Source organism: Rhinichthys klamathensis, unplaced genomic scaffold (assembly GCF_029890125.1).
Source record: "Rhinichthys klamathensis goyatoka isolate OS25496 unplaced genomic scaffold, OSU_Roscu_1.1 h1tg000018l_1, whole genome shotgun sequence".
Classification (NCBI taxonomy): Eukaryota; Metazoa; Chordata; class Actinopteri; order Cypriniformes; family Leuciscidae; genus Rhinichthys; species Rhinichthys klamathensis.
Window position 1 is genome coordinate 3,893,351 of NW_026606569.1, and position 60,948 is coordinate 3,954,298.

At 40.0% G+C, this 60,948-nt stretch overlaps 3 protein-coding genes and 1 long non-coding RNA gene across 7 annotated transcripts in view; 2 read left to right on the top strand and 2 right to left on the bottom strand.

Annotated features, from left to right (window-relative positions):
* The window catches only part of cct2 (chaperonin containing TCP1, subunit 2 (beta)), a 285,779-nt gene extending 279,551 nt beyond the window's left edge, over positions 1-6,228 (bottom strand). For all 4 annotated transcript variants that reach the window (XM_056234734.1, XM_056234731.1, XM_056234726.1 and 1 more), the window contains exons 1-6: positions 6,105-6,228; positions 5,294-5,368; positions 5,148-5,213; positions 4,964-5,075; positions 3,933-4,009; positions 3,723-3,835 (exon numbers count right to left, since the gene is read on the bottom strand). In XM_056234734.1, coding sequence (XP_056090709.1) covers positions 3,723-3,835; positions 3,933-4,009; positions 4,964-5,075; positions 5,148-5,213; positions 5,294-5,368; positions 6,105-6,107 — 446 coding nt within the window. In that variant the 5' untranslated portion in view covers positions 6,108-6,228. The remainder of the gene's footprint in view (positions 1-3,722; positions 3,836-3,932; positions 4,010-4,963; positions 5,076-5,147; positions 5,214-5,293; positions 5,369-6,104) is intronic.
* Positions 6,229-25,171: 18,943 nt separating this feature from the next.
* Positions 25,172-28,197, top strand: LOC130070073 (uncharacterized). Its single transcript, XM_056234357.1, has 7 exons — positions 25,172-26,058; positions 26,172-26,311; positions 26,431-26,635; positions 26,805-26,909; positions 27,003-27,193; positions 27,299-27,440; positions 27,545-28,197. The coding sequence occupies exons 1-7, from the start codon at positions 25,461-25,463 to the stop codon at positions 28,195-28,197; spliced, it is 2,034 nt and encodes a 677-aa protein (XP_056090332.1). The 5' UTR covers positions 25,172-25,460.
* Positions 28,198-34,565: 6,368 nt separating this feature from the next.
* LOC130070719 (uncharacterized) lies at positions 34,566-35,266 on the top strand. The gene is made up of 2 exons (XR_008803911.1): positions 34,566-34,790; positions 34,915-35,266. It is a non-coding gene; the product is annotated as an uncharacterized LOC130070719 (long non-coding RNA).
* Positions 35,267-42,428: 7,162 nt separating this feature from the next.
* LOC130070530 (stonustoxin subunit beta-like) lies at positions 42,429-60,658 on the bottom strand. Its single transcript, XM_056234952.1, has 5 exons — positions 60,609-60,658; positions 54,212-54,490; positions 54,014-54,104; positions 43,546-43,592; positions 42,429-43,331 (listed from the first exon to the last, which is right to left on the bottom strand). Exons 2-5 carry the CDS (start codon positions 54,468-54,470, stop codon positions 42,811-42,813), a joined length of 918 nt encoding a protein of 305 aa, XP_056090927.1. The 5' UTR covers positions 54,471-54,490; positions 60,609-60,658; the 3' UTR covers positions 42,429-42,810.
* Between the last annotated feature and the right edge of the window lie 290 nt (positions 60,659-60,948).

A 60,948-nucleotide genomic window follows, 5' to 3' on the forward strand; every position in this document is an offset into this window, starting at 1 on the left:
TCATAATCGATTTTATCGATTAGTTGTTGCAGCCCTAGTGTATTTGTTCTTATTTTATCCCTGACTGTTCACTTGTCTTTAATAATGTGTGAACTTTATCGGTTAGGCTGGTAGTTTTTGCTGTGGTATAGAAGAACTGCAAGTGAGCTTTAAGTAATAAACGAAACGCAAACTTACACCCCCCATATATATATATATATACCTTTTTTTTTTTTGCTGATCCGACCCGTGGCTATCACACACACACACACACACACACACACACACACACACTCACATCCAACGCCTCTCCTGTTCTCACACACAAGTGTTGTCACAGTACCAAAATTTCAGTATTCGGTACCAATACCAGTGAAAATCCACGGTTCTCGGTACCAAAGCTTAATTTAGATAAAATGTACATATATTAAAGTGTATATCACAGTTACAAAGATGGAAACTGTAGTATTAAAAACACTTTACAATAAGATTATATTTGTTAGATAACATTAGATAAAATGACCTAACAATAAACCATAGTTATATACATAGCAATTATTCTCCTTGGGGTTAATTAAAAAATATACTAATACATTTTTAAAATCAAAAGTTTTATCTGTTAACATTATTTAATGCACAATGAATGAAGTGAACAAACATGAACAATCAAGTGTTTGTATTAAATAACATTCACAAACATTAATTAATGTTGTAAAAATATATTGTTCACTCAATGTGTTGATGTTAACACATCAAGTAATATTCTGTCCCTCTATGTTCAATAGTATTGTATTAGTTCGCTGGTGCATTTCTTTATCTTCCCTCTAGGGGTCAGTATCTCCTTTACTGTTTTTCTTCTTCTACGATATATCGCGTGCGCTTTTCGGCGCTCGTTGGGGATGTGTGGAGGCAACAGGAAAAAAGTGTTTCACGCAGTGTTAGAAAAATGTCCCGAGGTGTTGACATTCTACTCTCCTCTCAGACCCCTTATATCGTTGGGATGCTTTGACATGCCATAATCTGTAAGTAATTAGTGGCTAATGTTGTTTTTTAAACGTTCCATTACTTAAGAGGTTATTGTAACTCTTACAAGCGAATGTTGTTTGTTATTCTAGCCACGCTAATGTCGCTAGCTTCTGTTTAGTATGTGGTTGCACAATATCTTATAAGTCAATGTTGGCGCCACCTTTCTCACTCTCCGTTCGCCAGGTTGTACTTACAAATTGTAAAAAGTAAAACAAGTAGCTTTTGTTTTTTCCTGTGTAGCTTTGACGAAGGCTTGCTGAGTTCGTGTTTTACTAAATCTAACTAAAGAGGAAAGATCTGTTATACTTTTACAGAATAGTGAAGAAAGAAAATAAATGTACAACGTTCTTCTACAGTAGCAGGAAATATATGTCGGGATTACAGATATGTTGAACAGTAATTTGAACTACTGGTGAATTTGTGTCCTAAAACCGCAATAACTACAGTATATTCTGCAACCACATGGTGGCAATCTGTCACTAACTGAATAATTTAAAGAATGTAATCTTGCGATTCTTATATCTTGAATTCTTATCACTTCCAGTATTTAAATTCACAGCAATGTGTATTGGTTTGTTAAATAATGTATTTTTAATAAACTTTGTTTGTATGTTCACAGTTTTACAAATCAATCAAAAAAGAGAGGTCTTCAGTAAAGGCACTGAGAAGAAAACTGTGTCCTGTTCAGTGTTGGGCAAGTTACTTTTAAAAAGTAATTAGTTACAGTTACTACTTCCAAAAAGTAACTAAATTAGTTACTCAGTTACAAATTTTAAAAGTAACTAGTTACTTAAGAAAGTAACTATTGCGTTACTTTCAAGTAAAATTAAATTTTAAATGCTCAAATGTGACCCCACCTCTACCCCTCTTTAACGGAACTTACAATACATGTGCATGTTCAATTATTTATGATAAATCTGAATATTATAATGAAATGGACACTTAATACAATACATTATTAACAGAAACATGAAACATTGTACACACATCAAAAAAAAAAAATGTTGCTGTGGGACAAAGTGAGACTAGCCTCCAATCAAATGCCATGTAGATATTATGTTTATATAGTGGATCAATGCAAATAACACAATAGATGTTTAGGAACTTTTGATATTTATTGCCCCTCAACAGGCCACAACTGGGCAAAATTAAATTAAGCTTGTTAAGCTCGTCGCCATACCTGTCTCTCGTTGACTGACTGGCTTGCTTGTGTTGTTCATTGTGTGTCCTGTCCTGTCCGACTATGCGTTATGATGGGTCGTTCGCAATTCATGAGCGTTAGCCGTTAGTGATGATGGATCGACTCGTTCGCGAATGAGCTTTTGATGGGTCGTTCGCGATTCGCGAATGAGCCGACTCTAAGAGCCGGCTCTTTTAGGTGAACGTCGGGAGCTGGCTCGCATATCTGAAGAGCCGACTCTATTTTTACAAATTTAGCCTATAGAAATTAAATAATTATGTAATAAAAATTTAAATATTATAGTCAAAGTCATGTAAAGAGCCGTTTGTGAGCCAAAAGAGCCGGCTCTTTTCAGTGAGCTGAGTCAAAAGAGCCGAATGCCCATCACTACTATGCGTGCTTTCGAACACCCGCCCAACTCTACCTCTGATTGGCTTACAATGACATTTTACTCTACCTCAGTCGTCAGCATGTATGCGCTTGTCTCGTGCTCTGCCCACTAACCAAGGAAGAACAGTAAAAAAAGTATTTGCCTCTCGCTCGGAGATCTAGTTGGTCTGATGAAAAAAAAAAAAAAACCCAGCTTCATCAGTTATAGTAACGCGCCGCATTTTTTGGCAGTAACGGGAACGGCGTTATTAAGATGAGAAGAGTAATCAATTAGATTACTCGTTACTGGAAAAGTAATGCCGTTAGTAACGGCGTTATTTATAACGCCGTTATTCCCATCACTGGTCCTGTTATTCCTGGAACCACCTTCTCTTATTGCATGTTTAGCTCGCTGCACAGGCTGAGTAGCCACACACTCAACCGAGGGCAGAAGAAGTAATGTTAATGAATGGTATCTTATTGTAGTGTTACCAAACTATACAGGAGATAAAAGATGTTTTATTTGACTTAACTGTAGCCTACTTTTATTTAATCCAAAACTGCCAAAAATGTCACTCTTGCCTGTCTTCAAAACTTGAGAACCCTGTAGCTGATTTCTAATGCAAGGGCTAGTAATCAATTAATTCTTTGCTGATACTTCCTCGTCATCACGGAGAGCGCAGTTTGCACCGCTTTCTCCTTCTCTCCACAAGCGCTCGCTCTCGCGTGTCTCCGCTATGCAACCATAAACAGTGACGCGCCTGGAAAAACAAGCTCGCACGCCGCTTCTATTATGAGCGCGCTTCCCGGGCGCCTACATTTGAAATTTGCACGCGCAAAAAACGTGCTATGTGAACGTATGAACGGCCCTTTATGGCAACGTGACATTAGCCTAATTCAACATATTTCCATATGTGGCTCTTTCCTCCTTTCTTGTCAACAAGTGGATTCAGAGCCAGCGCATTAGCAGCGCCGCCGGTCGCCGTGTCTCAGTGTTTTTATGAAGAGGACGCAACTCTACCAGCGCATCAAGAACCGGATTAACCCGTTACTCGGTACCTAGAAAAGCTGGTACCGTAACCGTTAATTTTTTTTAAGTACCGACTTGGTACCGAAGTACCGAGTTTTTTGACAACACTATCACACACACACACACACACATCATTACCCGTGGTCCACCGCTGCCTCCCTCAGAGCGTCACGGGCCGCTTGCGTGGCCTTCCTCCAGCCGGAGATGATGATCTGAGGATGGATCTTCTTGGCGATCAGCAGCTCTGCTTCCTGAGGCACAAACATCACACACACATGATCAAGCCTGCGCCGCGTCCGGCGGGAAACACAGTGTGTGTGTGTGTGTGTGTGAGAGAGAGAGTCGTACCCGCAGCAGCTCAGCGGCCAGCACCGTCACAGAGGTCGTGCCGTCGCCCACCTCGTCATCCTGAACCTTCGACATGTCTGCGGCACATCATGAGGACACATTCGGTTTGTGGAAATAACAATAACACAATGTTACAGGAATTCATCTCTGGTGTCATTTTAGACATATATTTAGAATTTCTTTTAATTGTAACTTCATCAGAATGGTATGACACTTGCAGCACTTGCTGTGTGATCGACGACAAAAAGAAAAAGTGGACTTTGAAAAAGCTAAATGGTTGTTCATAAAAAACAAAAAGTCACACTCGTGTTGTTCGTATCAGCACAGGAAATTAACGGAAAATACACAAATACAGAGCGAAAACAGGGGTGAAACTAACATCAAGAGTGTGAAACACACACACACACACCTTGATGTTCATATTAGATAGTAATAAAAAGCATTTCAAGGCAACATAAAAATTAAAAATAAATTAAAAAAAGAGACTTTGGCAAAAAACCAGTCTTTGATAATCTCTAAATAAAAACCTTATAAAAGCAAGTAATTAAGTCTGAAAACACAGTTCTCGGGGGAATATATGCAGTAGTCATACATAGGGCTAGTCTAGTGGTTCAGATGATTTTACCATGTATAATGTTGACTATAATGAATAATAATGCAATGGGGGAATATTTGTGGGTGCTGATAAAAATGTTACGAGTAAAAAGTGGCTTACGTTATTTTAGATATATATCTAGTCAGTGACAGTCTCAAATAATTCTGTATTTTCAGCTTCAGATGGAAATAATATCATATCGCGAGTTCAGTATCGAATCATGACATGAGGGTTTCGTTACACCCCTAGTCAGATGAAATGTAGTGCATTATTTCATAAAAATGTTCAATTATAATAAGGATTAGGGTCTCCAGTAAGTGTTGACCATGAACAACACGAGTGTGACTCCCAAATGAACGATACCAGAGGGTTAATACTATTATCACTATTGTTGTTACCATAGTGAACACACACACACACACACACAGAGACTCACCCACGAGCACTTTGGCGGCGGGGTTGTCGACGCCGATGGCCTTGAGGATGGTGGCGCCGTCGTTGGTCACGGTCACCTGACTGTCCCTGCCGCCACCCAGCAGGATCTTGTCCTGTGAGGTCAGAGGTCATTAATGAGCAATATTCAGCGGTTATGATCGTAACGCAGCGGCCGGCACACGTACCATGCCCTTGGGTCCCAGAGTGCTTTTCACCAGATCCCCGATGGCAATGGCGCCGATGAAGGAGGACTGAAAGCACAGAGAGAGATCTCGTTAGCCATAATCACGGTTATTAATAATCACGGTCACTGCACGAGTCGCACGCTCACCAGTCGAGCCGTCTCGGCCTTCTCCTCGTCCGCTCCTTGTCTGAAGATGTTCATGGGGGCCATTGATAGAGACGCCTGCACACACACACACACACACACTCTGGTCACAATCAAGGTTTGATGCACATGCATCTCCTTACAACATTATTAATCTCAGAAGTGTACATTTATGTATATTTAGCATGCAGCTAATCTGAATCAGGATTCAGTCAGTGTTCCTCAGTGTTGATTTAATATTATTCATATAATTATGGCGTTCTCAATATGTATATTAGAAAGCATTGTAGAGAGCGGGTATTTATTCATTCTTGTAATCGTGATTTTTATTATTATTATTCATTATACTAATATCAGATACTTCAAAATAATTAAATCATGCTACTATCATCATTTTAATAATTATCCGTATAAATATAACTGCACTCTCATGCTCAGCTCAGTGACGTCAGTGGCCACGCCCTCCACAGAAAGCACTAGAAACTCCCTGATGATGATCCGCTATTTTAAACCTTCCATCACAACACAAACTATCGAAACACACACGAGTAACTCATAACATAACAAACAAAACAATGAAATCAGATAATAAAGGCAAACACGTCCATTATAACACCATAACGCAGTGGTCTGAACCCATTGTTCGTGTTCACGCGCATGCCGCGCACAAACCCTCACTCTTTCAGCGTGAATAAAGTGCGATTGCTGCGGTACAATCACACTACCGAGTGACTACCGTTACACGCGCTGCACTACATCACATCTCACTCATTATATCTCCGCTGAATTATGATTTAACAACAAAATCGCTCACCATGATGATAATAGGATGTGCTGAAGAGACGCACACGAGACAGGAAGAACAGTGCAGGGAAGCGCGCGACAGATCTACCGCTTCCTGTCTGCGCGCGAACACTTTTCAACTTAAAAGTCCCTGTAGTGCGCTTACGCATTTGGGCAGTTTCAAAACATTTTAATTAGTGATACATTATATATTTTTTAGATTTAGCTACTTTAATAAACTAAAATGATGATTACATTTAACGTACTTAAACGAACCTATCGGCGAGATTAGTCGCTTGAAGTCGGGGAAAAAGCAGACTGTAAAAAAATATGGACATAGTGTCCGTGACGTCACCCGTAGGTTTCTGAAGAGTGTCATAGGTTGGTTTCACGTGACGTCACGCTGCTGCATCGCGAGAGCGCGAAATTCAGATGGAGGGCAGGAAGTGAAATAGCTGAGGATCTGCCGTCTGACAAAATGCCAATGTTTTGTGTAGTGTACGGCTGCTCCAATCGTTCCAATCGAGAAAAGGGAAAGGGTTTTCATAGAGTACCGAAGATTGTAACTCATAAAGGTGAGAAATGTAAAAAACTCACAGAACAACGCCGCAAAAAGTGGATTTTTAACGTATGTCTGCGGTCGGGAGGAGCAGAGTCTGTGAATGCCCGTGTCTGCAGCGACCACTTCGTCGGAGGTATGTTAGCGTGTTGTTTGTGTTTATATAGCATTAGGTTGTCGGTAAATGCTCATTTAGTAGTCTAATATGGACTTCATTGGGGCTTTTTAGGCTGCCCTAGCGCTTTGGGTGACGTTGAGTCGGTAGACTGGGCTCCGACGGTCAACCTAGGTTACGTAAAAACTAAGCCCAAATCAGAGGCGTCTCTTAAACGAGAGCAGAGGATGAAGCTCAAGGAAGACCAACAAAGACGGTGGGAATGTGCAGATGCTATGTTGGATCTCCAACAGACAGATGAGAGTCCGGATCTGATGCCACCGAAGCAGCCAGCTGACAACAACCCACAATCAGAGGGGATCAGCGGGAATGGGGCATTAAATGGTCAAGGTAAATTATTGTACTAAGATGTGTAACCAGCATTATTATTCATTGTTATTAGGAATTATTAATTGTTACAAATGTTGACCAGCAAACTTGTATGTTTGCAAAAAAAGATGACTTCACAACAATTTACATAATTTTTAACCAAAATCACTCAGTATAATTGGACCAGAGAACTTGCATGTTTGTAAAAAGGTTGTCAAAAAGATTCACATAATTTATATTCATGAATTAACTAATTATGCTCCCCACTGATATGTTGCAGGCTATGTAGATGCCGGATGCCAGACTGAGCTAACAATGGATGACATTGAGAAGATGGAGGATGTTCTTAGACAAAACACAAACAGAGCTGGGAGATCTTCGAGCCAAAGCACTGGACACACAGTTCAACAAGGAGTCCTTTGAAAAAAACGAAGACAAGACAAGGTTCTACACGGGGCTCCCCAACTTCTTAGTTTCAATTCAGATTTTTGAGCTGTGCAAACCCTACATCAGCTGTGGTCCTATGTGTGTGCTGTCTAAATTTGAACAGTTTATTTTAGTTTTGATGAAGCTGAGACTAAATCTCCCGCTGAAAGATTTAGCTTTCAGGTTCAAGATCTCGTCTCTGCCAACTGCTTCTAGAGTTTGGCATAAATTAATTGACATACTTTATGAAAGGTTGGAATTTCAAATTGAGTGGCCAGAGAGACATGTTCTTCAAGCTACAATGGGATTCAGACAGGCATTTGGATGTAAAGTTGCTGTGATAGTTGACTGTTTCGAAGTTTTTATTGAGAAGCCCTCTAATTTACTAGCCCAAGCACAAACGTGGTCAAACTACAAGCATCACCATACTGTAAAACGTCTGATTGGTGTTGCACCCCAAGGCTATGTCGCTTACATATCTTGTGCCTGGGGAGGGAGAGTCAGCGATAAACAGATAACAATAGAGAGTGGCCTCCTAAAAAAACCTGTTACCTGGAGATATTGTCCTAGCAGACCGTGGGTTCAATATTGGTGATAGTGTGGGATTTTACTGTGCTTCACTACAGATACCGGCATTTACCAAGGGGAGAAAACAGCTGTCAGCGTATGAGGTGGCAGACACAAGAAAAATAGCGAATTTGCGTATTCATGTTGAGAGAGTTATCGGTTTAGTCAGAAGAAAATATCAGATTCTGTAAAGCAGGGCTATGCCCATAGAGCACATGGTAACAAAACAAGGTGAGGCACTAGCATTGATTGACAAGATTGGGGTTATTTGCTGTGTCTTGTCTAATCTTTCGGAGTCCATTGTCCCATTAGAGTAAGGAGGAGGAAGGGATAGGGATAATAATCAGTCAGTCCAGTACCTGAGCCCTCACACATGTAATGTCCAATATCTGATCCCTGCTTCTTGGCTCTGATGATAAGAGGACAGGGAGTAGTAGTACCTGAGCCCCGACACGTATCAGTCTGTTAATGTTTTCAACAAGTGTAATACATTTATCAATTGTACTGGCTATATGTAATGAAATGGATTTTGATCTGTTATTGCACACTATGTTCTTGTTATTATAACAATTGTTGAAAACAGTTACATTACACATGTGAGTTTGTAACTTGCTGTCCCAGTATTTCTGGAAGTATACCATTTCTAAAAAAAACACTCAACTTTAGGGATAACCCCATCCCAAAGTTCAAGATCGGGCAAAATCCTTTCAACAAAAATGTCATTGTGGTTCCACACAACAAAATCACAGTACTCAGCGTCTACAATGTGAAGCTGTCCCTGAACTTGGTAGTAGTAGTCATGAGTCCGGTCCAGCGTGACATGATCCCCATCATTGATGAGGCAGAAGCCCTTTTCCCCAGCACACAAGTGCAGATTGGCTTCATCTTGGTGAGAGTGTGGACACTAAAATCACAGAGAGAAGGACACGTGAACAATAGATTAACAAATATATTTTCTGCCTTTTTGCCCAGTTTAGGACTTGAGACATGACTCGGACTTGAGATTTAGGTAGTTTACTACAACAGAGACTGTAATATTACCTTAATCTCGCAGATGCCAGTTCCGCGACAATCCCATCAGGGGAGGACCCCATGTATGGCCACTTGGGGTTCAGCCAGAGACCACTGTCCATACAGGAGAAGCCTGCATGCTCCCGACCCATCAGCTTCTCATACACTCCTCTGGCTTGTGCTTCATGTTTGCATCCATAACTACACAGTACACATGCAAAACATGAAAAGGAAATGATTACTTAGTATTAGTGATTTAAATGCCATTACCCTAACCCCTATACTTAGTTCTACTCCTGCATAACCCTAGTCTTATAACCCTATAACTAATAACTAGCGCGCACCAAAGCAATGTGTTACTATACATTTCATTTAATAAGATACATTTACTTAATAGTCAAGCTTCTTTTTTTTATCCAAATTATACCCTCTGTTGTCAGTGTTTCTTTTTCTGGACATAAACACTGTTTACACGTGTCCTTACCCTAATTCAAACCCTAAATACCTTGTAGCGGCTGTGGTGAACCTATATGCTTCTGGGTAGCATATGGCCTTGATCAAGCTCTTGGATGGTTGCTGGGGGTTGGTCTTAATAGCTTGTTTCAGCTTGGAAGCAGTTATGCGTCCAGCTCTTTGCCTAATCCTGCTTGCACTCTGACTGCGAGTTGCCCTCTCTACAGCCTGGACCTGGGACATGATGAGCTCTTCTAGCTGGAATACCTGGCGTAGCTCTCCAAGCTCTTTGGGGGGTCGCTGCAGAGTCTCTGGTGTTCTGTATTCATGACCAGTTTTAGGAAGCATACTAGATTTGGGGATGAATTCTTTGTAGTAAGGCTCCCTAGCCATCAGTGCTGCACTCCTTGGACAGTTTTTGCTTAAAGTCTCAAAAAAACTAGCATATGTTTCTGACCCTCTCTTCACTTTTGGGCATGAAAAAGTGATTTCCCAACCTGGTTTTCAGTTGTCCTGCCATCAATGGAATGATCAAGCTTATTTTTTTTGGCTTTAGCAGAAGAGAAGTCGATCAGAGCTACTGGAGCAGCAGGAATCTGAAAATAAGTTAACACAAAGAAGATCATTAAGTCCACATTTCTGTGGTCCATAACCATAACATATTCAGTATAATCTGGCGTTTATCCTATGGCTGTGAGCAAAAAAAGGGTAAGGCTATCATCACAGGATTGAGATGCCAAACTGTGCTTCTTAGCTTCTCTTTGTCCAACAGGGAAACCGTGACTGACCACATTGTCACAAGCTACACATATTAAGGCAGAATATAGAATAGAAATAATTTAATAATCCCCAACATTAGGTATGATGGAATATAATGAAAATCCCCTAAAAGAAGATGAAATGTAGACGAAGACAATATAAATATTAATTTAACATAATTTAGCCTACAGTTACACAGTGTCCCAAAAATAACATTCTCTGTCCCACATTTGGTTTGCTGTGAACGTGTCACTCTACCTTTTCTACATGTGATGGCATCAGCCGCTTGCACTGCTCTGTTGTGCAGGAAACTTTATCTCGCATCTTTACCACAACTTCAGTGGACAAAAGGACTGCCCCTACACGAGAACACGATTATGATAGTCTGTGATTAGAATACAATATGATTTATTTATTTTGTTTTACCTCAAATGCAATCTAGGGAAAAGTACAATCTATATCAGCCCATTTTGATGATGTGCAATATAGCCCAGAGCGTTCAAATCAGAGGCTAAAATCCGGCGAGGAGAAATGCATGTTATTTCCAAACTATGACAATATTTTATATAAAAAACATACTAACATTATAAGGACACCCCAGGCAACATTATAAAACAATCCAGTTCATGACCCCTTTAAGCTCTCTCCAGTATGCTAGCAGTGTGTGAGAGAGATAAAGATCTCGTGGTAACGTTAAACATCCTAGCCTACATAAATGACTTACCCTGCCATCAGCTGCAATGATTTCTCCATCCTCCTTCACAATAATCCAGGTCTTCAGAGGTGTTTCGCCTGATCTCTGAGAGTGCTTTACCTTCAAACATAAACGATTGTCAGTCTAACGTCGTCGTTAAGATGTGTTGCATGTTTGTTGACATTATAGTCGTTACTGCTAGCATCTTAACACATAAAACAATATAAGAACAAACACTCACCCTGGCGATGATCATCGTGGAGCCGTTTGGTACCGAGGTTGTGGACCCACCCGCTGACAAAAAAGTTGTACGCCTCCAGACTTTTATATGCCTTCATTTGCTGTCTGGTGTAGTACGATGTCTGAAGGACCAGATAGTTGGTGATGTCAACAGCCTCCACTGTCGGCAAATCTTCAAGTTCGACCGAAAACTCACTCATCTTCATGAGGAACGGGTCACGTCAAACATATGCGTTTACTAACTCCCTGTATCTATTTCTTGAAACTGGTTCTAAATTCGTACAATACGGACTCTCCGCAACGGTTTCCTCCATAGACGTGTTCTCCATGTTTACTTCCTGCCCTCCATCTGAAATCGCCCCGCCTTCGCGCGTCATCATAATCACGTGACTGAAATCCTTTTTTTAAATTTTTTTTTATTGAACCGTATCAATTTACAAACTCAAATAGGGAACAATAATAGAGAGCCTAAGTCCCGCCCCTCCGCTTCCGGCTCATGGGACCTTGTTTCGGAAAAAATATGTATGGTAGTCAATGGCGAGAGACAACTTATCTTTTTATTCCGTCTGAACTGTGCCCTGAATTACACATATGATGTTTGTCAATTTAAAAGATAATTATGAAAGTCAAGAAAGTCGCAGTTTGTCATAAAACAGAAGAGTAACATTTAGTTTAATGTGAAAATCGCTCAATGAACTACATCTCCCGGGAAGCGAAACAACGAGCGAGATCCGCTGCTCGTGTGTGTGTGCAGTCTGGTACAAAACACTCGATGACGGCGCAACGCTACGATTATAACGCAAGACTATAGAAACAATGACAGACGTTAGCTTCAGTAAAGTTAGCTTCAGTAAAGTTAGCTTCAGTAAAGTTAGCTTCAGTAAAGTTAGCTTCAGTAAAGTTAGCTTCATTCATTGAGAGAAAATGTGCGCCTTTGGGGTTTGTAGTCTTTGTAATTACGTATTTTCAAAGTCTTATACCTCAACAGTTTTACATCAAACTGCGACTTTCTTGACTTTAAAATGTATCTTTTAAATTGACAAACATCACATGTGTAATTCAGGGCACAATTCAAACGAGATCAAAATATTTGTTGTTTGTCGCCATTGACTACCATACAATATTTTTCCGAAATAAGGTCCCATGGCGGTCGCCCGGAAGGGGAGGGGCTTAGGCTCTCTATATGCAGACAAAAAATAACTCCATCGTATATCTGTGCATATACGCCTGCTTACATAGGTTCATAGAACAAAAAAACAACACAAAACAATTGCATAATTAGTACAATAAACAAAAGCATAAATCAAACATTTAAGGGGGTTACAAATTGCAAGGAAAAATAAATAAATAAATCTTAGACAAAAACAAACAAAAATTAGAAAGAAAGAGACTCATACATGTTTTTAAACAGTTTACAAAGGGACTGATTATCTTTGGATAAGTATTTAATGGATGCTAAATAAATCGTAAATTCATTTTAAAAACAAATAAAAGAGGGTTTACTGTTGTTCCACTTGCTTTTATGAATATGATATTTACCCAAGGAAATAATAACGTTTAACATCAATGACAAATTTTTAGAGAGACCGTCTACATATATCAAAACCTGAGATACATTCAGTGAAGGAAAATCATTACCAATACTTAGCCAGCTGTAAAGATCCTGCCAGAATTTCAGTGTGACCGGACAAGAAAAAAATAGATGTTCAATGGTTTCAGGCTCTTTTGAGCAAAATCCGCATAAATCTACTTCAAACCGGAATCTTTTCCGTAAGATTTCAGCAGCAGGATAGACATTATTGATAATTCTAAACTGCATCTCCTTTATTTTAGGTACAATTGGCCATTTAAGATAATAACAATACTTTTTACTGAATGTTTCATTTTCATTAATTCTAACTTTTGTTGGTGTATTGAAATCGTAAAAAACTTTACTTTTAAATAAATTTCCAATTGCTTTGTTGTTACACTTTTTATCCCAAATGTACACTTCTCCAATCTTCAGCTCAGGCAATTTAACAGATACATTTGAATATGTAAGTGTGTTTTGTATTGTTTGTTTTAGTGGAAGAGGAATTGCTCTACAAACACTATTAAATTCTCTAAAAGAACATTTTACCGCAAATTTCTCTATGAAGGAATTATATTGAATAAAATGACCAGCTTTATCAATCAAATCAGCAACAAATAAAACTTTTTTTCCAACCACTCTTGTTTGAATAACGACTTCCTATTAGACATAATGGTCCTATTATTCCACAGGGTGGATCCATGAGGCGTGAAGTTGTGAGTAAATATCATTTTCCAGTATCGCAAAATCTGCTTGTGAAAATTTGAAAGCTTAATTGGCACTTTAGTAATCTCAAAATCACATTTCAGCAAAAACTCCAGTCCTCCGACTCTCTTGAATACACACTTTGGTATATGAAACCACATTGAATTAGGCTGTGCTAAGTATGATTTTATCCAATTCAATTTAAGTACTCCAATCATTGATTCAAATTCAGTGGCTTTCAGCCCTCCATTTTTATAGTCTTTAATCATCTGGGATTTTTTTTATATATAATGAGTTTTATTTCTCCAAATAAAATTAAAAATGACAGAGTTAACCTTTTTTATCAGTTGAGGAGAAACATAAAGGGAATAAGATGGGTAGATATTCCTTCTGCTTTTGTCAAAAGGATTCTGCCCATAATAGATCTCTCATAAGCCAGTGATTGAGAGATTTTTTCATACTATTTATTCTCTCTTCTATATTTACTAGTTCTCTTGTATTTGAATCTTTGGATATTGTTAAACCAAGGTATTTTACTTCAGTTTTAACTGGAATAGAATCTAAACTTTCCTCATCACACGAATACAAAGGTAGCAATTCACAATGTTTTAGGTTTAAGCACAGACCCGATGCTCTTGCAAAAAAAAAGAAATAATATTCAGGGCTTTCTCAATTATAGATTTGTCTTTTAAAAATATTACTGTATCATCAGCAAATTGACTGATTCGATACTCATAGGCACAAATGGTTATTCCTTTTAATTGTGGATGGTTGACAATTAAGCTAGCATTTGAGTACATAGTATAAACAATTTTGGAGAGATTGGACAACCCTGTCTGATTCCACACAAAATTTCAATTCTAGGAGTTATTCCAGGATTGAGGGATATATAACTATAAATATCATTATATAACATTTTAATAACCTTGCAAAAAAACCCTTCTCCAAAACCAAACTTTTTAAGAGTTGTAAATATAAATTCATGCTCCACGGTATCAAATGCTTTAAAAAAAATCTATAAATAAAATAAGGCTATCTGATTGTATCATTGAATTATAATCGATCATATCAAGAATTAATCTAATGTGATTTTGAATATACCTTCCCTTGATGAATGCTGATTGAAACTCAAGTTTTTCTAGTACAAGTTTTAGACGATTAGCATAAACCAAGGCAAATAACTTATAATCGGTGCATAGTAGGGGATAAGCTCCCTTTCTGTATGCATTCCAAAAATGCATTATATAATAATTTCCTTATATCCTTCCAGAAATGCTTTAAAAATTCTGTTGTTAAACCGTCGATGATTTGCCATTTTTCATTTGTTTTAATGCCACATCTATTTCTGCTATAGTCAACTCATCATCGATTAAGTTTTTATCATCCTCATTTAATTTTTGAATATTATCTGTAATATTTTTAAATAAAGAATCACAATCTGCCTTTTTAAATTTAGATCTATAAAGGTTACGATAGAAAAGCCAAATTTCATTCTGGATTTCTTTATGATCTTCAATTATAATATCATTAATCTCAAGCTTATTCATTTTTTTCTTTGTTTTTCAAGGCCGAAAAAATATGCTGAACTTTTTTCTCCTATTCATGGGTTTCAGTCACGTGACTTTTTTGTTGTGGCCGCCATCTTTAGGACCATTGCGTTAAATCGCATAATCTCTCCCTGGTGATCGGAAAGATGTTGCACACTTAAATAGCACAGATGAAAAGCAACGGTATTTAAATAAAATAGATGCTTTAGGTATAGATCCGTATTTACTGTTAAACGAACTGCTGACTCCACTAAAGTCTAGTAAAAACTTGCCAAATTTTACGTTTGCTGACATTTACATCTAACGTTACCTCGTCCACAATCCCTCTCCATGTCCCCACCACTTTTGAAACATCTCGCGGCACGGATGTACCAATACACATAAATAAAAGTAAAATAAGAGGCGATCTAGCACGCTGAAATGTGTTGTTTTTTAAATCAAGTGATCAAAGTGCTTGTTGACTCTGGATCAGTGGTGCAGAAACAGTGTTCTCTCGTGACTCGCGCACACCGCACAGTCTTCACACGGACGCGCGCTTTAATGAAATCACAAAATAAAATGCACACAAATCTGTTCCTGACTGATATACAACCACTGATAAACACAATCGATTTTAATAAGGGTTTTTTAATAAAAAAGGGTACGAGGGCGGATTAGAACCCAGAACCTCTGACACGCTTGGCAAAAGTTCCGCCACTGGACCATCAAAGTACATATGTAAAATAGTCGGATGTTGAATGTCATTAAACAACAAATTAAATTCAATGGACTATTTACATTGATTGCTGGACATCGTAATGTTATTGTACAGGTATATCTGATTTATGATTTAGTGTTGTATTAAATGCCCCCATGAAGAACATTTTCTTGATAACAGGAAGGGTAAGTGGCACTCTGTTAATCAAGCAATATTAACGTTACACCAGTAATCGCTGAACATAAAAGCATCGCTGAACTGAATTGCTAATAATGTTGGTAAAGCACATATCTCTTGTATTATCAGTGACGTTTGGACACCTTTATATTCAATTCTCATTTATTTGTATAGCGCTTTTCACAATCAAAGCAGCTTTTTTAGAAAATGCATGTGTCTACATTACAATTTAGAGTGTCCGAGTTATGCATTTCAGCAATGTATATAAATCATGCAGTTAGCTATTAATCTATTAATTTAAACAATGCATTAAGGCAGAAACAGTGAGCTGTAGTTTAGCATACTGAAGCAGGTAACAACAACATAATTCAGCCAAACGTATAACTAAGGTTATAATGTAAATATAGATAGCGGTCTAGAATAAGGTTGTATATAGAGAATACGTGTTCCAATTGTAAACTACATGTTTTAATTTAGCTAGCTAACCTGTAATTTGCTAATTTTACTTGTATTTAAATTTCCAGGTCAACGTTAATTTCTCAACATATCTTTGTGATTTGCTGTTATCACAGTTTACTGCACAGCAGATAGACGGCATGTTGCAATTCGGTCCCACAAATGGCGGCCGCTCCACTGTGTGACGTCACATGAAATCTATGAATTTCAATCCATCGGGCTCTTGAGCGGATATAAGCTCCATTTGCTTTTTCCGAATACAACTCATCTAACTGAGATTGTAACTCTTGAAGTTTTGCTGAGTTTTCAGGTGATTCTTGTGAATTAACTGCCAATAAATTTATTTCCCCAATCAATTCCTTTTGTTTTTGTTTTCTCATCATTGATAAGAATTTTCCTGTATCAACGGCTAATATTTTGACCTTAAATTTAAACCATTCCCATTTATTCATACAAGACATATCAAGCTTTTTAATCTCCTCAATGAGAGTCATCACCTTTTGACAAAAGCTATCATTATTTAACAAATCATTATTGAATTTCCAAATATTAGGAGAGAACTGAGGTTTCTTAGAAATGGATAAAGTTATAGTGACCATACAATGATCCGTAAGTAGGGAAGCTGAAATGAAACAGTTTGAAACATCCTTATCATTAGTAATCAGCCAATAATCTAATCTTGAGCATCGTCCGTTGCCTGAGCGGTTAAACCATGTATATTGAGCGCTGTTCGGGTTAGTTATTCTCCAGTAATCAACCACATTTGTTGTTGTACACAGATTCAGTATTGTACTTCTTTGGGGTTTTCGGTCTAACCATGAATCAGGTGCTATATTAAAGTCTCCCCCCTTTATCACATTTACTGATTTATAAGTTATTTTCCATTCGTTATCCATATTGTCAAGTTTCTCAAACAATTCTCTATTAGCCACTTTGTTATTATAACCGTAAACACATAATAATATATAACATATTTCATTTATTTCCACCACGACCATTAACCAGTGACCTTCTGTATCCTCTTTGTGAACAATTACTGAGCCTTCAAATCTATTAAATAATAACATCACTCCAGCTGAATGAGAAGATCCATGTGCAAACAGGGCTAAATCACCCCATTGTGTCTTCCAAAAATTTTCATCATTCAAAACAGAATGAGTCTCTTGTAAGAATACGCAATTTGCTTTTTGTTCCTTGCAAAATAAAAAAAATGGCTTTACGCTTAACACTATTTTTTAACCCCCTGACATTCAAGGATATAAAAGAAATAGACATAGATTAATTGTACAATACAAACTTTAACATTCTAATATGAAATGTTGTCCTTAATAACATTTGAACAAAACCATACTACCTTAATAGCCTATTTGACTGGTAGTTAACTACCATTTCTTCAATAGCGTTATCAGATTATTTCCATCTGATATATAGGCCTAGTGATAACCTAGTGAGTCCAGACGTTACCTTTGATCAGCAGCTACGGGTCAACTCTCAGTCCATCAATGAGTGCATAGCCTTCTTTTAGGAACGCTCTTTTCCCCTTCTTCCTGGCTTCTTGCACTTTCGGCCACAACTTAGCGCGAGCTTCGCGATCTTCCTTTGAAAAGTTCTCTTTGAACTGGATGTTCAACTCTTTACACACTCTTGCCTCTCTCGATCTTTTCCACACTTCGTCACGAACAGTCCGCATTGCGAACTGGATGATCACCGGCCTGGGTAGCCTGTTAGTAGCGGCGTCGTTCTTCTTTCCTAAGCGATGCACAGTGTCCACCGACCCCCGAAGTTTCTCCACAGACAACGGAATCACCCGAGAAAGAATTCCAATCACTGTTTCTCTTGTGTCTTCTTTCTCTTTTTCTGGCAGGCCGATTAGTCTGAGATCCCATCTTCTCTTATATCTGGCTTGTTCCAAACACTGTTGTTTCAGTGAGCTGTTCTCCTTTCTCAAACCCTTAATTTCTTCTTTCATTCTATCAATATCTTTTTTATTTTCTTTAACTGCTTGTGCATTTTCCTCCATTCTTTTTTCCACGTTCTTCATTCTTTGATCTTGCTCGTCAAATCGCTTGATTAAGGTTTGAATTGCATCAAAAATCACTTTTGTTTGCTTTTGTCTTTCGCCTTCATTCTTGCTTTCTTGGGGTTCGGGCTGGGCAGCGGTGTGTGTTCATACCTTGCTTTGGCAGTGTCTATCAACATCTCTTCAATTTCTACTTCATCACATGCCTCCGTGAGAGCGGTCAAGTTATAATCATGGTCTGCAAGCCCGGTATCTGCTTGGTTAGTATTAGCCATCTTATTTACACGTGGATTGACAGAGAGTGTATTTATCGCATCAAAAATGAAAAGAGAGAAGAAGAAAAAAACTAAAATTCAGTTAATATTAAATGCAAGTTCCACACTTCTAGTAGGTTATTGCCAGAAGTATCGATACTAGGACATTATTAAACTATTTTATCAGAGCCTGTATAGATGCTACCGCTCACTCCGCCATCTTGGGTGTTCCCCCGTGACTGAAATCCAGCTATTCTTATTTGTGCATCCTCGTTTCCTTTCCTCGCTTCCTTTCCTCACGTCTCAGCTCCACCCCCTGTAGGACGCGAGGGAAGGCTGCAAGGAAAGAAAATGAGGAAAGAGGAATCGAATGAAAGTTTTTTTTATACATTGTAATACTTGATCACTCGAGCGTCACTTCACTGCGTCATCAGCAGCGCTCAAAGGATCTGCCCTTATGTTGTTGAAGTTAGGTTATTTAAGAAATTAGTAATAAATAATAATAAAGCAAGATACCCTGTTGAAATATGTGAGATGTGTGGTTTATATAAACTGCGAAGGTAAAGTATAAATTAAAATTATTGTGACCGATGTGAAGGGGGAGGAGAATGTATACGTGTGTCACATTTAGTCGATAAAACTCTTCCGCAAAGGGTACACCTGTGTATCCTCGCTCATAGCTCCTCTGGAAGCCTCCTCACTCCTCACTCCTCGCCTCCTCGCGGTGCAATTAGAGAATTGAGATGTCCTTCAAGATGGCTGAGCTCGATCGGTTTCCGGGTCATAGGATGGAGGACGGAGGATCGAGGAGACGAGGAGGGATATTGAGAAGCACCCAAAGAAGGGCTGCGTTCGAAACCGCATACTCAATGAGTAGGTACTTAATTTCAATAAGTACTTACTTAACGAGCGCTAAAAAGAGTAGGTACTTTATAGCCAAATCTCGTTGAGTATGAATGCGATCCGGACATCATCTGGCATGTTGACGTTATCATGTGACCTACGACGCGTTATCACAAGCGCAACAACTTAAAAGATATGAAGGACACGTTTAATTCATCTATCTGTAAATATCTTGATATTGATGAAACTTGCTCATTTTGTGGTAGTATTGTTGAAGAAACAGCTGCCCATTTATTTTGTGAATACATTTAGGGTTGATTTAAGTTGTTATAATTTAAACCCTACTAATGTAACCCACAGTTTTATCCTTAAGGGGGTCGCACACCGAACGAGAAGCGCAGCGCCATGTCTTTAAAATTCAAACACATTATTCTCTATGAGTGTACACACACCGGCGGCGCCATTCGGCGTCTGTCCGCAGCGCCCAGCTACGGCTCAGGACCGAGTTCAAAACCCTGACGCGCCACAGAGCGCCTTTTACATAGTTGTATATTAAATTTACATTTATTTGTCTCAAATCGTCGTTAATGTACATACTGACTTCACTATGTGCTGCAATATACATTTAGTTTAACATTCCTAATTTAACAGCTTGAATAAAGTCATATTGGAAAAAATATATAACAAACATAGCCCTTTTAAATCTTTCATTTTCCCCTGTTGTGCCATTTTTCAATACTCTACCATACTAACCATACTCTTAGCCTTTCTTTTACTGTCTATGCTCTAACCTCAGTGCGAAATATTAAAAGCATAGGCGATGTAACGTTTGCCTCTCGTGGTTACATTCACGGTCGTGTACTGCCACCTACTGGATTTACCAGGTCACAACACACTTCAGGGAATTTCTGTAGCGTAGTAGCGGAGCGAAATGGACGATGAAAAACTCATCAATGAAGTAGGAATATTTGCAATAAACCACAGATTTTTCAAAGACAACATAAGGAAGTCAGCAGCGTGGAGGAAGATCGCAGATGTCATTGGATTTTCAGGTAAGATTCTCTAATTATGTTAACTTACGATCTGAGGTAAAATTTTCTGTGACTGACGTTAGCAACGACTGTACTTAATTGTACAGTAAAACAACGTACAGGACAGACATTATCTTAGACTCCAATAACATGCCACCAGTGAACCACAGGAATATTAATTGATGTTAACAATGAAACCAATAGCTTAAGCGAAAAATATGTAACATATTTGTTTTATTGAACAAGCAAATCATATTAGTAGCTATAAGAAATGTTGAAATTGATTTGTAATAATACATAATAATGCTAATAATTAATTAGTGCAGTCTAATATTAATGCTAATCAAAGACTAAATTATTGTGTAAGCAGGCATACATTAAGATATTAAATATTTACATACATTATGACATCAAGAAAGTGATACATTCTAAAATCAATTAAATTTAATAAATAAATAATTAAACTAAGACTATGGTGACCATTAAACCATTTCATTCTGCCAAGATACATGTCCCTCAGAGTTGAAATAAGAGCAGAATTGGTCTCGAACCGCGTAGGCCTCCCTTGCACCACGAAGCCCACCAACAGTAGAAATGCTCTCCATCGATCCAGGAGTTGGGGCACTGGTATTCAGCCACCTCTCTACTTCCATTGGCTTGAGAAGAAAGTTATGCAGGATGCAAGCTGACAAAATAAGGCTGTTTATTTTGTCAGGGTGTATGTCCAGTGAGATGACAAAATGCCGAAGGCATTTTTAACTACATTGCGCGCTCGAGACAATCTGTAGTTGAGGATGCGTTGTTGTGTAAATAAGTCCCTACCGGGGTAAGGCCGCATCAGGTAGGTTTTTAATGGGAATGCTGCATCCCCAACCATGGTGAATGGCATGTTCCCCAGATGCTCTGCTCCTGCGCTGATCATCTGGGATCTCCAGCTTCTTTGCATCTAGAGCCTGCCCTATACGCCCGAAACGATATTCGGCATCAACGACAGCCAATAATACTACAGAGAATGTTTTTTTGTAATTAAAATAAAGGCTGCCTGAATGTGGTGGTGCAAAGAGGAGGATGTGCTTCCCATCTATCGCTCCTATGCAGTTAGGACAATTCCACCTACATGAAAATCTTGAGGCAATATTCCTCCACTTCTGCTCAGTTGGTCTTGCTAGGCGACCCGGTATCACGCTAAAGCGTGTAATACACACGCTGGTCCACTAGCGGATGCGTGTCAGGGTCACGCTTTGCCTCCTCAAGGCGTGAACATGACACGCATGAATGAAGGTTGAGTACCAGCAGGGGGCAATAATTTCCTCTATGCCAACAACTCTCCACCGACCAAATAGAAGCGATATAGTGCATTCTCCAAAATTCCCGCGCCGTTCAGGTCGGTCAAAGCCATATTTGTATTACAGTGCTATCATTTAAGAAATCTACATTGCTATAGCCTAACGTTATATTTGTGTGTATGAAGACTGTGGAGCTTTTTAATCTGTGGTGCTGTTAACGTTACTGTGGTCAATAACGTCAACGGAAATTGATATTAATTGGCTAATTAATTAATCACAGAAAGCTGCTTCGGCAGCCTCCCCAGTTTCTTTTGAAAAAGGTAAGCATAGAAGGAGCTACAGTATATGAAGAGTATTGAAAATAAGTTATAAGCCCCACAAAACCATACTCTTACTTTGTGTAATGTGAAACTGTAAACAAATTCAGAGTCCCGAAACATTTATTATTATAAAAAAAAAAAAAAAAAACAGTTTTCAACATTGATAATAATAATAATAAATTACACAGTGTGACTGTGAGCTAGGCACTTTACTCCAGGGGGATTGTCCCTGTAAGTGCACTGTAAGTCGCTTTGGATAAAAGCGTCTTCCAAATGCATATATATATATATATAAATGTTTCTTGAGCATCAAATCAGCATTTTAGAATGATTTCTAAAGGATGTGACACTGAAGACTGGAGTAATGATGCTGAAAATCCAGCTTTGATCACTGAAATAAATTACATTTTAAAATATAACCAAATAGAAAACAGATATTTTAAATTGTAAAAATATTTCACAATGTTACTGTTTTTGCTGTATTTTGTATCAAATAAATGAAGCCTTGGAGATAGGAAGTCTTCTTTTAAAACATCAAAAAATGTAACCGGTTTAATAATGTTGGCCACCACTGTATATATATTTTAAAATGATTATTGGATTAGAACCTCTCATCAAATTCCATAAACTGCTGCTGTTGTCATTACTTCATTACTTCAATCATGCCTGTGTTTGCCCATATTTAGGACATTGTTTCTGGGTGTCTTCCCATTCATAGTGCACAAAATATTGACTCACTATCGTTATGCAATATAGTGAAATATCATATGAAAATGTTGCAGAATGTATGCAATATTCCTTTTATTTTGTGGAGAGTTGCATCCGTCAATTTTGAAATGTGTAGGACACCTGGTTGTATTATTTGAAATTGGCCTGTGTCTAAAGAGCATTCTTTAAAGGTCTCTGTCTCACCTTAAAAATTTTTTTTTGACAAATAAAGCCCAGTCTTCATTATAAACTGTGCCTAATTGTATTCTTCATGTGGGTGACATGGATGCAACATTTAGCAAATGTTTTAAAATATATATATATTTTTTTACATATTTTAAATGTTTCTCTATATTTAACAGATGAAGTTGTGGAAGGAGGCTGTCCTGCTCCCACTATTGTGCGGCTGAATAAAAGGAAAGGTGTGTTGATGTAATGTGTGTTATCCATACATTGGGATTTATATTAATTGTTGAGTCTTCATGAAGGCTATATTTGCATTTGTAAGTGGCTGTGGTCCTATTAGGTTTGGGCGATGTCCAAATGAATATGTTCAATTGTTTATTTAACAGTAGGGCTGAACAACTAATCAAAATCTTATCGAACCCGCAATATGACCTACTGCAATTTTCAAATCACAGGAGGTGCAATATTTGTTAAAGGCAAAATTTGTGTTCAAATACCATTTTAAATTAAATATTGTGGCGCTGCAGAGATGTCCTGTGCCTACACATCATATCCTACAGCTCTTTGTTAGATACAAATACTTGCAGAAATCACACCATAATCATTTAAATATGTTGTTATTACCTTGTTTGACAGTGGAAGCTGTGGAAGGAGGCTGTCCTGCTCCCGCTACAGTGCGGCCGAAAAAAAAGGAAAGGTGTGTTGATGTACTGCTTGTCCAGCTTTCTGTATAGGAGTGTGGACTGAATGCCACAAAATTGATTAGCATGAGATGTTGTACCTAGCTATAGTCTTCTGGCAATTATTTGGCAACATAATAGCATAGTCAGAAAGTAGCATACATGTTTTATGCTTTTGGTTTTGGTTTTCACAGTCAAAAGCATGTTAGTCTTTGCTATGAGAAAGCAATTAACAACTGCCAGGCAGCACAATAGAGATTAATTTGAATTCATGGATTTAACTTATCTTTGTTTGCCAATATATTTATTACAACTGCCATGTATGTATGTGTATGTATTTGTATGTATGCAAATCTCTCTAAGTAAAGAGTTGAACTGCACACTCACTCAAATATTTTGTCATATAATACATACGTCATGCATGATAAAACCCACATTAAAAAACTTTGGTTTGAGTTGTTTCTTATAAATGAGATGATCTAATTTTCTAAGTTTTCTTAAAATAGTTTACTGATCTGGACTAAAATGTATGTGCACTTAATGTGTGTTTTATCATACTCTGTCTTTAGTTCTTTTTAACTTGTATCTCATAAAGGTGTGTGTTTGCTTTAGCTACTTAAGAAAATTAAAATCTCTCTCTCTAAACTTGTATAAATTATAAACACCCATCTCTTTTTTCTCTCTCCAAACGTAAAATGTATTCTCTCTTCAGGTGAAGAAATAGCATCTATACAGAGAGGTTGCAACTTACCTGCGCTTAACAGATGCACCTCTTGCTGTTCCCTATTTCACTGTCCTTTCTGTACTTCTGCTTTTCTTAAGCCCTCAAAGAAAAGTAAAGTACAAACTCATCTTCAGCTTCACTTTTCGAGGGCAGTCGTCCATGAAGGTAGTATCATGTGTGATTGATTTTTTTTCCTAAAAATGTTGTAAATAATGAATGTTGATTTTAAATATATGCATGATTGATGTTTTAGTATTACTCAAATAAAGCTATGTCAACATTGTAAGGACACGTTGCATATAAGTTTAACTAATAAGTTATTATTGTCTTTCTATGAAACATTAAGCTAATCACATGAACTAGGAATGCAAGAAAGGGAGTGATTTTTGTTTTCTTTTTTTCTTTCAGATTATACAATCCACCGGTGTGGTCTAGGTTGTGTGTCACAATTACACTACCATTGTGTATATTGTTCTTCAATAAAATTACGACGTGACCACTTTGTGGCCCACCTGAAAGGCTGTAAGAATGCCGGTGCATCAACCACCATTCCTGATGTGGCTCCCCTGACTGCCAGTAGGTCCTTCCTAAAATCACAACTACGAAACAGCGTAGTTATTAAAACAAAATGCCCTCTTTGTCACATTACTATTCAAAAAAAAAATTTAAGGAAACATCTGGAGAGGAATCCAGACATCTAGGGACGACATTACATCAAGTCATCACCTGTATTCTGACTGCATAGACCGAGCTAACGGTGTCTATGCAGTCCAGAAACATTTTCTCTCTTCGAGTATTCCGGTCCATGTTGTGTCCAAAATCTGGGGAGCAGAGCACAATGTCAGATGTGAGTTGCCATCCTGTCAAGTGGACATCGACTTAGCCAGGAGGAGTGGACTAAGCCACTACAAATGCCATCACCTTAGGTCACTGGACTATTGTGGGTCCTTTCCTGATGATCCTTCTCTTTCAGAAAGTACCCTGACAGAAATGGTCAAGCTAAAATGGTTTGGCAGTGAAAGAAAGAGAGATTACCTAGAAAGACAAAGCTTGGCCACCCATGACAACAGACCCTTGTCTGTGGCAACAAAGGCGACAATGCCCTCTTTAAAGAGGTGCATTTCAGTATATGAGCCACATGCATCATATTATGCCCAACTTGGAAGAATAATGGTCACATATGATGTAAAGCAGAACTCCTGGCATTGTCCTTGTGCCAGGTCAAGAAGATCCTGCCTCCATAAATATATTGCAAAATGGCACCTGTTCCAGACTGAGCATCAGCTTTTCAGGACCGTCCAAAGCACAGATCAGACCAGTCCAGTTCATGAAAGTGTAGATGACGCAGGCCTACTGTACCCCCCGACAAAAGAGCTGGAATCTATGATTCAGTATGTCATGAACAACAAGACCATCCCTGCAGCTCTTCCCGAGAACCTGCGTCTGCCTTCATTTTCAAGCACATACCCAACCAGCCTCATTCCTGATGAGATGTTCTGCCATAGATGTGCTGGAAATGTACCTTTATCAGACCCTCTGCTCATCACATCAAAGGCCAAAATTCTTACAAATACAAGAATTATCCATGGTAAGTAATTTAGGTGCCAATAAGGATCTATAAAATACATACTGACATCAGTTCTGAATGTGTCCTAAATGGTATTATAGTATGGCTTAATTTTCTAACATGGTATTTTTCAGACGTTGCCACCTACTCGAAATGTTGCCACCAATGTGGAATCCACTACAGGTATCAAGAGTGGAAAGATGGCCTGCACAATTTTAATGACAGTGTCATTCTTGACCTTCCTTTATGCCTACATCTTCGAAACATGCTACAGGTTAGGTTATATAATTTAAATAATTAAATAATTTACCATTACCTCTAGTAAAAGTAGTGCTTTGCAAGGTTTTTCAAGAAGTGGATAGAAATTATTGTTTGTGTTATCTTAAATCATAGGCCCACACCGCTGTCGGGAGAGTGGTTCAGTGTCTGGAGGTCACCATAGGGGAACAGTTTCCTCCAGCCAAAACAGTGCTCCATGCCTATCTCCATTTTGAGGCACTCACAAGTCACGAGTATGAATACTCTTGTGTGACATGTGGGGATCATCCACCCATTGTCATCATGGATCTCCACAGAAAAGGAGCATTCAACATGTCATGTAAGTGTGTTGGCATAGACCATATTGATATTCTGTGCTTTGAGCAAATAATACATTCTGGGTGAATTGACACTGCTTGTGCATATTTAGCCAATATACATATATATACCTAATGTTTTCCATTATACAGGTCGTCTTATTAATATGTTTGCTTTCTGTATGTTGTTAGTGAGTGACATCAAACCACCACCAAAGGATTTCAATGGACACATGGATATGGACGACTTTTGGGATAAACTGGCCCTGCAAATGATTGGTCGTGGCTTTGTAAAAAGTAATTATCTTGTTTTATGTGCCTCTTCTTGATATTTGGTGTGCTATTTACAATCTTTTTTTTAACATTTTGCTTTTTCTGTTGTTATTTAAGAACAGAGTGACAATCCCTTCACTGTCCACCCCAATTACCACCTTTGGGCACCATGGATTGGAAGACATACACGCAAGTCCAGTCAGTGCCTCAACACAGAGTTCCAAAAAATCCACCAACCCAAAGAAGCTGAGCTTTGCGAAATAACTGTCTCTGAAGATAGACTCAAAAATGAGCTTTATAAGAAAAAGGTCAAATTGATTTCATTTCTAAATTCTGCGACTAGCATGAAGTGTTTCTTTGGCTTAGTAGCATGTAAGTATTTTTGTTGCAACTGTATTTTTATTTGTTTTTAGGTATCAGTGATCAGGAAACTGTGCAAGGAATGTGGTGTTGATTCCATTGGCTCAAAAAGTGACCTCCTAGAGAGGCTTTCATCTGAGATGAAATCTAGACATACTTTTGACAAAGTATTCGAAAAGATTTGGGGTGCCTCTGGTAAGAAACAAATGCTTGTGTTTTGGTATGTTTGTGACTGCCACTTTACCTTTGTAGGCCTTATACTTTTATTACTGCTGCCTGACATAGATGTTTTTTTCCAGGTGGATGGGCTGTGGTCATGTGCCCTTGTGGAATTGTCTACAGCATCAAATGCTGTTTGCGCGCAGAGAGTCCGAGAGACTTTGCAGATCTCCTCCTCTCATGGAAACACATGCCTAATGTAGTCATCTATGATTTCGCACGGGGACTGGCCACACACACCAATCTTCGCTATCCTGAGATGTTAACCTTCACGCCACACGAAGGTCGTCTAGCTGACCCTACAGATGGCAACATAAAGATGGCAAAAGAGGGAAAGCTGAAGATCTCCTTACCGTGGCTTAGTATAAAAAAACAAGTCCCAGACAGCCATGGCCACCCAATTACAGGCTCAGCAGAGCACTATGTCCTTAATGACAAATTTCATGAAGACAATTCAAAAGACGAACGGGATGCTCTCCGCAAGATTGGTCTTGTAGCCCAACTTGCTGGTAAAGTGAATAGCCAGGTTGCGGAGCAGTTCTTTAGCAAGTTAAAGAAAAATAACTACTTTCTAAATATGACCCTTCCATCAACCCACGTCTTCCTCATGAGAAGTATCATCCACCACCACAACAGACAGAAGAATTTGAGAAGACTAGAGGCCTTCAAAAAAGTATTTGGGACAGAAGTGGTGCTGAACATCAACCACCAGGCTGTTCTTGGTAATGTTTGAATTACTGCAATACCACTTTAGAATTGGTTCTAAATATTACTTGTACAGATGTTGTCATGTACCAATATTTTGTGTTATCCAATTAAGCTGTTTCAGAGTCCTCTACTCAATCTGGTGCAACAGACGTTCGCCAAGTGACCAGTAAGTAACACAGGAGAGGATCAAGCCACTTTATACCATTTGTTTAGTCTGTTATTGCTAAGCATTGCAAAGAACAATGTAATGTTTCCTTATTTGCATGTTGTCAAATATTATATCATCTTTTAATATCAAACTCATCAATTAACCCTTTTATATTATAGTCTGATATACACTGTACTTGATTTTATTGACGTCTACATCTGTCATTTCATTATTGTATTTATTGTATTGCATTTGTATTCTGTGTAATTAACTAATAATCTAATTTTGCATGCCTTACAGACATTAGTGGCTCAGAGGCAACAGTGGATTTGCCAGACTTTGATGCCCCCGTAACAGGCATGGGTATGGATAAAGTAATTGCACTAACTAACAGTAATTTTCCATTGCAGCTCATTATTCGTGACCGAGATTGTTTCGTTTTATTCCCATAGAAACCTCTGCAGATGTGAACATGGAGGAAGTGGATGAGGATATGATTGTGGAGGATGCAGATGAGTATTCAGCTCAACCTTGGATGAAGCCTCATAATCTTCTACAAGACAAACTGGTAGTTGTTCATGTCTTTACTATCAATGCTAAAACATACTGTCCACAGTAGCCTGTATTATAACATCCACAATTTGTGTTAAAGGATTAGTTAACTTTTAAAAAAACTTTTGCTGATAATTTACTCACCCCCAAGTCATACAAGATTTCCATGTCTTTCTTTCTTCAGTCGAAAAGAAATGAAGGTTTTTGATGAAAACATTCCAGGATTTTTCTCCATATAATGGACTTCAATGGGACCCAAACGGTTCAAGGTCCAAATGACAGCTTCAGTGCAGCTTCAAAGGGCTTTAAACGATATGATCGGTCATTTCAAAAATAAATAAAAAAGTTTAAATTTTATAAGCGCAAATGCTCGCCTTGCTCTGTTCTGTGATGCGCGTTCGTGACGTCACGTAATACGCAATTACGTTGAAAAGGACGCGCATCACAGAACAGAGCAAGGCGAGCATTTGTGCTTATAAAACTTAAACTTTTTTATTTATTTTTGAAATGACCGATCGTTTCTCTACATAAGACCCTTATTCATCGTCTGGTATCGTCTAAAGCCCTTTGAAGCTGCACTGAAGCTGTCATTTGGACCTTGAACCGTTTGGGTCCCATTGAAGTCCATTATATGGAGAAAAATCCTGGAATGTTTTCATCAAAAATAAGGGTGCTCCGATTGATCGGTCGCCGATCATGATCGGCCGATAATTGCTTTGGGATGTGTGATCGGCGGTCTCTATAAAGGCCGATCCAGAAAAGCCGATCAGATGACGCAAAACTCGCGAGACAATTTTTTTACGCCTTGGTAAAAATGGCTTCACCGGTCTGGCAATTCTACAACAGGGCTCTCAAGTGTCAAGCATTGAGCGTGACAGTCACTCATTTCGGTCTTTTGTCACGCTCTCCCGCCACACATTGTATTTCTCACGCTGAAAAACTATTTGTAATATATTGAATATGCCGCAGCGGCCAAAACTCTGGCCGCGCCGCTCTCACTGTGGAACCAGCATGAATCAAGCGCGTCTGGTGTTGTTCGTCGAGCTACACAATAGCCAATCAGAAAATAGCACTATTGTATCTGGGTAAGATTTAACGCAACAACCAATGAAAAAAATGTATCCAACCGCGAGGCACAGAGTACTGTATCCATCGCCGCGGCAACGAGTGCGCAGCTTGAGTTCAAAAACACATTTTAGCGCTAGATTTCTTATTTAATAGCGAACTAAATGAATGATCTGCTAGTTAACTGAAGATGTTTTATTTATTTATATTAGGTACATGGTGGGACAGACTTCACTGGATCTAAAAAAAAAATCAATCTAACCATAGATGTGACCAGTAGTGGTGGCTTTCTTAATCTGTTTAAAATCATTTTGCAAGGGTTCTTCACACACACACACACACACACACACACACACACACACACACACACACACACACACACACACACACACACACACACACACACACACACAAAAGGTTTCTCTACCTCTCTCTTCCTCTCTAAATGCCCACAAAATCTGACTAAGCATCCCAGAAAAAAGCAAAGTTATAGATACAGATATGGAAGTTGTTAGTTTTTTTTTTTTTTTTTGCTGTGCACTTTACTACCTGTGGTCCTTTAAGTGTATTAGAAAAACTGATGGCTGACTGACTCAAAACATTATTTTGGCTATAGCCTTTTTTGTTGCTGTTTTTAGTTTAAAGTAGTCTAAAGCTAAATTTAAAGACTCAGATGTTCTGTCTTTTATTAATTTTATTTTATATTCTACAGGAAAGTTGTATGTCAAGCCCTAAGCTGCTCCCAATAACCAAGCTGCTATGTTAATACATGTTGCTTGCAAATAAATACACAGGTGTCAATTCATTATGCATTGTCTTCTCTTAAATGTAATACTTAATGTACATTGTTGTTAAATATAGTTTAATGTTAATGTTAACTGTTGTTAAGTAATGCTACATGATAAAAAGAAGTCTTCAAATAGACCCTGTAATCGGTGATCGGTATCGGGTGATACAGCTTCCAGTAATCGGCGATCGGTGATCGGCCCCAAAAATCCTGATCGGAGCACCCCTAATCAAAAACCTTAATTTCTTTTCGACTGAAGAAAGAAAGACATGGACATCTTGTATGACATGGGGGAGAGTAAATTTTCAGCAAAAGTTTTTTTTAAAGTAAACTAATCCTTTAACTAAAAATCAATTTTATCAAGACAAGTTGCCTATTTTAACAAAATATGAAGAATTTAGTCTTTCTTTTGTCCTTTGCAGCTCAGATACATCCTGGACACGGGGCGACTGGCCGATGAGGTCATTGTGAAGGAGGGAGCGATATGCCTCTTAAGAGAAGATTTTTGGACACTGGATTTGAGAAGGGAAATGGAGTCTGATGTAAGTGGTAACATTTGCATGTAGATATTTTTCATGCACCAAAAAAGTACAGCTGTGAGCGCAATGTATGCTCTTTGTTTTCTTTGTGGAAAGAACTTTTGTGTATGTGCTAACTATCTTTATTATTTCTTGCAGATTGGAAATGCCTGCATGAAACTCATTTATGAAGATGCTCGAGCACATGTATAAATCTTTTTCACATGATTTTAAATGAGCTATTTGTAGTTTATACTTTTTTTCTTTTTTTTATATATATATATATATATGAATGGCAAGTGGTAGTCGTCTTAATATTTCCATTTGCTCTCACAGGGCAAAGACATATATACTGCTGATATGTATGTCGTTACTACATGAAAAGACAGTGTAGATCCCTTAGCCTACTTTCCAGTGAGTATTGAATGCATAAATCATACTATTTGACATCTATTGTAAGTCGGAAGTAAAATAAGTTTTGTTAATTGTGTTTTTTAGGATGATGCTGACATGAAGGATGCCCTTGTTTTCCCCCTATGGACAGATGCTGCCGGCCCAGAACATTATCTGTTATGTGTAAGATTTTACAAGTTATGGTGTAGCTCAAAAAAAATTTGTGTATCAAGTTTTATACAGCTTTGATACTTATTATTGACTATGATTATTATTTTATGTTGATCTTACGGAGGTGTGTTTTTATCCCTATATCATAAAGGTAATGCAAATGTGAAATGGATTGTCATAACACTCTCTGTACTACCTAGCTACAACCATTGATTATGCATCCCTATAGGTACTGAAGCCACTCTTAAAGGGATACTCCACTTTTTTTGGAAATAGGCTCATTTTACAACTCCCCCAGAGTTAAACTGTTGAGTTTTACCGTTTTTGAATCCATTCAGCCGATCTCCGGTTCTGGCGGTACCACTTTTAGCATAGCTTAGCATACATCATTGAAGTGGACAAGACCATTAGCATTTCTCATTAAAAAATGACCAAAGAGTTTCGATATTTTTCCTATTTAAAACTTGACTCTTCTGTAGTTACATCGTGCACTAAGACCGACGGAAAATGTAAAGTTGCGATTTTCTAGGCTGATATGGCTAGGAACTATACTCTCATTCCTGCGTAATAATCAAGAAACTTCACTGCCGTACCATGAGAGCAGCAGGCGTAATGATATGACGCAGCGCCTGAAAATAGGCCACCTTCCTTCAACACAACGGAACTATTTTCAGGCGCTGCGTCATATCATTACGCCTGCTGCACTCATGGTACGGCAGTGAAGTTTCTTGATTATTACGCAGGAATGAGAGTATAGTTCCTAGCCATATCAGCCTAGAAAATCACAACTTTACATTTTCCGTCGGTCTTAGTGCACGATGTAACTACAGAAGAGTCAAGTTTTAAATAGGAAAAATATCGAAACTCTTTGGTCATTTTTTTTTTTAGAAATGCTAATGGTCTTGTACACTTCATTGATGTATGCTAAGCTATGCTAAAAGTGGTACCGTCAGAACCGGAGATCGGCTGAATGGATTCAAAAACGGTAAAACTCAACAGTTTAACTCTGGGGGAGTTGTAAAATGAGCCTATTTCCAAAAAAAGTGGAGTATCCCTTTAAGAGAGATCCTCCTACTAGACTCCCTGTACAGAGACATCTTTAGGTCCACAGCTAAGATATAATTGCCACGTTCCTATGGCATGTAATGTAGACATGCGGTTGCATTGTTCCAGTGGTCTTTTTTATTTATTTATTTTTTAGCTATGAGAGTATGTGTTATCATATTAATATACAGTTGCCACGTTCTTATGGCATGTAATGTAGACATGTGGTTACATTGTTCTAGATAGAAACATCTATCTTAATAGATTAAACCAGCAAAGCAAAATCAGGCCTCTTTGTGGATGAAGCATCCATGTTCTGTGGGAGAAAATAGACTCAAATGGGTGTGAGCAGAGGATTAAAAATGCTGGTTTAATTTAAGGCCATATGATATGCTGTTACATGGGCTTTGTAACATAGGACTCCTCATGGCTCTTTGTTAATTTGTCTTTTACCCAAATCTGAGGAGTATTGCACATCGTCTCGACCCTGGACAGTGGACAGAAGTCACAGGATTGGATATTGGGGTGACACACAACTACAATACAACTGTACATACTTTCAGCTCTGTGTATGTTTTTATTTCAAATTCTAATATATTTGTTTCCAAAAGGGCTTTCCTCAACAGAATAACAGCATTGATTGTGGAGTTTTCATGCTCATGGTAAGCTATTAAGGGGGGGCGGAGGGGGGTGGGGGTTTCTTCCTTAGAAGGTTGCTATAAAGTTGTACTTTATTGCTGGTCATTGAATTCTAACAATACAAATTAAATACTAATCCTGTTACATTTCAATTTCTGTTAGCTTGACATGCCTGCAATCAGGGAGTGGTGGTGTCTACGTCTAATTGAGCGGTTTGAGACAGAGGGGGATGTGTATTTGTTTCTTTACATCTCAGTTTAGTGTTTCATTAGTCATCAATCATGACATGTCATTGTTTTTCATAATCTCCTCAGTACAATTTCCACATGACAATCCCAAATTTCTATTCACGATAACCTACATTCAAACAATTTAAATGAATTTAAACATTTACATGATCAATGCAGCCTGTTTATTGTCCATAACAAGAGTTGTCCTATTGGGGGCCAACAAAGTAGATTTTTTCTTTCTTTTTAAAAGGCATGGGAAACGGTTCGCCCACTGGACCGAGGAGGCAAGATGCCTGACTGAAGGGACATTACGACCTCTTTACAGGTGTTTTCCAGGATTAACACATGACTTGCCACAACATGTTGTTGCTGAGAGGAACCGAATGTTGTCCAACCAGCCTCTGGTGGACTTCATTGTGGCAAGAGGAACCGATAACCACATTCAGGTACATGCATCAATAATGCATTTTAAATGCATTCTAAACCAATAGCTTGTCTAGTAAATAAACAACTTACACACACATGGAAATGTTCTTCATGTCATTTTCATTCTCTGCACAGTGCATCATCAATGGACAAAAAAAAAATCAAAGTGGCTTGACACTTTTTCCAAGTGCTCCATCAAGAAAGTGCCTGTGCCGTTGTTCATTGAAGATCAGGAGCAAATTGATGTTATCTTCACTCACCTGACTTCCATTCTGGACAGCACACCCACACACACCCACAGTGACCAGATCAGATTCATTATGGATGTCCTTTTTCCAGAGGTAGGTCTCGTGTGTTAGTTGTGCTCTGCATGGTGTCAGATTCACACAGTTTTTAATATCAAATAGTTTATCCATGTTAGACCATTGCTCTAAAAATAATAGTTTGTGCTTAATATAGAAAAGGCACTTTTGATTTTGTTGTTAAAAAAACTAAACATGCAAAATGATGCTTGGCTTATTTGGCCTGTGATAAATCTCAATTCTTTCTCTGCTAGTCCATCATCTGTGCTCTCGCTGTTGTGGGACATGTGTCCATCTTGGAGGCTGAGGAGAAATTCCTGCGAGGACCTGTCACTGACGCAAGGTACTATAAGGATCTTATAAAGGAATAAATGTTAAAACATGACATCCTGTCATTATTTATAAATAACCATTGTTTCTACCTCTATTCAACTTTAGCTTCTTTTTTCTTTTCTTTTTTTTATCAGTGAGCGGGAGCACTTTGACAGGAGGATAAAAAAACAACTAAAGAAGAGTGGCAAACCATAGGAGAGTCATCTACAGGAGCCATCCTATACATGGTGTTAATAAATAACCCTTTTTTGTGAACAACAATATTGTCTCTTTCTTTTAAATGGCCCTTGGAATTTTAGAAAAGGGTAAAATTGTGTTTGACTTCATTAAATGCTATGTAGGACACTGTTCTATAGCTGTATGATGACCAATTGTGAATAGTACAGCAGATATTTCATTGAGGATCAATATGATTACACGGTACTGTATGTCTAATGGGCTAAATATGGTTAATACCTAAATGTAACTTTATATAAATTCACAACAACATATATCAGTCAGTCTCCTGTATATTAAAATAGTCTAAAAACAATTAATTCTACAGTAGGTCATATATCATTACTTTGTCCATCTGATCCAACTGTGTAATAATATTTTTTAAATTTACAAAAACAAATAGTCTTCTGTAGGCTGAGTGAAGAGTGAAGCCCAACTGAACATCTGAATGTTTTAATCCGTAGTGCAGATAATTCCACTGTCTATAACGTTTATTTAAATGAAAAAATACATAAAAATTAGTAAAAGTCTATTATAGACTGGACGGTTATTAATGTGTTAGTTTCGAGCGTCGATTTAATTGTCATTTCGCCCTGTATCCTTCTCCCCCTACTGGAAGGATCAGGAACAACAGGGGCGTAAAACTGTCAGGGGCGTAAAACTGCCAGCTCTAGGTCTGCAGCCTCCCCATATAGCGGAGATTCTGTGCTAGCAAACAGGCGGGATCGTTGAACTAGCTCCCGACAGAAAAAAAATAAACTTACCGGTAAAGACACAGGGTGTCCAGTTGATGGTGTCTTGATGGAAAGCACTGCATCCGGCTTCAAAAACAATTTACTGACGAAGCCCATTTTTTTCTCCTGCCAGTTGGTGAAACAGTCTTCTGTGAAGTGCTGACCGCAAACCGATGTGTGGTTTTTAACATTGCCGTGACCAGGGAACGTAATCCATCTATCTCTCACAGCAACATGTTTTGGTAAAGCATGAAAGCTAATACCACTATCTCTCCTCTTAGCATTGCAACCCGCTACCGCACATAGGTGTTGATCCGCCATCGTCTTCTCTACTCCTCAGAACCTGAGCGCCGAGCGGGCGGGGCGGAGGGGAGTATGAGCTTGTGGCCACGCCCAGTGGAGTTACTACGTCACAACTCCAGTCTATTTCAAACGGCATTTTAGCGTCTGCTACTGATTCACAGCCATTTGAATGTAGAAATACTCAGAAATACAACTTTGAGCTTATTTTTCTCAAGATATGTCCTCTAACATCAGAAAAATGCCACAAGAACATGTTAACACCTAGAAAAACATTATTTTCATCGGAGTGGGTCTTTAAGGTTAAATACCACTAAAACACTACAAAGGTTACAAAATGTTATTTTATTGGTGTAATGGTCTTAAAAAGTATTGGTGATTAGTATAACTGCTAAACAAAGCAAATATTTGAAACTGAAAAAGTCTCACTATTTTTAGGGTCAAAAATGGAAGCAAGTGGAGTGGGAGCCATGCAAACTCTGGTAAGTACAACTTCTCATGGGTAACACATAGCCAATTATAACCCACACAAAGTGTCTCAATAAGGTGTTGGGCTACTACGTGCCCCCAGAAGAGTTTCATGCTCTTTGGCATAGTTTCTCTAAGTCTCTGAAATCTGGGGAGCTCCATTGGTCCAAAATATATGCTTTTATTTGGTGTTTATAAGAGCTTCAGTCCAAAAAGTTGTTATGGTGGCTCTTGGTGGTCCAACACCTTACTAAGACACTTCATTGCGCAACAGGTTAGACTAGGGAACAAAGGAAGTAAGTTAGAGTTTAGGGAACTTGGCCAGTTGTCGACGGAAGACGCAAGAGCTAGAGTATAAAGGTTATTGGGTGTCGATTGTAGAAGCCCCAGATATTAATGGTGCGTTCACGTGCTATGGAAAATATGATATTTTCCACTTGTGTTGCGTTCAAGTGCTTTTGTTGTCGTAATGTGGTGAAAAGATGGAGATCCAGAACTGTTAATTAGCTAAAACTATTTTAGATTGCTTAAGTCATCTGCTACAGCAAGAAGATGATTTATCAAAACCCAAACGGTAAATAATATGCTGTATATTTTCTAGATCATGAATAGTACATACTTTTACCATTCACGACTCTCACATTGCTCTCCGCCATTTTGAAAAGGTCAAAGGTTATCTCATCTCGGCAACTCGTGCATCAAAATATTCTACGAGTTGCCCAGTGGAAAATACCACATGAGTGGGTTTTCATGTGCATTTTCCACGTCGGCTTTTGGTATTTACCATAAAAACCATAGCATGTGAACGCACCATAAGTGTCGATTTGGAGATGCTTGGGTGTCGATTGTAGACGCCCCGGATATTTATTAAGTGTCAACGTGTAAACGCTTGTGTGAAGACTGGGCACCCCAAATAAAAGAAGAATAAAAAAAGAATAAGAATAAAAAAAAGAATTATTACCAATCAAAAGTGATAGTTTTCAATTAAAATAATTAGGTTCCAGGTACGCAGTTAGGTTTAGGGAAAAATCTACTACAATATACAGCATAGAGATGTCAACTCTCATAGTTGAGTAAAGTTGGCAATAAATTCACAGATTCGAACTTCCCGGGTCAATTTTCCTCAAAACGAGCTTTCCTTCGTAGTGGACAAAACAACATTGATCTCTATGTGCCGGCTGAGAGACAGATCTGAAGGGACCGTCTGCAAAGTGCAAAACCCAAAAAGCGCTACTACGAAAACAGTCAACACTTACTAGAACAGTTGTTTTGGGATAAAAGTCTTTTTGCATCATTATTTATCATTTTTATTTATGGAAAATATTCAATAACTTAGCTGTAATTCAGTATATTGTTGCCAAATTCAGTTCACACATCACTGCTGTCCTGTTGGTTACACTACAACACTTATTTTGGGAAAAATATTTTGTGTATAATTTTAATGATTTTTTTTTATGAAAAAAGATTCTCTGTATTGTTGCCAAAATTCAGCGTGACGACGAATGGGGTTTCACTTAGAAAGCCTATTAACTTCGAGTATTACAAAACGAGCCAATGGCAAAGCAATGCCATGGGTCTGCGGAATTTGCATGCCGTAACTCAGCCCCAATTCGTGGGTATAAAAGGAGAACGCCGGCAACATGCAGATATGTTTTTGCTTCGGAGCCAAGAGCATCTCTTCACTCCACAAGTCAACTCTGAGTTTTCAACTTCAAACTCTACGAGACGAGCGACTCTCCGGTGTTGCTGTGATGGCGATCTCCAGCGAGTTCACACTGCCTGCTGATCTGTGCAGTGATCTGCCAGTGTTTCTCCCTGGTCGCTTCAACATCCGCAGGTTTTCCTCTCACAAAAGAGCTTTGCACGCGGCATGTCTTTAAAGATGCCTAGCCCGTGCACTTCTGGTTGCGGTCGACTAATTTCCGACTCTGATGGGCACAATCGCTGCTCTGCGTGTTTGGGCTTGATCACGCTAGAGCGGTGTTTGTGGATGACTCATGTTCTCGCTGCTGGAACATGACCATCGCGACACTACGGTCGAGACTCGATCTCGCAAGAGAGAGAGTCCCCTCATCCACACCCCGATCTACACCCTCCACAGGAGGTTGTACTTCGGCTGGTGGCCAGGGGGACGGTGTGGAACAAAGCGCCGACGATTAGTCCTTGGCCCACACCCCCCTTTCCAGTGACGCAATCTATGAACGATCAGAGTACGCCGGCGGGCCCATGTTCGGATGTCCCGTGGGTATTATTTGGCGCTCCAGAGGTGGATGCGATCTCCATTGCAGCATCACAGGGCGGGCAAGAATCTTCAGGAAGTGAAGATTCGGCAATGCTGCCACCTTCGCTCATTTGCCGAGTCGGATCCTGAGATGACAGCCATGCTTTCCCGGGCCGCCACGAGCATTGGGTTACAGTGGAACCCTCCACCCTGTCCTGAGCGCTGCATGAGTTTGTTGATCTCCTACGCCTTTCCTCCCCTCTTCGGGGCCGCTGCCCATGGGTACACTGGGGTTCCCCCGGTTGAATGCTCTGTTACAATGCAACTGTGTCCTCAGAGTGATTCATCTCGGGGCGACCCTAAGTACCCGTCCAAAGCCTGTAGGTTTTCGTCTATGCTTGTGGCGAAATCCTATAGAGCCGCAGGACAGGCAGCCGCCTCTCTAAATGCCATGGCCATTCTGCAGGTCTACCAGGCCCAGATGCTCAGAGACATGCACCCAGGGCTCTTTAATGAGCTGCGTGCAGCCACTGACCTTGCTCTCCGAGCAACGAAAGTGTCCGCACGCTGCCTGGGTCAGGTGATGTCCACTAATGTGGTCCAGGAGCGACACCTATGGCTGAACCTGGCCGATATGCGGGATGCCGAGAGGTCTCGGCTGCTCGACACCCCATATCCCATGCCGGCCTCTTCGGCGGTGCGGTTGAGGACTTTGCGCAACAGTTCTCAACCGCCCAGAAGCAGACTGAGACGATTAAGAATATTCTGCCCCGACGGCCCGCTGCTGCCTCCACCCAGCCGTCAGCTCAGAATCCTCAGTCTGCTCGTCGCCGAGAAAATGTAATTCCTTTGTGGATCCTCTTGATCTGCTTTCTCCATGTTTCTTTGACTAATCTCAGTGTCTCAGTCTCACGCACGCTGCACGCGAGTTAACCATGTTCGACACATTTAACTGGGAGTGGGGCCGTCCACACTGTTTTATCCATTGTAGGCACCGCTCACGATGTGTTTTCGGCTTTGGAAACGGAAAGAACACAACTCCTCCAGACAATCTCTCGGGGTATCTAGTGTCCGATTTACAAACGCCGTGGGCGCACCGCTTCACCATCTTGCTTGGAGTCAATGTTTGACGGACCTGCTCACATAGTAACGGTTGCTATGATGTGTGATTGGACAATGCCCGTTTTGGGGGAGGGACCGGCGAACGGTCAATTGTATATACAATTAAAAATATATTTTTTTCTAAAATAAGTGTTATATTATTACATATATTATATTATTATTATTATTATATTATAAGTATTATAACCAACAGGACAGCAGTGATGTGTGAACTGAATTTGGCAACGATGCAGTGTATTACAAAAATATTGTATTACTTTGTATGATAAAAATCATACAAAATTATGCAAAAAGACTTTTATACAAAAATAAGTGTTGAAGTATAACCATCAGGACAGCAATGGTGTGTAAACTGAATTTGGTGACACTATAGTGTGTGACAGTGAAGTTATTAACTGTTTTCGTAGTAACAAAATAACATTCTCATCATATCAGGGTTGCTATCTTTGGGACTTTGGCTGGAGTGAGCGCGCACACAGAGAACATTTTTGGTAACCCTAATCTTAAAAATGTCAGTCCTTGTTTACTTAGTATAAACCCTGATTTATGCACAAAAAAAACAAAAAACAACAAGGTTCATATTTTGAGTTGTGGTGAGGTATCAGGTGTAGGGCACACTGTCCATCTTCTAACGAATAAGTAGCCTAGTGTAACATTTTTCTTTTTGCTAACAAACATCTGAACATAATTAATTATGTGACTAGCTTACCTGCTGAAGCTCTTCTTGATTCTTCTCCTCTCCATGTCCATCCTCTGTCTTTCTTTTGAAAGCAAGCTCATCTAACAAAACGTAATTTGTACCATGAGCCTATTTTTATTGAGCGATTAGCTAGCCCACATAACGCACGTCAGACAACGTTTGCAACTATAGTTGAAGTCTGTACTCTCGGCACACAGACTGATTAGGCAAGGCTACGTCTGTAGTGACTAAGCACACCATTTTATTATCTGCTTACCTTGACTGTCATCCAAACGCGCATCAGAGGGATCCGACTCCGAACCTATGCTCTGAACTCTCTCTGAACTTTTCACACGCAACTGACATATCAGGTGCAAGGTTTTCAGCGAATCAACGATCAGAGAATCGTGCAGTGAAAACGTTGTAGGCAGATGTTACAGCTGTGGGCATTAAAGAGATAGTTCACCCAAAAATGAAAATTCTGTCAGTAATTACTCTCCCTCATGTTGTTCCAACCCTGAAAGACTTTCGTTCATCTTCGGAACACGAATTAAGATATTTTTGATTAAATCTGAGAGCTGGATCACTCTCTAAGGGCTTCTAAGGGATTAAAACTTGACAGTTTATCAAGCGACGAGAATACTTTCTGTGCGCAAAAACAAACAAAAAAATAACGACTTTATTTCATCTATTCATTTCCTTCTCTGTGGGCCTCTAGTCAGTTAACGTAGTGTGATCGTGTAGTGCTAAAGTCACACGTAGGCTCACTATTGGCCGATGCTGGTCATGTGCGTGATGCATGTGACGTACAACAACAGAAGCTTACGCTGTTAAACTAGTGAACTGACTCGAGGCCCACAGAGAAGAAAATGAATAGTTGAAATAAAGTCGTTATTTTTGTTTGTTTTTGCGCACAAAAAGTATTCTCGTCGCTTGATAAACTTAAGATTGAGCCACTGTAGTCACTTGGACTATTTTAACGATGTCTTTAATAACTTTTCGGGGCTGGCAAGTGTCAATCCCTTAGAAGCCCTTAGAGAGTGATCCAGCTCTCAGATTTCATCAAAAATATCTTAATTTGTGTCCCGAAGATGAACGTAAATCTTACAAGGTTTGAACAACATGAGGGAGAGTAATTACTGACCGAATTTTAATTTTTGGGTGAACTATCCCTTTAAGCTCCTCTCCTGTCATTAATACGCTGTGGTCTAGTCTAGTCATCAATAGAAAATTTACGGATTGAGAGGGGAGAAAAATGGATTTTGAAGTGACATTTCTTGCGTGTGCGTGAGACCGTGAGATTGATACTGAAAGCGTGAGTGTCACGCCAGATGCGTGAGAGTTGGCGTTAAATAAAGCATTGCAATGTTTCAAGAATGGTTCATTTATTGTACATAGCTTGTATAAAAAAACTGAATTGACTGAACGGTTTGCATTGATTTAAACACTTTAAATGTGTAATCACAACAGACGCAGGAGCGCGGCGCAGCCTGATGACGTCACACACAGACCAAAATAAAAGTCCTGTTCACATGATGTGTTTTTCTTTTGCATCCAAGAAAATATTAATAACTGGCAATGAGAGAGTATGAGATTCTGTCTAATAGGCGAAACTGTAATGTTTGTGTCCAGAAACCATTTATACCAGATATTACAGTATTAATATGTAAATAGCTACAAATGTTCTAAAAGTTAAAAATACATGTTAAAACAGTGTATGAATTAATAAATAAAAGTTCATATTATATGTCATTGTGGGATTGGCAATATGACCAAAATCATATTTCAAGATGAGACATTTTAACAATAACACCAGGTGTGTAAATGCAGTTCTGTTCAGGTTTATTTAAAGTAAACTGGATTATATTACAATAATTGATCACATGTTTACAGTATAATCAGATGATCTGGGTTTATATATTTCACATTTATTAATAAATTAACATTTATCAATTTTACAACAAATAACATGTTTTATTGAATGATACATTTCATTGAAAGGTAATTTTGATAGTGATAATACAAATTATTTATGTGACAGTACAATAAGAACTGAATATAGTTTGAGAAAAGCACAGATACACACTGTCACTCATCGTGACTCACAAACACACACTGATCTTTCTGCCTGTTTGAGGATTCATTACACACATTTATTCTGACATGTTATTTTACTGTAGTATTAATGTAATGAAGAGACAATAAGAGACTGTATAACATCTCAGTGTTACTGATTTATCATGCAGCTCAAAGCATTATGGGTAGAATCTCTACAGTCTGTTCTCACTCATCAACACAGTTTCACTGATGATAGAGGATAAAGCCTAAACCCAGGATAGAGTTTGTGTGTGAATGTGGTCTGGACTGTGTGTATGAGGCTCGTTGCGTCTCTGTCGACGCTGTAGAAGGACAGAGTTCCTGCACTGGGATCCACATACACTCCTACTCTCCTGATGATGGACTTTACAGGAAGTATAGTCGCTATGTTATTGTGTGTGAATGAGCAACTGGAGGAAGAGCAGAACAAACTCCAGGACTGATCATTAAATCCAAACATACACTCATTACCCCATCCCTTCCTCCTGATGCTCTTATATGATACTGATATAAACACACTCCCACTCCACTCAATCTCCCAGTAACAGCGTCCACACACACTCTCACTACACAGCACCTGAGGATCATCAAATCTGTCTGGATGATCAGGATACGGACTGTGGACTGTGTAAGTGTGAGTAATCACTCTGTTCCTCTCAGACAGACGGAGGTGTTTATTCACTGTGTTCGGATCCAGAGTGAACTGATGATAATCTGATGGAAAGAAAACACATCAGTGTGTGTGTGTGGGTGAACTGATGAGAATCTGATGGAGAGAAAACACATCAGTGAGTGTGTGTGTGTGTGTGTGTGTGTGTGAGAGAGAGAGAGAGAGAGTTTGTGTGTGTGTGAGTGAGTATGTGTGAATGATGGTTTGTGTGTGTGTGCGCGAGAGTGTGTGTGAGTGAGTGTGTGTGTGTAGACGTACATTTTTGTAGTCCTGCTTTAATCCTGATCTCTCCTCCATGATCCACACTACAAAACACACAGTGACAGTTAATCAGTAAACACACACACACACACTCACTTTTAAACACACTCTCTCTCACACACGCACACACACACACACACACACACACACTGTAGCTCCCTCCAGTAGTCAACGCGAAACACGTCTTGTTTAAAATACGGGGTTTATTTCTCCAACATATCATGTCAACCCTCAACCCGTGAGAACTGGGTTGAAAGAGAGAAAAAATAAAAGATAATATGATTACAATGCATGTATGTATGTCTAACTATAATCGTTATAGTTACACACTAGTTAACACAAGCTATGCGCATGATATATATTACAGAAAACCGGATACAAAAGAAACATACCTCGTAGGCTGCTTTCTACTTAAGAGGGGCTAAATCTTAAAGTCTTCTTCCTTGTCTTCTGATAATATACGTCTAGATATGTTTATATTCTAAATATTTACTTAGCTTGGAGAGCTCTTCCTATGCTATGGTTTTTGGCCGTGTCCCAATACTCACACTACGCTCTAAGGTCTTCCTCGAAGTGGACACTTGTTGAAAGTGCACTTAGCGGAGTAAAGTGCGCAAGGGCCCGAAGCTGTGAAGAGCAGAATTGTGACAGTTTTGCACACGTCACTATCTACATCACTTCTGTTTGCAATGAAGCCCTTACTTTCAAATAACAAATTTGTCTGCTCATGTTATGGCCATGTTAACTTATCCCTGGCTAGAGGCATTTCTGTGCCCTGTGAATAGCCGCTCATTCTCTGCCCTGAACTTTATAAAATTGAAAGTCAGCTCGTTGGACCCTGACAAAAATAAAGTGAAAACATTGTATCATCATGTATTATGTTATTTATTGCGTGAAAATAAAACATTTGAGTGAAATAAAACAAGCCAATGCATATTGGCATGCGATAATCGCATCCTTGTTTTTCCGCTGAGGAGCCGGACCTGTGACTCGGCCGTACAACGGAAGCACAGCAACTGTGGCGAGGGGACTCACGTCTCCATTCCCTCCTCAGGGAACGAGGGTTACCATACGTAACCGAGACGTTCCCCTTCGTCAGATCACTATAGCGTGAGTCAGAAGTGATTCTGACGAATGGGGATATCTACCAAAACGCCACGGCTGCTGACTCTTCCAGCACTCCGCTTGAGCCTCCTGGCCTGACCAAAGTGTTGGGCAGAAGTAGGAGCTCTAAGCAGAGATGGTCAGTCACTGCTGTTCCGCAAGACCCACTCAGTGTGACTTACTGGATAACGCTGGGACAGCGTGCCCTTGGGGAAGGGAATGCTGCGGAAGCCACATCCTACCCCGGAGGGAGGCACTGTGACGGATACACATATGGACTAGCCAAGCAGGGTAGTACAACATATGGCAGTCTCTGGAGTGGTTCCAGCCTAGTTATGGGGGGAAAGAACACAAGCAGAGACAACAGAGCCAGAGGAGCTGACTGTGGAGGAATACACATATGGGGTCGCCGCAGGGACCGCTACATATGGACACCCAGCCTAACACAGGTTCCACAACGCATAAACTGTAAGTGTAGGCCTGCGTCAGACGCTCCGCAACGTCTGACTGCCGCAGGGGTGACGGAGGAACTCACAGGGTTAGCCATTTCTGGGGAACACTACTGGAGCAAATCAGGCACGGATTAACGCACGGGCCTACTGGGCACTTGCCCAGGGCACTGGGCCAGCAGGGGGCCCTGTAAAATGTAGGCCTACTGTCTATTTTTTCCAAATAATTATTTTTATTTTATTTTTATTTTCAGTAAAATTGTGTTAAATATTGAGGAATAATGTGATTTTTTTTGCAGTTGCAAAGTATTAACTAGTAAATAAATCAAATAAATAATTTTAATGTATTGCTGCGCTGTTGAGAAGGACATCTAGAGGCGAGTGAAAAGCATTGCGTAATATAAAAGTCACGCGTAGAAGACGGTTACTCAAAAACCAAAACAAAAATGAGTTTAAAACCACAACCAAGGCAGAACATAGGCTAAGTTGTTTATGTTTTACAATAGTAGCCTATGGGCTTATTTTTTTAACGAAATGTCAATCTTCATCTTTATAACAGAAGATATAATACAATACAACAATCTTCAGGAGTAAATCTTCAAATGTGTAACGGATTGTCACCTTAAAAAGTGTCTTTTGTGGTGGAACAAGCAATGCTATATAGCATCTTAATTTAATCTTTGTTTTATTATTTTAGTTCATTAACTAATTGTTAACTCAACTAATTTAACGTAAAGACCTGGATACTAGAATTAGGCTACTAAATAAAACTAAATAAATGTCAACTAGCCTAAATGCATTGATTAGAATTGCCATTGACTAAAGATTTTCTAGTCGACGACTAGTAGTCATTCCTTTAAGCAATTAGTCGACTAATCTCAAGTTAATATTAATTTCTGCTTAAATACTGAGTGGAGGCATATAGCCTATTCCACGCTCAAGCAAGCGCATGCATAAATATTGCCTCAAAGCACCGGCAAAAGCAGGCTAATGATAATATATGTCTGGAAAAAAACTAGGCATTTTTATTGTTTAATAATAATAATAAATAAATTAATTAAATCAGTGTCGGCTCGGCTGCAATCATATCTATATCTCCGCTGTAAAGTGGATGCGCCTTTAGAGAGAAATGCACCTTTCATATCATATCAGCCTAATCAGCCGGTATTTGCTTTCGATTCGAATTTTTTCGTTTAAAAGTGGACATTTCAAGCTTTATATAGAAATATTCATCATGTATGTGAGGCTATACACTGTGTTTCAGTTCATTTTTGAGACGCGCTCCAGTTCACGCCACGGAGACCATGAAAGCGCGCCCTGTTTGTTTTATTTTATTTTACAAAAGCACAACGTTTTCTTGTTATTGTGAGTTTACAAAAATAAAAGTAGCTACTTGCGACTGATGCATTATTCTTTTCTGTACAGGCCTATGACCAGAAAAGATTGAGTAGGCCTATTTCAAGTTGTTTCCACTGTTGATAGGAAAATGCAAGTGTTCGCGCCGACGCCTGCCATGCAGTGCGCGCTGCACACTCCGCACACGCACTTGGATATGCATTTATCTAGGTTAAAGTTAGAGCGAGCTGCCATGCCAGACGGATAAGTTATTTTCATGTTTAACAAATCAAATCATGCATTTTCTACCTACCGCGAGTAAGCGCTGCACCAGTTTGAAAAAGGTAAAAGCATAACGAGCGTAACGAGCGAGAGGCCCCACACTGGGGGATGCAGAGATGTTGCTGCGTCTGTTATTATTAACATTTCTGATTGTTTAAATGACCAGCCCTCGGGGGTCCCCTCAAAATGCCTGGCTTGCCTGCCCACTGTTGTCCAAAAAATTGGTGAAGGGGGCCTTTGAGACATCCGTGCCCAGGGCACATCATCGCCTTAATCCGTCCCTGGAGCAAATAGACGCACGTATCCGGCCCATGGGGACGGGAGTGGCGTTGCAAGCCGACACTAAGAACGGGTCCCTCGAGCTACTAGCCACTGGGGGCGAATATATGGGAAGATACCGGCTCTACACGGAGGCTAGAGAAACTAGCGAACGTGTTAGGTGTCGCCCAGCCCGCAGCTCTACATATATCTGTCAGCGAGGTGCCTTGAACCAGCGCCCAGGATGAAGCAACACTTCTAGTTGAGTGTGCACGCAACCCGAACGGGCAAGACACACCTTGGCCTTCGTAAGCCAAGGAGATGGCATCCACTATCCAGTGGGCCATCCTCTGCTTGGAGACAGCCTTTCCCTTCTGCTGGCCTCCTTTGCGTTCTGTCCACGTACCACGTCCACGGACGGGACAGAGAAGAGCCAGGGCTGGGTCTGCCTCCTCTGAAGGCAGTGCTTGTAGGTTCACTACCTGGTCCCTGAAGTAGGGCTGCACGTTTTCAAGTTTTTCATTAACCGTTAACCGAGGCCCTTAGCGGTTAATACTCGGTTAACCATAGTGTGCGCGCCGCAACCCGAGATACAGACACACGAGAAAGGGGTAGTTCATTTTTAACACCTTTAAAAAATGTGTTAAAAATGTGTTAACATTTGAAACGAAATTAATTTATAGAAATAAAACGCAGTGGAAATGGCTCACAAGCTTTGCAGCAGCGGAGATGGCGCGGTTCAAAAAAAGAGAAAATCCATCATTTATAGCAAGCTGAAGCGTATGCGCAAAGCATGACACAGAATGCCAATCATCGCCTCTGTTAGCAGCCGCATATAGCGCCTAAAACGCGTAGAAAACGCTAGGCGCGCCGTGTTCTCCTTTTTCCAACGCGCTAGGGCGGTTGCGCTCCGGAGGCGTCTGTCGTTGCTAAGCAATCGGTGCGCTTGCGGCATTCTGAAAAGTTTAGATGTTTTTATCTCGATGCGGCGCGGATGCGCTTGGAAAAAACGAGCGCGTCGCTTCCATTATGAGCGCGCATTCCGCGCGCCTACATTTGAAATAACGAACTTGAGCGCGCAAAAGACGCGATATGTGAACAGTCCCTAATGATGCCCGGGTGTTGGCTGTTGAGATGGTACAACAACGAGGTTGTACTTGAAGTATATCTAAACACTGCATTGCAATACTTGCATTTTGCCCCGTCATTCTCGATTTTAAAGTGCTCCCACGCTGTGCTTTTCTTTGCCCGCTTCATATTAGAAAACTGGTCATGACTACTTCTTGTGGACATTACAAATGTCTGGGAGCGCTCTGGCGGTCTCTGGTGGTGCAAAAATGTATTACAACTAAATTCAATGCACGCCATTGACGCCACTTAACCGAGCAAAATGTTTCACTCAGTTACGCAATTTTTAACGGTTAATCGGTTAACCATGGACACCCCTACCCTGAAGGGAGTGGTAGGAACTTTGGGCACATTTCGAAGCCGGGGTCTCAAGACAACGTGAGAGTTGGCTGGCCCAAATTCTAGGCACGATTCGTCGACCGAAAATGCTTGCAGGTCCCCTACCCTCTTGATAGAAGCAAGAGCAGTCAGGACACCTATTTTAGTGACAGGATCTTTAACTCAGCTGACTGCAATGGTTCAAAGGGAGGCCTCTGCAGTGCGCTGAGCACCAGAGACAAGTCCCAAGAGGGTATAGAGGGGGGGCGAGGCGGATTTAGTCTCTTAGCTCCCCTCAGGTACCTGAGGATCAGGTCATGCTTTCCCAATGACTTACCTTCAACTGCATCGTGATGTGCTGCAATATCGGCAACATGCACTTTGAGGGTGGAGGGAGACAGCCTTCGCTCCAACCCATCTTGCAGGAAAGAAAGCACGACTCTGATCGGACATCTTCGGGGGTCTTCCTGGTGGGAAGAACACCATTCAACGAATAGGTTCCACTTCAGAGCATAGAGGGCGAGGCGCCTTGTTGAGGGGCATCCATGGCAGAGGCATCCGTGAAGACCACAGCATGTCTGGACACTTGTTCTAGGGGAACACCTTCCTGTAGAAATGTAGGGTCCGACCACGGGCTGAAGGTTTGGAGGCAGTGTGGGGTGACGTGCACCCAGTACGTGCCGCTCTGCCACGCCCATCTCGGGACTCGGCCGTGAAGCCAGAGCTGAAGCGGTCTCATATGAAGCAATTCGAGCGGCGTTACTGTGGCTGCGGATGCAATATGCCCCAGGAGCCATTGAAAGAGTTTCAGTGGGACCGCTGCCCTGCTCTTGATTGTACTCAAGCAGTTCAACACTGACCAGACACGCTCCTCTGTGAGTCACGATGTCTGGTTGACAGAGTCCAATTCCATACAGAGATAAGAGATCTTCTGCGCAGGGGAAAGTTTGCTCTTGTCCCAGTTGACCCGAAGGCCCAACAGGCTGAGGTGACGGAGCACCATGTCCCTGTGTTCAAACAACTGATCTCGGGACTGAGCTAGAATCAGAGATAGTTGAGAAAATGAACGCCGCGTTCTCGGAGTGGAACAATGGCTGCCTCTGAGACTTTCGTGAAGACGCGGGGCGACAGGGACAGCCCAAAGGGCAGGACTTTGTACGCAGGAATGGTCTGTGTCGAGGAAGAATCAAGACATGAAAGTACGCGTCCTTCAGGTCAATCGCTGCAAACCAATCTTGGGGACGGATGCACTTGAAAATGCGTCTCTGCGTGAGCATCTTGAAAGGGAGCTTGTGCAGGACCCTTGAATCGGTTCTTTCTTCGGTTCGGTTCATTGTACCCAAGAACCTTTCTTGGGTACAATTAAGTAGGGGCTGTAGAACCCTGTCTTCATATCGGCTGGAGGAACCAGCTCGACCGGGTCCTTCGCCAGTAGGACATCGATTTCTGCCCGCAAGACAGGGGCATCGCACTCCGCACAGAGGTGAAGTGGATGCCCCTGAACTTAGGAGGGCGCTGGGCAAACTGAATCGCATAGCCAAGTCTGATGGTACGGATGAGCCATCGAGATGGGCTGGGGAACGCTAGCCAGGCTCCCAGACACCGTGCAAGCGGGATTATTCGCTTTGGTACTATTTTCACAAGTAAGGTGTACATTTTAAAAACTCTTAGTATAAAAATCCAAATTGATCACACTTAACACAGCTAGTCATTTTTTCAAAACATGATCCCAGGTTTTCATTACAGTTATACATTTTTCAGTCCACATAATCATTGTTTCAAACACAAGATCATTGTAATATGTAATGAGAACATTTGGTTTAATCAAAGAAACACAACAGTATGATCTTCTTTCAATTTAGTACTTTTAACAATCAGTTCATTCAACAGCAAACAATGCAATACACATGTTTCAAATCAGCCTTGTTGCTGAAATAATTACAGTAATAGAGGCTACAGTTGCCACATTACAAAATACACATGCATTACCTAACTAATGTAATTGAATTCATAATGTTTGTAATGGTATCTGCAGTGAGTTATCAAAAGCTGTGATGAAGTATGACACAGCCATGAGGTTCTGTGCTAGAACAGAGTTTGCTGGCAATACAGTAAATTATTTCACTCTATACCCGTCACATAATGCACACAAGAAAAGGTAAGAACAGAGGGCAGTTTATTAGGGGTATTCCGTACTCACAATCCAGCCAGGCAAATGATGAGTACAGACAAAGGAATATGGGAATTGCAGTTCATGATGAGTTGGTGACGATAAGGGAGAGAGACCTCTAGTGGACACCCAGGAACCCCAAACCAGACACTGTGACATAACCCCCCCCTCTACGGAGCAGCTACCAGACACTCCAAGACACAACTACAAAACAAACCAAGAGTCCAGGAGGGAGGTTGAAGGGTGGAGGATCAGGGGGTGGGATGGCGGGGCCAGGTTCATGAAGGGGAACAGGAACAAGGGGTGACGGCTTAGCCGGCGGCCAGGGCGAAGCAGACAGTCCATCGGGCGGCCACGGCACCGGCGACCCTTCGGGCGGCCACGGCAGAGACCACCCTTTGGAAGGCCATGTCACAGGAACAGACACCAGCTCAGGAACAGCAACAGGCACTGGCTCAGGAACAGCAACAGACACTGGCTCAGCGGCGGTCATTTTGTCCGGAGACACAGGCTCGGCAGACGTGACGTGAACAGTCTCTGGATCGGCAGACGTGACGTGAACAGTCTCTGGATCGGCAGACGTGACGTGAACAGTCTCTGGATCGGCAGACGTGACGTGAACAGTCTCTGGATCGGCAGACGTGACGTGAACAGTCTCTGGATCGGCAGACGTGACGTGAACAGTCTCTGGATCGGCAGACGTGACGTGAACAGTCTCTGGATCGGCAGACGTGACGTGAAAAGTCTCTGGATCGGCAGACGTGACGTGAACAGTCTCTGGATCAGCAGACGTGACGTGAACAGTCTCTGGATCGGCAGACGTGACGTGAACAGTCTCTGGATCGGCAGACGTGACGTGAACAGTCTCTGGATCGGAAGACGTGACGTGAACAGTCTCTGGATTGGCAGACGTGACGTAAACAGTCTCTGGGTCGGCAGAACCCATGTGCTTCCTCCATGCCTGCAGAAGGGCCAATGCGTTGAAGGTGAAGACAGCCCTCTTGGCCATGGCAGGACTGATGGTAGAAACAGTAGGCTCAGGAATGGTCTCCATGGACATAGCAGGGAGTTCTGGCACCACAGGACATGAGGGCTCGGGAACCACTGGACCAGGTGAACGGGCAGCCTTCTTCCTCGTCGGTCTCCGACCGCATGGAGGTACAGCAGCCTCGTCAGCCAACACTGGAGCCATGGCAGAGAGAGTGGACAGCTCTGGGACACCTGAGTCAGAGACCATCGAAGTCAGATCCCCTTTGACCAGCGGGCTTGGGACCACCGAAATCGGGTCCTCTGGGACCACTGGGCTTGGGACCACCGAAGTCGGGTCCTCCCGGACCACCGGACTTGAGACCCCCGAACCAGACTCGGAACCGCTGGACGTCACTGGGTCTGAGCCACTAGCCAGCACGGGTTCAGGGCTCAACAGAGGTTGAAGTGGGGAATGGCGTCGGGGTCCGTGTCGGGCATGTCCTCTCCTACGGCCTCCACGGGTCCCAGGGAATATGGCTAGGCGGGTCCCCTCAAAGGATTGTTTGTAGTAAGGAGTGCTAGCTGACCAGGTATCCGTTGTGCTGGCGGAAGGGGGTTTCGGGGAGCTGCTAGTAGCAGTATTGGACCTTCCTCCTCCCACTTGACATCTGGCAGCTATGTTCTCCTCAGTCCTTCGAGCGCACATAGCAAAAATTTTAAATAACGTCATAGGAGACACAGATCCTCCTCTCCCCTATCCTCCTTGGTGGTAGGGGGAAGGATCCCCGTACTGCTGGATCTATGCATAGTGGATTCCTTCTGTCACGTAATGCACACAAGAAAAGGTAAGATCCAAGCGCAGTTTATTAGGGTAATCCGTACTCACAATCCAGCCAGGCAAAAGGTCAAAATCCATAAACAACAGTCCAAAAACAAGAAACAATCAAGAGTGGAACAGAGAAGTGCAACAAGTCAATAAACAAGGAATCCACAATGAACACAGACACAGACAGGGCATAAATAACCAGGTGCAAACGATGTGAGTGGGAACAGCTGTGTGCAATGATCAGATGATGAGTACAGACAAAGGAATATGGGAATTGCAGTTCATGATGAGTTGGTGACGATAAGGGAGAGAGACCTCTAGTGGACACCCAGGAACCCCAAACCAGACACTGTGACAATACCATTTGACTGAATCTATAATGTAGTGGACCTTTACACTTTAGGCTGAGTTACAGTAATGTGACTGTCTCTACCATGGTAATCTGTTTACAGTATCACATGGCATACATACTGTAATGTAAAATGCTGTATTTGATGCCATCTGTCTCCCTTCTACTGATGTATCTCTGATCATTCTGATGTTTTACAGTCATTGACCGTTTCTTCTCCCTTATACTCTATTCTGCTTTCACAAATGGCAAATTTATCTGTATCTCTCTCACACACACATGCGTGTGCACACACTTTGAACATAGTGGTGGTTATTATCTATAAATCACTTATATAAAAATAATTCATTACATATGGTTATCCATATCGGAAATTGCAAACAACTTCTAAAGAAACTGTATATAGAATCAATATCTATAGAAATCTATAGGTGTACCAAATGATTCATTGATTAACCATTAAGATCAGTTGGATTAAAAAATAGACAAATGTATTAAACTAAACAAAAAGAGATGCAAATCAAAATTTGATAATAAGAGCTTTATGAAAGGCAGTTACTGTGAATGAAACAATAATTTCATTCAATAACAACACTTATTTTGTGTTGTGAAAAGGATACTTTGTGATTTTGTGAATTGTACTAACACAATTGAAAACATTGTGAAATGTTTGAAAAAAGTGCACTTTTGATGATCTGTTGTGATATTAGCACTAAGAGTTTTGAAAATGTACATCTTGTGAAAATAGTACCAAAGCGAATAAAAAAACCTGTAATATAACAATGTAATATGTAACGATAAAGTTTGCAGTGGCTTCATAAATTAATTAAAAACATTAAAAAAACAAAAGTACAGCTGATGCACATAAGAACCTTGCTGTATTTTTGTGTAATTAATTAAGAGAAAGTACACTGCCATCTTACTCCGAGGAAAGTGACTTGAACGCAGCAGCCGTCGTAAACACCAACTTCCCACCTCGTAAGTATGAACTTGAATGCACCATCATCTCTGATCATTTGAATGTAAGGTTTACACAAGCCAGAACTTATTCTAAACAATGGAGATTTAGTTTACATTTACTTTCAGGTTGGGGTTATTGCAGTGACCCTGCGTATGTAGAAGTTGCTTGTAGAAGTTTAAGACTCTTGTAAACCATTTAACCATTCGTAAAAAAATGACTAGACCGCCTGTTCTAATAAATGTACTTGTCAAAGATCTGCTGCTGTTCTTCTTGGCCCTGTAATTTTCTCTCATTTATATGTACAGTTATCTTGTACCTGAACTCTTCTGAATGAGCTCCAACAGCGGCAGACGTCTTCATATTGCCTTCAGCCTGACTTGAGTGTGTGTGAGAGAGAGGATCACTCACTGGGAAATATAGACCACACAAACACATCAGCGGAGCAAAGTTTAAGTCAAGCCATTACATTGGTAAACAGTCAATCACATTACAGTCAGAGTGAATTAAATGTTACCTTGCTTGTGATTGTTCTCCAGCTGCTCAGCCAGATCGTTCTGGTTCATCTTCCTCAGGATCTCCACCGTGATCTTCACTGCTTCTTCTGGTCCAAAACATGCTACCATCTTATCTACTGTGTCTAAGATATCTGCTTTCTCCATTTCAGACTTTTTTATACGCATATGATCATTCTTTAAGTGCCACTTAAACATCTTCTGTTCAGCTTTTTTCAGGTCCATCAGTGAGTTTAACAGCAGTTCTTTAAGAGACGCCATCGTCCTTCACAGATTCACAGCTGCAGGATCAAAAGAAAAAGATCTAGTTTCACTCTTAACATGTTGACCTAAGTGCTGAAATGTTATTTGGATTATGAAATTAAGCTGATCAGATCAGGACTCTCATTCAAACTCATCTGTTAAAGGGGTCCTATAATGCTCCTTTATGCATGGCATCTTTCTTAAACATGCTAGCAATGAGTACCCTAGCAACCATCCAGAATACCCTAGCAACAAAATAGCAACACCCTAACGTCCACCCAAAGTACCCAAGCATGTACCCTAGAAACCGCATAGCAACAACCCAGAATGCCCTAGTAACCAAACAGCCAACACCTTAGGAACCACCCTGAGTACCCTAGCAACCATCCTAAGTACCCTAGAAACCGCATAGCAACACCTTAGCAACCACTGCAAGTACCATAGCAACACAGTAGCAACCACCCCAAGTAGTCTAGCAACCACATAGCAACACCCTAAAATCAATCTATCCATCTTGCATTTTTTTTCTGATAGACTGTATTGCCTTCAACTTCAAACTTTAAGCTTTTAAAACATCTTCAAACTTTCTGGTCAGACTCGATGTAGTTTTTAAATCTAGTTTATTATCTAATCCTGTAAATGCCCCCCTCCCCTTCCACAAGAGTGAAACAATGTGGAGAATCACTGTCTGTCCTCAAAAGACCCACAAAGTGAAGTATCATATCTGAAATTACAGGTAAAAAGAGACAGACAGATAGACAAACAAACAGACAGCACTGAAATATATAGTTAAGAGACAGACAGACAGATAAACAGACAGACATCACTGTCAGCAGACGTTTCTCTGAGTTTAGACCAGCGTTAGCATTCATTCGGTGCCCTGATTGCACTGGTTATGTGTGAACACACCGCAGACTCACTCTCACTCATATCCAAGTCGTCAACTCTATCATCCTTTACACGTGTTTAAGCAACTTTTCATGTGAACCGTAACCCTTCGACCTAAACTGCTGGTGTAAAAATGCCTTATTAGGCCAAACTAATAATCACTGATAATCCCTCTATCAGTCTGAGAGAAAGTCAGGGGAGAGCAAAAGCAGGAGACGAAGCAATGATGATGATAATAAAAAAGCTGAATTTATTGAATAATCTTAGTTGTGTATGTTTCAATTATTTGACTTTGTCTAGATGTTACACTTTGTCTAGATGTTACACTTTGTCTGACCAGTACAATTCTAACAACTGTTATTATATCAAGAGAAAAAATAAGGAAAATTACTGCTTCACATCATTGTCTTGTGCTAATGTTGAAACCTTGCTAAAAACCTTGAAATGGAGACACTCTCTCATCTCTAACTCATGGAGACAACATCCCTTCAAACCACACAATCATGAGATCAACCAACAATAGCAAGCACTGCCAGAGCAAGGAAATAAGTCAAATAAAATGTAATAAACGACAATGACAAATGCATAATAATAAATAAATGCTAAAATGAATTTTGAATGAAAATTATGTAAATAAATAATAACATGAACTAATCATAAATCAAATGACAACTACATAAATTAATGTGAAATTAAATATAAAAAGAAAGAAAATAAGAAAGCAACCAGCCGTTAATGTTGTTTTAAGTTAAACACAGGTTGTTATCAAAACTCTTAGATCCTTCATTCCTCCTCTTAATCATATGAAAACACTGGATTACATAGACTGATGAAATGTAACTTTCATGATCTAAACATACTCTGAAAAGCTTGTGTGATCAGGCTCTTCCTTCTACAAGCTCTTCAACAGAACAGGTCTTCTCTGTCGTACCGTATACCAGCGTCAGTTGAGGGTGTGTGTCTGACGTTCAGCCTTACGACAGTCGAGTGTCTCACAAAACAAACCAATGTACAAGAGTCTGATGAGAAACACTCATGAAACTGTAACTATTAAAGGTGCTTTCAAATGATCCCACTTATTCCCTTCAGATTTCACATTAAGAGCAAACTGATATCTATAATCAGTACTGTTGTATGCAGTCTAATGCCATGAACTATAATGTTAATGAGAATCATTTCTGTAGTGACATACACTGCTCGTGAACAGCAGTTTGTTGTGCCAGGAATAATTAACCACAGTAAAGACACATCTGTAAGCATTTGATATTGTCAATGGTTCAATATTGCTAGCAATATTCAATTCGAAATGTAATATGCAAAATGACAATGCAATATGGAAAATGGCTATGCATTCCTGTATTTAAATGTACATTTTCCATTACATTTGTGCAACTATGGTGCAAAAAGAAAATGAAAAATCAATTATATAATTTACATTTGCCATTTCATACACTAGTTTTAATATGTAAATTAAATATCGATTTTAACGCTTTATAAGTTGTAAAATTAAAATGTATTACAGAAATGCTCAGATATGTCCAACATGTTCATGCAAAAACTGTAGCAAAATGGTCATTTAAATGTTATATTTCTTAATTGCATTTACACTCACATTTAAGGCACTTGTGATTGCATTTTCATTAAGTGTCCCGCAATGAATGTAGCAAAATTCAATGCGCAAATGCACTCTGAGCCGATCACGCCCCCTCCCGCCCTGTCAATCACTGCGGGAAGGCGGGACTCGGCAACATGTAAACATAGGCTGTGTGTTTTGAGGTGTTGGAATGAAACACGGCGGAGGCAGAACTGATACGAGCGTTAAATTCACTGGCAGATGAAGTGGAGCGAGAACAGAGAAATGGTAGTGTTTCCCGAAGATTGTTACGCGTCTGCAGGTGATGGAACCAGTGCGCTGTTGGAACGTCCGGGATCATTTTCTGCCTAATCAGGCGTCGACACCCGTTTGGTGTCATCATTATCCTGTTGTCTGATGCTGGACTGTGTTAATGATGGTTTCGTGTATAAAATATTCTCATTGTCTGATACACATATGCTTATCTTTATTCTTATTACTATTAACTAGAATTACCCTATAATGTTGGAGATCATACAGTTTATTTCTTCATAACTGTAATGTTCAATAAAGTGACTCATGTGATGTACATGTAGCATATTGATCAGATATTGATAAATCTATAGGTACAGTTGGGTCATGGAATCTGACGGGTCAAATTCATAGAAGACTATTGAATGTGGAGCAGGTCGGGGGCTGGTGACGTAATCGTCTATAATTCAGTGTCTAATATTTAAAAAAACGAAGCTGCAAACGATTTTTTTTTTTACCCACAAAACAGCACAAACAAACGAGACTATTTTGCGTGAATTTGGAGTATGTGAGGGGGCTGAGTGACCTCAGAATTACCAATAAATATGATTTATTAATAAATAAATATTATTATCTAAGAAACTGAAGAAGCACAAAATAAACGCATACCTGCACAAACAAACGAGACTATTTTGGGTGAGTGTGGAGCAGGTCGAATCATTTCTGTAATACATTTTAATTTTGCAACTTATAAAGCGTTAAAATCAGTATTCAATATACATATTAAAACTATAGTGTATGAAATGGCAAATGCAAATTATATGATTGAATTATCATTTTCATTTTGCACCAAACGTTGCACAAATGTATTGGAAAATGTAAATTAAAATACAGAAATGCATAGCCATTTAACATATTACATTGTCATTTAACATATTACATTGTCATTTTACATATTGCATTTCAAATCGAATATTGCTACACAAATGCATCCATAGTAATGTCCACAAGTCGTTGTGAAAATCTATTTCTTTACCACCTCATATTCTGTTGTTAGTTTTTCGTTTTTACACATTTGTTGTCTCAACATTAAGGCAGTATATGCTCTAGTACTGTTACTCTAACTCTAAACGCGTTGTCTGGCAGGTTTATCATTAACTAGAATTAGCATTTCTTCGATGATGCGTCATACTGTGATAGTTAAGCAGCGAGTAATGTTGTTGTACAGGAAACATAGTTTAGATTGTTGAATGGCAGGGCTTGTCCATCACCAAAAATCATTAAAATGTCTACAAAACTATAAAACTGATCCGAGATCAGGTAAAAACCATAAACACAGGTTTACTGGGATCGGCCCGCAACAGCGAACCATTGAAACTTCAAAACATTTGGAAACAGGTGTGACGTAACAAAGACTTTCTTTTTTTTTTACCGAATTCACGTGACGAAAGCGGCCATCAATAGTGAAGACAAAAAATGTATTGAACAAGAAGCAAACTGGAGTATAAAGTCAGTATCTCGTCTGTAGCTCTTTCATGCAGGATAGTTCAACTTGCAAAAATCATATAAGGCCAAGGCACTCGAGAATTTAGAAAAAACAAAAGCTTTTATTCATGGCTATAACTTTTTTATAAGCATTCATATATCCGTAAAGCAAGTGTGTGTGAGGATCACATGCCAAGGATATTGAGAGGAGTGAGAGGAGTTTAACCACATAGGAATGTAAGTGCAATCTAGCATATTGTCCACTGATGCATATTGAAACGCTGTTCAGGTGTTATGGGAAGAAGGAGGCGGGAACCGGCGAACATTCAATAATTTAATAACAAAATAATGAAACCAATACAAAACGAAAGTAAAAAAGGCAGTCCTTCACGGTCGACTGCCGCCACACATAATAAAACAAATAACACAACATAAAACCAGGAATGTCCTCTCTCGACATCCACTGTCGCTCCTCCTTTTATGCTTCCGCTCCTCCGTGCAGAGGCGGACTTAACCATTAGGCAAAGGTTGGCAATTGCCTTGGGCCCCGAGCTACCTAGGGCCCCCCAAAATGCCCCATTAAAAGTTTTTTTTTTTTTTTACTTTTCGCAAATGATATATTTAAAAAAAACTCCATTTGCGAAAAATGGCATCAAATCATTAGTGTCGCAGACGGGAGGGGGCCCCCCACCTCACTACATTGGACTATTCCATTATCTCACTTACTGCGCATCTAAGAAAGTGACAAGGCTGTAATGCGCCAAAAAAGGCTGTAATGCGCCTGACAGACAGAGTGTACAGAGTGATTAACAGAGTGTACAGCGTAGAAGACAGTGTAAAAATGAAGCGAAGCTACCCAAGCGGTGCTGAAAAAAGCAGGAAACGGGAGGAAAGTAAAAAGTTTTTAGCAAAATTTCCAAAGGTAACAAACTTTTTTGTGATGCCCGCTGACAATGACAACAACGCTAACGATACAACCACCATCACGACCGTTAGCACTGCTGCTAGCAAGGAGGAGCTACCCGTTACTGCCGACAGTGCCAGGTAGATTAGCTTTACCTGCCTATCCACCATTCAGTCGGTACATTTTTTTCGTTCTCCTTTAAAGATCGGATGGGGGGCCCCATACTACCTTCGCCTTGGGCCCCCAATTTGCTAAATCCGCCACTGCCTCCGTGAGAGACACGAGACCGGTGCGTCGCTCATCAGTAATCACGCCACCGGCCTCGTGCCGCTCTCTCACAGCCCTCGGCCTCGTCCTGCTTGCCACACATATGTTGACTGAAGTATTCTCTTTAAGGAATGAGGATTGTGTAGCATGAGATTTATGTTAAATTTTAAACATGAACACATGTTTCTCTACCTTGTAAAGATAATGTAAGTTCCTTTGGTCAGCATATAAATGCCCAACCTTTGTGTATTGACGAATGAAGACCACCTCTCCAGTAAATTGTCTTTCTTTTCCATGTCTTGACATATAATAATAAATAAGAGATCTCATGGCATCTCATGGTTTTCGCGTCCGTGATTCGGGGAGAAAAGTTGAATTACTAGTCTAGACTTGTGCCAGGGCTGCCAACTCTCAGACATTCAGTGTGAGACACACGCTATTGACACTGTTCTCACACTTACTCACGTTACACAACCATATTCTCACGCAGTGAAAAATCATGAAGCAAAGACACTGATACCGACAGACAAGACAGGTTACATATGAAACAAAATCTCAGCTTTCAAATTCTGTCAATTTTATTGCATAATTCAAACAATAAATACAGCTCCATAATTCTCACACCAAGCTTACCTCAAAAGTTGGCAGCCCTGTTAGTGCTAAGCAATAAAAAAAACTGTATACACAATGTGTCAATTCTGTTTAATAAGTCTAGATCAATGTGAATGGATGCATGACACTTTTGAATTTATATCTATTAGTATTTTATAAAGTATTATTTACTAACCATGAATAATGACGACGTGGTGTTGCTTGTTCCTCCACTGAACTTGAACTTGAAGCAGAGGTTACTTTGAAACTCCTTTAAACTTTCATTTTCATGAAGGACTGTGGAGTTATCTTCTGAACTTAAACCTGTTAAACCAGATTTTTTCCAGTAAACTAATAGAACCAGTTTTTCAAAATGAGTGGTGACTTTGTTCTTTAAACGCCTGGACGTGTGGCGTTGTCTTTTTCCTGTTGTTCTTGGGGGGGTTTTGTGGCCTGATTTCAAAGCCTTATGAGACTCTAGGTTGTAGCTGTGATCTTCCTGAAAGCAGTCATGTTTTGCACATATAGCAGTTGAA

Coding starts and splice junctions, on each gene's coding strand:
- LOC130070530 (XM_056234952.1), bottom strand. CDS start 54,470: ATGGCGTCTCTTAAAGAACTGCTGTTAAACTCACTGATGGACCTGAAA. Junction 54,105..54,211: donor GGAGAACAATCACAAGCAAG/GTAACATTTAAT, acceptor TATATTTCCCAG/TGAGTGATCCTCTCTCTCAC. Junction 43,332..43,545: donor TAAAGCAGGACTACAAAAAT/GTACGTCTACAC, acceptor TCTTTCCATCAG/ATTATCATCAGTTCACTCTG.
- LOC130070073 (XM_056234357.1), top strand. CDS start 25,461: ATGGTCAAGCTAAAATGGTTTGGCAGTGAAAGAAAGAGAGATTACCTA. Junction 26,312..26,430: donor ATCTTCGAAACATGCTACAG/GTTAGGTTATAT, acceptor CTTAAATCATAG/GCCCACACCGCTGTCGGGAG. Junction 26,910..27,002: donor TGGTCGTGGCTTTGTAAAAA/GTAATTATCTTG, acceptor TTGTTATTTAAG/AACAGAGTGACAATCCCTTC.